Genomic DNA, 72,089 nt, shown 5'->3' with positions numbered 1-72,089 from the left:
CCACAAAACAGTCACATCTAGAGACCTTAAAACCTACTCTAGCGAGGCCTTTAACCTTGAACTGGAGAGCCTGGACTGGTCAGATGAACTCAATGGTACACTGGTTGAAGAAACATGGCTTGGTTTCAAAACCAAATTCTCAACAATACTAAACGACATGGCCCCCCTAAGAACCACCAGGGTAAAAAATCGCGCTGAGCCGTGGATGCACTCCGAAATACTGGCCGCTATGAAAACCAGAGACAAAAAATGCTCTGAGTTTCGTAAAAGTCAGTCAAAGCTTACTAAAAGCACGAGCAGTGAACTCCAAGCCCACGTGACTGAACTCAAACTAGAAAGAAACAGACTAAGAAACGACGTAAACTCCATGATCAAAACTGCAAAAAAGAATTTCATCAATGACAAAACTGAGGAAAACAAAAACAAACCACGTGAACTTTGGAAATTACTCAATAATCAACTAGGATGCAGTAAAAAACTTAAAACCAGATTCTCAAACATAAACATAAAAACGGACAACACGCTCATCACAGACAAGCTGGATGTAGCCAATTACTTAAACATTTTCTTCACAAACATAGCCACAACACTGGTAAACAAACTACCCTCCCACTCAGGGCTTTATGGGGTAGAACACATAGTAGCTTACTACAAAAACCTAGGGGTCCGCAAGGACGACTTCAAGCTGGAAATGGTAACAACAGATGAGGTACTCAATAAACTGAGCGCCCTCCAACCTAACAAGGCCACTGGCCATGACAACATCCCCTCCAAATTCCTCAGAGACTCAGCAGCCGCCATCACCCCAGTCATCACACACATAATAAACCTCTCCATAAAACAGGGACACGTCCCCAAGGACTTCAAAATTGCTAGGGTGACCCCTCTGCACAAAAAGGGCAGCAAATTAGACCCAGGCAACTACCGCCCTGTTTCTATTCTCACCTCCATCTCGAAAGTCATGGAAAAAATAGTCTACGAACAGGTCGAAAAGTACCTAGCGGAAAAAAATCTAATCTACGAATTCCAATCTGGCTTCAGAACATCCCACTCCACTGACACATGCCTTCTCTATTTGAATGACCACATCAAACAAGAGGTGGACGCAGGCAAATACTGCGGCATGGTCATGCTGGACCTACAAAAGGCCTTTGACACGGTCAATCACTCCATTCTGATTGACAAGCTAAAAGCAATTGGTTTTGATAGTCTATCAGTGAGCTGGATGCAATCCTACCTTGAGGGGAGGGAACAGATGGTGGAGGTAAACGGTACCCTATCCCCCCCTCTCACAGTGAGCTGTGGTGTTCCACAAGGAAGCATACTAGGACCGCTACTGTTCCTAATTTATGCAAATGACATGTCGTCAGCTTGTGACTGCAACTTGTTCCTGTTTGCGGACGACTCAGCCCTGCTGGTCTCTGACAAGAACAAGTTACAGGTTGAAAAAACCCTCAGCTCGGAACTAGGCAGAATCTGCATATGGCTCGCTGATAACAAACTATCATTACACATGGGCAAAACAGAGTCCATTCTCTTCGGTTCAAATAACAAACTCAGCAAGACCGACGGCTTCTCAGTTACAGTGGGTGACAATATTGTCACAAGGAAAGATGAAATTACCTACCTGGGTTCCATCCTAGAGGCTAATCTCTCCTGTGACAAAATGGCATCCAATGTAATAAAAAAAGTCAACCAACGAACTCGATTCTTGTACCGGATCTCCTCTCTGGTAAACAAGAATACCCTGAAGACTCTGGCAGGAGCACTCATTCAGGGGTACTACGACTATGCTTGCACCTCATGGTACCAAAGCACCTCAAAGGCGCTAAAAACAAAATTACAAACATCTCAAAACAAACTGGTCAGACTACTGCTTGACCTTACTCCTAGAACCCACCTCACCCCTGCCCACTTTGACAACCTAGGATGGCTTAGAGTAGATGACAGAGTACAGCAACTTGCAATGGGCCTGGTCTACAAGATACACTACACGACCAAGGTACCCATGTACATGGCAAAATACTTCCCAAAGGTCAGTGAATACCACGATCACAACACCAGAGGGAGCTCCACAAATCATGTTAAACCCAGATTCGGCTCAAATAAGGGACTAAACACGTTTCGCAATTATGCCACATCAATGTGGAACGCCCTACCCAAAGCTGTAAAGGAATGTGGATCACTACCCACTTTCAAAACCTCTCTCAAGAGACACCTACGGGAGACTGCAATTCAACACTGGCCCCTGTAAATATCCTAACCCAACCCCCTCCAATGTACAGTCATTTACCTAGTATGGTTTTGTCAATAGTCCAATGTACAATTTTGTTTGTTTGTACAGAGTCTCCCCCCCCCTCAATGTACAGTTTTGCTTGTCTATACAGTGTGCCCCCCCCCCCCCCCCAACCACCTCCAATGTAAATTACCCAGTATGGTTGTCAATATCCCAGTGTACCCAACCCCCCCCACCCAACCTCCTCCAATGTACAGTTTCTACGTCAAATGTATATACTCCCTTTTCTTGACTCCTTCTGTATCATAAACAGTACTGTATTTGCAAATCTGGTATGTCATAAATGTATAGATGTAGCAGTACTGACTATCTGTATGTCATGTATGTCATATATGTCCTGATGAATTGAAAATGGGGGACCCTGGTGGAAACAAGACGAAAGTCTTTCTCTGGTCTGCATCCCCTTAACAATTGTGTGTATTGAGCTGTACTGTATTGTACCCATTTTGCAATCTGTTAATAAAGTTTTCAATCAATCAATCAATCAATGGCGTTGAATGAGTTAAGACAACCAGAAAAAAACTAGTAAAATAACAAAGCAAACAGTCAAAAACAATAACAAAACAAAACAAATACGTAAATAAATTATACAGAGATTTAAAGGGCATATACAAGCAAAAATAACACTTCACAGTTTCTGATGAGCCACGATGGAAGACTCTTGAGTGGAGATGTAAAGTTTTCCCAAAAGAAAAAGAAAAACTATTAGGGAACACAATAATAATCAATACATGAATCTGTTTTCTCTTTTTTTCAAACTGAAGATCAAAGCATTATTGTCAACCCCACACATCTGTAAAATGACACTCACTGTAGATGCAGTCACAAAATGCATTAGTCTCTGATGAATGTGTTTCTTTCCTGTGGTGTGGGCGGTAATGATTGAATTTCCCTAATATGCATAGAGTAGGTGCTTCCTGATTAGAGGCCGCAGAAGAGGAATGTCTTCCCTATTAAGAACCATACCACTCTTTTTGATCCGACCAAAACAGCACGCTAACGTCTTAGGTGCATTTATTCTCCTGAAAACCTTTAGTTTCTTCCCCTGAAAAGTGGCTCTATTGTGCCTTAATACGGTGTCTGAAAAGAAAGAAGAGGAATTCTTCCTCTGATACTGTATTTAATGATCTATATTAAGGTCCTTGTAATACGCGTTAGCTAATAGGTAATACTTAATAAAGACCTTAGTAAAGATGCTTATTAACAGTATTATGTGTTATTATTCTTAAAGGATTTATTAACCTTAATAAGGCATTGTTCTCGCTTTAGATCCAGTAGCTGCAAAAAGCATAGTTAACTGTTAATAAGTGCATAATAAAGGATTTATTAACCTTAACTCATCTTTACTCCCTGACGCCAGTGTTATTGGTCATTTTCACAATGTTTGTGGACCTATCGTATATTCTATATTATAGCTATGGAGACAATAGTATGGCTAATTTGACAGGCACTATTTATACTCCAACAGGGGAAAATTGTTTATTTCTACATGCCTTCGTTCGTTCACTATCCCACGCTAAAAATCGCATCATCTCCAATAGTTCGCTCACCATTGCATTGCAGGCTACTATTGTGCATCGGAGTGCTCGGGCCAGACTATACCACAGAGCTGAATAGGTTTCCTCATCGGGCGGTTTGACTATAGTATTTTTTTGATTTACCAGAAGTGGTGAGTCCAACATAGTCTGGTGAAAACGCACCTTATCATCCATAATCATCATCCATATCATCCATTTTGTCTTCTTCTTCATCATCTCCAATAGTTTGCTCGCCATTGCATTGCAGGCTACTATTGTGCATCGGAGTGCTCGGGCCAGACTATACCACGGAGCCGAATAGGTTTCCTCATCGGCCGGTTTGACTATAGTATTTTTATGATTTACCAGAAGTGCTGAGTCCAATGTAGTCTGGTGAAAACGCACCTTATCATCCATAATCATCATCCATATCATCCGTTTTGTCTTCTTCTTCATAATATCCAATAGTTTGCTCTAGGTGTTTTAGTTGGCTGTAGTTTGCTCAATGCTGCTCGCTCCCTAGTGCTTTGAGTGCTCTCGCTGCGGCGTGGGGCATCCCCACACTAAACTGTCCCAGTTCAAAAGGTAGGCAATACTGCCACTTGTCGGGATTTGATCGGCATTGCAATTATAACGTAAGGTTATCCTATAACCCTAGTTATATGAGTATAGCGAGCGCTCTGCTCTATTGGAACTATCCCTTTATCCACTCTAATAATGAATAACTTTCTTCACATGCACACACCTATTTACCTCCGCCTGGCCACACCCACATCCGCTCCTATATAAGCGGGGTCGTGGCCACACCATCAGCTCCTTCCCAAGTCTTTCACCACGAAGACAAAGACCATGAGGTCCTCAGTGAGACAGAGCAGAGCGCTCGCTATACTCATAACTAGGGTTATAGGATAACCTTACGCTATAGATCGTATAGCTTTACGCTCTGCTCTATTGGGACACAGGAGCTGAGCAGAGCGAAAAGCTCGACAGATGTACCCGCTGAGGCCCCCCACAACCATCAGAACCGGGGAGGGCCCCGGTCCTCCCTAGTGGAGGACGGGAGGGAATCGGATCCGACTGAGCGAAGAGGGCTTAGCACCTCAAACGCACAGGGTGAGCAGACCGTGGGACTTACCTTCGTACAGAAGGACCCGCGACCACTCAGGCGCGCATCCCACATGCCACCAGGGAACGGACAGGAAGCAAAACACCCCCGTCAACCCAACCCCGTGGCAAGGCTGCAGCAGTGGAGCACGGAGGAGGTCCCAGCCCTAGGACAACCTAAGGGCTAGGACCCACTGAAAAAAGGGGGCCTGGCGAGGCCAACGAGGCCGCAGCATCGGGACCCCACCAGACGGTCACTGGTGACACCACCCCCCACATTGCCAGCGTATCGGACAGGGCCCAAATCAAGAGCAGGCCCTTCCCCCCTTGGAACACCGCTCTGAAGCACTCCTCAAGAGGCTACCCCCCCACAACACTGCAGGGCCAGTCCGCGTGCCGGGGAGACAACCCCGAAGGAGGTTGATCCCTCAATCCAGGCAACAGGCCCCAAGAGCAGAACTCGACCTGTGCCTGGAGCACTGCGGACTAGACAGGCGCCTAAGGGGTCTACTGTGAGAACAGTATCCCGGCAGAAGGGGTGTTCGGTATGCTGTGCACCATGTCATAACCTCCACAAACCCGACCCCCCAATCCAGCGCGGTCGAGGTTCAAAGAAGAGGCTGACACAATTGGCAGATGTCATGAAAGATGCGGGGCATACTCTCGGGCAGACGGGGTCAAGCCCGGCCTCAACCCGAGAGTCGACTCAGTTACCAACACACCGGAGAACCAACCACCCCCCTATGTAGCGGCACGGTGGTGTAGTGGTTAACACTGTCGCCTCACAGCAAGAAGGTCTAGGGTTCGATTCCCGCTTGGGGACCAGGTTTCCATGATGCCAGGTACCCAGGTGGGTGATCTCCCAGGCCTTTCTGTGTGGAGTTTGCATGTTCTCCCCGTGCTCGCAAGGGTTTCCCCCCAGATAAGATAAACCCAATGGAAAAACATGCACAACAACAGATCGCTAACACTGTGGCGTCCTTGACGAAGACGGGCAGGAGCACTTGGATTGGTCCCCGGGGCGCAGCTCACGTTGACGCCCTATCTGCTCCCGGCTGCCCATGGGGGGAAGAACGACGGGATGGGTCAAGTGCAGAGACTCAATCGCATTGGCGACTGAGAAAAAGACAATGCATGTGTGTGTGTGCCGCTCCAATTGCATGTCCAGTTCGTTGCATGCCGAATAAAGACCCCCTAAAGAGGTCCTGCATTATTATTATTATTATTATTATTATTATTATTATGTTTAGTTTAACAGGAGGCGGTTGTTCCCTTAACCCACAAAGAAAACTCAGAAACATACCTGCGTGTATACACAGGCTATACAAGCAGCACAAGTGTTTCAGTTTTCAAAGGGTTAACCCAGGCCAACAGGAGAACGAGTTCGGACCTGGGCCCGGCGGACCGGGACCTACACAGGGATGCCTAGAGGAGTTGACAACAACCTCCCCGACAGCCCCCTCCCAGCCCCGTCCTAGCAGGGAGGAAGGGGTGAAACAAATGGAGAGGGACCAAGCCCCCTAAGGGCTTGTGTCCATAGGGGACGTTATATGAGTTGTCAGCTCCTTTCTGTCATTCATTTATATGCTGGAGAAGCGTCAGGCGCGCTCCTCTTCACAGAGCCGCGCCTCGCGTTTTATGAGCTCTCAACGGCAGCGTTTTTGGCGGAGCGCTCCCAGCTCATAAAGTTGAAAGTAGTTAAACTTTTTTGGAAAGCAGCGCGCTCATTAATGTAACTCATCGAGGAAGGGGCGGAGCCGCGGCTGGTGCGAGCTCTGGGGAGACCCAGAAAAACGCTTGGAACTTTTTTTCTTCTTTTTTCAAAGCGGTCCGCCTCGAAAAAAAGGCTATTAGTGGACACATTGCCTAACACAGCGCAAGGTACAACACAGTGGACCAAGCACATCACTGTTAAGGGCAACCCGTGGTGGCATACATATGACACACACATCCACGACATCAATCCCCGCGACGCCCGGCCCAACCCGGCATTTCCTCCCCGGAAAAGCACAAAGTCCTTCGGGGTACCAGAACAGCAGATCTGCGCCTCGGCGGACAACGAGTTAACTGACCTGGTCTGGCGCGACCAGAACTAGTCCCGCGTCCTAGTCACACCGCCATCCCCAGTCCTAAGAGGGGGGTAGGTACGCATGTCGATCTAAAACATCACAGAGGGCGCCACCAAGACGGTCAGTACGCGAATGCACTGCTCCTGGTGGCCCACCTCATGGGCGTGAGACCCCTCCGCCAATGTTTTTATCTACTCCATCATCTCCCCCCGGAGATGCACGTGAGCTGTCGAGTCTAACCTAGTGCACTGGCGCTCGGTAGAGATAAAATCTCCTTCCCAGCCGCCCGCATAAAAAAACGCCAATTGGGCAACCAAGGCGCGCCAGCCCATAAAGTGGTTCCACATCGAAAGCACCCAGGGCCAGCACTATATGCACATCGAGAACCCGAAACACATCAATGGTGAATTCTAATAAGAAACACCAGACAACGTTCCCTCCATGCTGTCTGGGACGAGCAGCAGGAATCCGGTCTCAGTGACGTATTCCACGGCTGGGGGAAAATCCCGTGACCCACCCATCCTAACATGGAGTGGAACCAGGGAACCCCCCCCCCCTTCCCCCTCCCTGTGACGCGCTGACCCCTCAGCCGACAGGGAGACTGACAGGCAGGAGGTCCCACCTCCCGGCCAATCAGTAAAGGGGGGAGGGGTTATTAGTCCACCCCTTATGACCCCTCACCCCTGATACGATGCAACAACAAAGCAGAGTCATGACACCAGTCGTAGCGCGCTACATGAAAGCGCATTATACCTGTTAGGGTAACAGCTTCACATTCTGCACGCCAGCCACAGACGATAACCTTGTTTGTGCAAAAAACTGGCTTTATACACGGCTTCAGGCTCATGTGCAAACTTGCCACCTGAATTTTTACACCTTTACCCTAAAGTAAGAAAAAACACAGAACAAAGAGAGGGGCCAAAGGCCTTGGTACAAGAGCTATACAACTTCTGTAGGCTAACACCTAACCCAGTTGTGGACTCAATCCCACGTTTACTTTTTAGTCCTATTTTAGCTATTTTTATCCCTGTGTACTTGTCCATCTTGTTTTTAACAAATTTTAAAATGCTGTTACGCTGTTTATGCTGTAAAGGACATCTTAATCTCCCCTCGGGATAAATAAAGGTTTTCAATATATTATATTGAAATTCTTTTATTGGGAAAACCACATTGAGATACAGTATCTCATTTTCGAGAGGGTCCCACATTTTGTGCAATGTATTCAGAATCAGAACACATGACACACAACAACAACAAACATTTTTTATAAATAAAGGACACATATATGACGAACCAGAGGTTTGTCACAAATAGGGAGTCCACATGTGATACCAAGTTAACAAAGAATTTATTTAATCCTATCTAAACAAACAATAACTGATTAAACAACAAAATCATAATGACATAAACAATGAATGTGTATATCAGAATGGACAGAGGATCCCAAGTTGGTTCGCTTGGTGGCTGATACAACCTGTCCTGGTAGATGGGGAAAGCAGATGGGTGGTTAGACAGGGGAAACATACTGTGTGTGCAGGCAGCTCTCTGCACTGCACAGGTGATTCAAATTGGGGTAACGACCTACCCACCATGCTCTTTGAGTCAGAAGACTCCCCATTTGCAGGTAGAGTGGGGGTCGTCACACCCTCCCCCTAAAGAAAAGGGTTCTACCCTATTACCAAATTACATTTTTATTTACAAACAAGCTAACCCAAATCGCAAATGTAACAATAATACTTTTTCCCAAATTCAAATCAAAATCAACATAGTTTTACCTTTCACCCGTTTTCTCATTACCCTTCACCCATTCCCCTCACCATCCTGCCTCCGCTCTCAGCAACATAGGGCCCTAGGAAGCAGTTTAAGAGAGCAGGAGACAGTAGGGAGTGGGGAACAGACAAACCAGGCAAAACAAGAGTTGCACACCAGAGGAGCACACACAAATACACATTTCAAAGCACAAACGTCTACAATCAAACACATGGGTCAAAAAGGGATATTTTTATCTACAGAGCTAAATGGTGTTTCGAACCAAACTATCATGGATACCCCACATAGGGAATTCTACATTATCCACTTGGTTTAAGAGTTTAGGCCTCTTCGTGTATTATCAAAATGAGTCCTATGCTTATACAGCAGTCAATGAATTAAGGCCAACAGGTAGGCGGCACGGTGGTGTAGTGGTTAACACTGTCGCCTCACAGCAAGAAGGTCCAGGGTTCGATTCCCGCTTGGGGACCAGTTTTCCATGATCCCAGGTACCCAGGTGGGGTATCTCCCAGGCCTTTCTGTGTGGAGTTTGCATGTTCTCCCCGTGCTCGCAAGGGTTTCCCCCCCGATAAGATAAACCAAATGGAAAAACATGCACAACAACAGATCGCTAACGCTGTGGCGTCCTTGACGAAGACGGACAGGAGCACTTGGATTGGTCCCCTGGCGCGCCTCAAACTAACCGCTGTGTGTACCGCTAAAACATTGAGTGTCGTTGCATGCCGAATAAAGACCTCTGCAACAGGTCCTGCATTATTATTATTATAAAGGGATAATACACCACACAATGAAACACCATCAAATTGGTTCGAGGGGCAAGAGATTAAACATTTTTAGAACCTAAACAAAATACAGCAAACTAAGAGTAACTTATTCCCCTGGTATATATACAAATAACCAACATCAAAATCACAAACAAAGCAACACAATTTCAGACACAAATCATCTCCAACACCCCGGCTGACCGGTCACCCTTTCCCCTCACCCTCCTGCCTCCGCTCTCAGCAACCGTGGATCCTAAGAAGCAAATTAAGAGAGCAAGAGACAGAAGGGATTGGGGAACAAATGAGAGAAGAACACAGGATGTTAAAAGATGAAATGTACTTCAAAACAATGGAGTCAACCCTATCAGGTCACTCTACCATTTAAACTTAAATGGTCAACCACGCCCAGACGCATGTCATTAGGTGCTGGAAAGTTGTGGGCACAACCACCTCATTTATCTCAGCACAATGACCTTTTTTCTCTTTCTCTTTCTCTTTCCTGTTCTCGTTTCCTTTCTCTTTCTTCCAGTTTTCATTTTCCCCTTCCCAACCGCGTGTATCCTTTCCGCAACGGAATTCGGTTTCCGGGTTCCTCTGATTGGCCGCGACCCCCACGTGACCCGCTCCCCTATCCACCGCTCTGCCGCTGCTGCGCGCGGCAGAGCGAGCGGCCGCGGACTCGCTTGCTTCCTCAATTTATACGCATGGAAGTATTGACTGAATGAATGAATGAATGAATGAATGAATGAATGAATGAATGAATGAATGAAATGAATGAATGAATGAATGAATGAATGAATGAATGAATGAATGAATGAATGAATGAATGAATGAATGCAAACTTTATTTAACAGATTGCAGAATGGGTACAATACAGTACGGCTCAATACACACAATTGTTAAGGGGATGCAGACCTGAGAAAGACGTTTGTCTTGTTTACATCAGGGTCCCCCATTTTCAATTCATATATAATTCAATATATTAAGCTAAATATGTACCAAATTTGGTGCTTTTATCACAAATTGAACAATAGGTTAGCTATGCCGCACCACTAGAGGGGACAATTCAACTTCGCTATATTTTACACTATACAGTATGTAAAGAAAATCTCCTTTTGTATTTACCTATACCTACATATAATCCCTTCTGCTTGAATGAGGGCAAGCTAATATTAATATGGCTCTCCAACAATAATTTACAATCTGATTAAGATAAGATAATCCTTTATTGATTCCCTTTGGGGGAAATTCGGGTGTCAAAGCAGCATGGGGGGGGGGGGGCATACAGGGTGGGGGATCCGGGGATGCATAGCTTCACAATACAAATACAATATAGACAGTAATATAAAAAGTACAAACACAAGATAGTCCAGTGGTGAGAGTCCAGTGATATGAGTCTCTAGTGCAAAGAAACAAGATAGTCGGTACGGTGATGTGAGTCTCTAGTTCTCATACATATAAATAAAGTCATCCACCCCAAATATTTCCCTAAAAGTGTATAAATTATTAATCTGAATCCATTTAGCCTTGTTGTTTTCTAATCCCATCGTTTATTTGTTCTATTTGTATTGATTAAACATAAGTCAGTTACTGTACATGACACTGTACAGTACATGTCAAATATGCTAAGGTAATTAACTTTAACTTATTACATGGCGTTTTCACATTCGCCGAAATGCTTGCTTGTGATTGGTCAATAGCCCCCCGACAGCGGTCATTATTTTTCAATAATGACCGCTGTGGGACAATAATGACCGATGTGCGCAGCTGTTCGCAATCAAGCCCACATCAGTGCAGCAAATCAGACACACCTGCCGCGACTGCACTGACAGCGGAGTGTGTGTATTACAGCGGAGCCAGAACAGAGGCTGCCCGCGATAATAATAATCACTTTATTTGGGCTGACAGAGCCACAGAACAACTGCGATTTGTCAAATTAATTAGGTATATTGTTAGTAAGTTAGCCATGTAATAAGCGGGATAATGTATAGCTTTACTCGGTCATTGTCGCAAAATAATTGACCTTCACTGACGTTTAAAACACCTCGCCGAAGCGGCTCGGTATTTTAAACTACGTGTCGGTCAATTATTTTGCGACAATGACCTCGTAGCTATACATTATCCCTTACGTATTGCATAAGGAGCCTTGTGTCCCATTTATCCCAGAGGAGTTGATGAACATGCAGCAGTCAACTAAATGTTTAAATGTGTATTCATCAGGCATGGTAGATGTTCATTTGTCATTGTATGAATTTTGTGTTTCATACAGTTATCGTGGGCTACACCTGCATGTTATTGATTGATTGATTGATTGATTGATTGATTGATTGAAAACTTTATTAACAGATTGCAGAGTGGGTACAGTACAGTACAGCTCAATACATACAATTGTTAAGGGGATGCAGACCAGAGAAAGACTTTCGTCTTGTTTACATCAGGGTCCCCCATTTTCAATTCATCATAACATGTGACCAGCTAGCTACACAATTAGCTAGCTGAAGCTACCAATGTAGGTATTCATATACCCTGGTAAATACTTAGAAATTATTTCAGTTACTTTGCCCATCATATATTTACTGTACTTACCCATCCAGCTTGCTGCTGGATTATCCATTCAGATTCAGATTATCCATTCAGATCCATTACAGATAATGTGCGATTTTGGCCACTGGTAGCGCTCATGGTGTTCGGTAGCGCCGAAGAAGAAGAAGCTTCACGCACGAATCCACACGGGGAAAACAGTGAAATATTTGTCTCAAAATTCTGTACGTAACTCCAAGCAGATCAAGCGTGTCCTTAGAATTCCGTACATAAATCTAAGCAGATCAAGTGTGTTTTTAGAATTCCGTACGTAAATCTAAGCAGATCAAGCGTGTTTTTATGATTTATGAAACACAAATTGAGAGGTGTGTGTGTGTGGATTGTTTTTACGATTGTGGATTCTACTTTTGCGTTTGTTTATTTTTTATAGAAATCTACCCCCATATATTGAAACCTGTAAAAACAATTAAACTAAGATTTTAGTTTTAGTTTAAATAGTTTCTCAGAAACAGCAGTGTAAAAAATACTGTTTTGTGAGTTTGCCTTTGTGAAAACTAATAATAGCAATATGGATAATAATATTAGTATAATAATATATTATATATAAAAAGCATATCTTACCTCATAACAGATAGGTGCATCAATCCATAAGAGGGTAACGACGGGGTTTCATCTTGGCAAAGTCGTCCAAAGTCGCTCTACTGCCATGAACATGAGGTGGGTCAGCCTTTCATCGCCCATGGTGGTCCTCAGGTAGGTCTTCACTCGTGTGAGCACAGAGAAGAAGCGTTCATTAGAGGCAGTAGAAACAGGTAAGGTGGCCACAATCTTGAAAAGCTTCATCACTTCTGAGAAGGCCACAGGCAGGGTGTTAAGCTTCGAGAGAGAGGCAAGGATGCCATCGCCATCATCATCATCCTCTTTCTCCATGGTTAGGAAGGCTTTCGCTGAGTGGCACTGGGCCTGGAGCAGTGTGGTGTCAATATGGCTCTCATACAGGTTGGCAAACTCTGCGATAGTAGATGCATCCATGAACATGGGAGAGTTATGATCAAATGCTTGGATGGAGCTGATGAGAGTCTCATTTTCAGAAAAGCGCTGTGTGAATTCCATGATGAAGCAATCAAGGATCTCAAAGAACATCCTCCTATCCTTGTCACCCTCTTCTAGCTGTCTCTGGCCATTGGTGGACTCAAGGAGGAAACCTGCCAGTGCTTTACTGACTCTCCGTGGTCGGGGAATGGGGGCGTCAGTCTGTAGGCCTACTTTTGAGGCAAATGCCTTGGCATTATGCAGTGTGGCCTGCCACTCACACTCTGACCTCAGCTTCTCGAGTAGGGCTTTTGTACACTTTATTAGAGTTGCAGCTCTGGAGATGACCAGACCTTGAGTCTGAAGCTGCTCAGACAACCCATACGTCACAGATAGGACTCTCTCGAGGGCATGCAGATGGAGGACAAAAGGGAATGATTCCACTTTCAACTTCAGCCCAGCTGCTTCTAGTGAGCCTTCTGCATGAGCCTCCATTGTTGCATCCAGCACTGCTAGTATAGCTTCTGTCATGAACCAAACTCAAGGTACAGACAAAACAAGGGAGACCACACAAGTACTTGAAGTTTGTAAAGAAAAGTAATTTAATTATGCTATTTAAATATGTACAAACAAAAGAAATTAAATAATGAATGGATCAGTAATATCAGTAATGTAGTGAGTGCATGAGTGAGTCAGTGTGTGGTGCGTGTAAATGATAGTATGAGAAACAACCAAACCAAATTCAAACAAACTAAATGTCAGGACCAGCTTGGAGGAGAGACAGGCAGACAAATGAAGAAGTCAGGCCCTTTACACAGGTGTGCCTCCTCCTCCTGACACATCTGCACAGGTGCGTCTGATTGCCAGTCTGTGGATGACAGACAGGTTAATGGAGATATCCAGGTTTATTACATGGCGTTTTCACATTCGCCGAAATGCTTCCTTGTGATTGGTAAATAGCCCCCCGACAGCGGTCATTATTTTTCAATAATGACCGCTGTTTTTTCAATAATGACCGCAGTGCGCAGCTGTTCGCAATCAAGCCCACTGACACACACTGCTGCCGGCGATGACAGGGGGCGGAGCGACGAGCGGAGCCAGAACACAGCGGAGCAACAGAGGCTGCCCGCGATAATAATAATCACTTTATTTGGGCTGACAGAGCCACAGAACAACTGCGATTTGTCAAATGAATTAGGTATATTGTTAGTAACTGTAAGTTAGCCATGTAATAAGCGGGATAATGTATAGCTTTACTCGGTCATTGTCGCAAAATAATTGACCTTCACTGACGTTTAAAACACCTCGCCGAAGCGGCTCGGTATTTTAAACTACGTGTCGGTCAATTATTTTGCGACAATGACCTCGTAGCTATACATTATCCCTTACATATCCCTGAGTCAACCTGTAGGAGAGGGATGGGGTTGTCACACCCCCCCCCCCCCTTAAGAGCGGAGAACACCGTGGTACTCTGCCAAAACGCACACTCTATACTACTAACAAAACAATATCAAGCATAACAGTCTAACTGTTCCCTACAACACCATCCCTCCAGCACCTTCCGATTCTAATCATTAACTTGCTGTACATCCAAATCTCTTATTTATAGGGCCCGACAACACACGTTAATGTCCCCATGGGCCGTACAGATCTTCTTTAAACAAGTCAAGAAGAAAACATAACAATAAGTCAAGAACAGAACAAGAACACCATAAGGTCCAAACATTTTTAGATGAATGCAAATAAATGAAAGAATGCAAGCACTCCCAGACATACCCCACGCGAAGGTAAGGAAAAACTCACTAAAACCTAACAATAGGGAAAAAAGCTCCACAGGCAGTGTGGAGGAGAGAAACCTTAGAAGGGCCATTCAAGGGGGGATCTCCCTTCTTAGATGTTGGTGATAGTAGTGTTGCAGACGGACAGTTGGTAAGCATGCACTCATGTGTGTAGTGGAACACAGATGAGTGCATGCAATAGCAACTGTACATTTTGAAAAATTAAAGATAGAGCTAATAGCGATAGCAACTGAACATTTTGAAAGATTAAAGATAGAGCTGATAGCGGATCTATTTGAGGCACAGGGGCGGCGCAAAGAGGGTCACGTCCTCCCCGTCTTAGTCAAGGGACATTCAACACTCCGGTCATTGCTCAGGGACAGCCGGAGACAGGGAGATAGGGGGCTGCGCAGAGAGGGTCGCGAACTCCCCGACATCATCGCGGGACGTCCGGCACTCCGGTCACCACAACGAGACCTCCGGAGACAGGGGGGCACGCAGAGGGGGTCGCAACCTCCCGGCCTTCATCACGGGACGTCCGACACTTCGGTCAGCACTCCAGGACAGCAAGTCATAGGGGGACAGAGAGACGGGACAGGCGTTAGACAGCTCATGTGATTGTAGTGGGCGGACATAGCAATAGATACAAGTGGTAAGCATATATGTGAATGGAGTAGATATATGAAGTAAGCATATTATGTGAATAGAATAGAAGTACTTAACCCAGCAATGAAACCGCATTGACTGTTAATCTGTTAACAGTCTGTTAATACTGTTAATCAGTTGACAGGACCACGGACAGACGGCAGTGAATAACTGATCCAAGGCCTCGGAGGTGCATGTAGAGCAGTCACTACAATCTTGGCCAAGACCCCGAGGCATCCATCACCTTAGTCAGCGCCAGGAGACGGGCACTCAGAGAGAAGGGGGAGGGGGGGGGGGGGGGGAAGGGGGGGGGGGAAGAGGGGGGGGGGGAAGAGTTAGAGAGTTCCCATGTTTGTGGTGCTGCAAAGGAGCAGACATGTAGTACCCTGTAGTACCCTGTAGTGCCATGTAATACCCTGTAGTACCCTGTAGTGCCATGTAGTACCCTGTAGTACCCTGTAGTACCCTGTAGTGCCATGTAGTACCCTGTAGTGCCCTGTAGTACCCTGTAGTACCATGTAGTACCCTGTAGTGCCATGTAGTGCCATGTAGTGTCATGTAGTACCATGTAGAGCCATGTAGTACCCTGTAGTGCCATGTAGTACCATGTAGTACCCTGTAGTACCATGTAGTACCCTGTACCCTAACTAAACTAGACAGATTAATCTAAAGGTCAGTCCCCGACCAGGTGAGATCAGGGTAGGTTGAAGGAGAGAGAGAAAAGATGAGTCTTAAGCAGGGATTTAAAAGCTTCGACAGAGCAGGCGCCCCTGATGACGGCAGGTAATTTGTTCCACAGGTAGGGAGCGCGGTAGACAAAGGCTCTGTGGCCGGCGGATTTCTTTTTAACCCTAGGGATCGATAGAAGCCCCGCATTTTGTGAGCGCAGAGCACGAGCGGGCGAGTATCGGGAGATGAGATCGGATAGATAGAGCGGTGCAAGCCCATTAAAAATGTTGTAGGTGAGGAGTAGCACTTTAAAGTCAGATCGGGCTTGGATAGGAAGCCAGTGTAGGGCGGACAAAACTGGTGTGATGTGATAAAATGTTCTAGTTCTAGTTAGTATCCGTGCAGCCGCATTTTGCACGAGTTGAAGATTTTTGATGCTTGAATTAGGTAGGCCTGAAAAAAGTGCATTACAGTAGTCCAGACGTGATGAGACAAAAGCATGAATCAGGGTTTCAGCATCAGCCAGAGTTAAAATGGGGCGAATTTTTGCGATATTACGAAGATGGAAGAATGCAATTTTGGTGACATCTTTTATATGTGCATTAAATGAGAGGGAGGAATAAAAAATGACTCAGAGGTTTTTTATGGTGGAGCTCTGGGATACATGACAGGTATCAAAGTTGAGGGAGATGTCCTGAAACAGGCCTCTGTGGTTTGGGGGGCCAACAATTAACATCTCAGTTTTATCTGCATTAAGGAGTAGAAAGTTTTGCGACATCCATTTTTTGACGGCAAGCAAGCAGGCCTCAAGGTTTTGTAGTTGGGAGGAATCATTTGGCTTAATAGGTATATATAATTGGGTGTCATCAGCGTAAAAATGAAAGTTTATGCCAAATTTGCGTATGATATCGCCGATGGGTAGCATGTAAATCGAAAATAGCAAAGGGCCCAGGACAGAGCCTTGTGGGACACCACATTGCACTGGGAGGGTCTCAGATGTTAAATCATTATAGACCACGCAGTGTGTTCTATCAGTTAAATAGGATTTAAACCAAGCTAGTGCGAGACCCCGAATGCCAACATGATTCTCAAGCCGACCTAGAAGAATAGAGTGATCGATAGTGTCAAAGGCTGCACTGAGATCAAGCAATAAGAGCACAGAAGTGAGGTTTGAGTCAAGAGAAAGCAGTAAGTCATTTGTGACTTTGGTAACCGCCGTTTCGGTGGAGTGTAAGGCTCTAAAGCCAGATTGAAATGATTCATTAAGATTATTGTTTGATAAATGGTCAGTAAGTTGCGTTGCGACGATCCGTTCTAACACTTTGGATAGGAATTGAAGATTGGAGATAGGTCTGTAATTTTTCAAGATTAGAGGGTCGAGGTTCGGTTTTTTAAGTAGTGGTTTAATGACGGCTGATTTAAAGGCCAGGGGCACCACGCCAGTAGACAAGGAGGTGTTGAAGATATTGAGTAGGGCAGGGCCTAGAGTTGGGAAGAGTTTTTTGATGAGAGTTGCTGGGAGAGGGTCAAACAGACAGGTTGAGGGTTTGGCTGCGCCAACCAGTTTAGAGAGGGCACTAAGTGAGACGTTTTCAAGGCAGCATAGCGTATGGCTGGAATCAAAGTCAGGGGGAATGCCCGTCAGAGGTTGGGAGGGACTCTGATTGTTGAGTAAAGCAACAATTTCATCTCTAATGAGGTCAATTTTCTTGGTAAAAAATTTCATGAATTCGTTAGCCGAGAACGCATGGTTTAAGGCACTTGGTTGTTTCTGCGTAAGTTTTGCAACTGTGTCAAACAGAAACTTTGAATTGTTTTTGTTTTCATTTATGAGCCTGGAAAAATATGAGGTTTTGGCAAGCGAGAGTGCCTTTTTGTAGTTACGTAAACTATCATTCCAGGCGAGGCGGAATACTTCGAGTTTGGTTGAACGCCATTTATGTTCAAGTTTGCGACAAGCCTTTTTAAAGGAGCGCGTTTCCTCCGTAAACCAGGGAGTTAGTTTTTGCGGAGCACGTTTAATTTTAGGTTTAAGGGGAGCGACAATGTCGAGCGTGCTACGAAGGGCGGCATTACGTTTGTCTGTAAAGAGATCAAGGGGGCCAGAGTAAGAGAGGAAGGGAGAGAGGGTGTCTGGTAGGCAGTTAACTAGAGTTGGTACAGTTGAGGCGTTAATACGACGGCTCATGTAGGATTCTACACTGTCTGGGCGAAAAACCATGAGATCAATTTGAAATTTGATGAGGTAGTGGTCTGAGAGAGCAGGAACATAGGGGGAGACGGTCAAATTTGACACAGTGAGACCGCGGGCTAGGACTAGGTCAAGGGTGTTCCCACCACTGTGAGTGGGTTGGTCAATGATTTGAATGAGACCGACAGAGTCAATGATGTAAAAGCCTTATTTAGGGGATCTAGAGTTTTGTTGGAATGAATGTTAAAATCACCAACAATTAAAATGTCATCTGAGCGCATAACAAGCTCAGAGATGAAAGTTGAAAATTCATCTAGGAAGAGGGTGTAAGGGCCTGGGGGGCGGTATAGGACAGCCATTACAAAGGATGCAGTGGAGGTAGGAATCAGACCGCCACACTTTCTGTTGGGTGGAGAGGGATGCAACAGGAGCACCTCAAACGAGGAAAACTTACAGTTTTCGTCGGATGTAAAGTTGTGCTTAGAGTCGTAAATTAGAGCAACTCCGCCTCCTTTCTTGGAGGTGCGTGCGATGTGGGAGCTACTAAAATTAGGGGGTGAGGCCTCGTTTAAGGGCAGAAAGTCATTAGGTTTAAGCCATGTCTCAGTGAGGCCCAATAGGTCGAGACTATGGGCTGTTATCAGTTCATTTACCAAAAGAGCTTTGGTTGGCAGAGAGCGGATGTTGATAAGGCCAACCTTCACACACTCTGTATACTTAGCAGCGCGGTTTTCAGCCATGCGGGTAGGTTTAATCGCAATTAAGTTGGCATGGTTTATCGCACAGGGACGAGCTGGGTAAAGCGGAGCGTAACGGGATATTCTAGTTTTGATTGGGTATACAGGTTTAAGGGTAGAGATAGAAAGAGAGGAGTGGGGAGCCTGGTGGAGGAGGGACCGAGCAAGAAAGGTATAAGGATTGGCGGGCTCCATCGGTTTAGCATGACTAGCAGGCTCGCTAAGAGCCTGCACCCTGGCATGCTTGTGGGGTGGCTGTCAGCCCGAAGCTATAATCTTGTCTATATTGCGAGATAAGAGAGAGGCGCCTTGCATGTTAGGATGCACGCCGTCCTTTCTCAGCAAGCCAGGGCGCCCCCAGAAAGAGGACCAGTTATCCACGAACCCTAAGCCCTGTTCTTTACAGTATTTTTCCAGCCATCAGTGTAGAGAAGCTGTCCTACATGAACTCATCATCATGCCGGTTTACAGGCAGGGGGCCAGAGAAGATTACTCGATGCCGACTCATCTTTCTGGCGAGGTCAGAAAGCCTAACTATGTTGATCTTTGTGACCTCAGAAACTTTCATCCTACAGTCATTATTTCCGACGTGTATAACAATATGGTCGAATTTATCTTCAGTGGGTGTGATATGTGGGTTACCTTTTGCCTTGACTATGCTATTCGCCAGAAATCTCAGGTTGGCTTCAATGTCGGTAGCTCTGGCTCCCCCATAACATTTGATCTCGGCTGGCTTACCTAGCTTAATATGCCGGGTGATGGAGTCGCCAATCACAAGGACGGGAAGACGGGGTTGCAGTGGAGGCCGCTGCGTACTGGGACCGGAACCCGCAACACGTGTAAAATCATGTTGCGGAGCAGGTGCTGTTGAGGCCGGGGCCGAGCGGTTACACTTGTCCTGAGCACTATGTCTGGGACTCTCCAGACAAGAAGACCTCGCTAGAGGCTCCTTAGAAAAGCCTATAGTGTCCGAGACGTCTAAAGCTGACTGTTTTCCTGACTCAAGTTCAAGGACACGACTCTCTAACCGAGTTAACCTTTCTAGGAGAGAGGGACAGACAGGACAGACAGAACACATAGCCATGCTTACACCAGGTAGAGCAGGAACAAATAAAAATACGAAGTACTATGGATCAACTGCTAAAGGCTATGTGTATGAAGCCGATTGAAGGTTTAGCTAAGGAGCTAAAACCAGTGGGTCGAGTTAGTTGACAAGCTAACAAGGCAAGACCAGAAAATGCAGGTACAAAAGAGTGGCCTGCTAGAGGAGGGCAGGTGAGGGGCAGTAGATACTCTAATGCACTCGGTTGCCTCCTCGGAGAACTCCAGCAGGAAAACCCCAAGTCTTTGTCTGTCTTAGTCGGTCGCCGGCGCTCTGCTGGCGCTTGGATAGACTACACTTAAATCCCTAATGAATATTGTCCCACACCTGTAGGGGGCTGGTCTCTGAGTGATTGGAATAATTACCACAGGCTGCTCAAGTCAAACCCAATAGGGTGAGCAGAGCCTGATTGATTCAGAGAACAAACAATTACCAAAATATACAATGGATTGGCTACTAACTTACATTACTCAGCAAGATCACAGTGTAGTCAGCTCAGGCTTAGAGCAATGTGAGCAACAGGCAGCTGTATTTAACACAGGCCTTGACTCTGAGTGATTGGACTAATTACCACAGGCTGCTCAAGTCAAACCCAATAGGGTGAGCAGAGCCTGATTGATTCAGATAACAAACAATTACCAAAATATACAATGGATTGGCTACTAACTTACATTACTCAGCAAGATCACAGTGTAGTCAGCTCAGGCTTAGAGCAATGTGAGCAACAGGCAGCTGTATTTAACACAGGCCTTAACTCTGAGTGATTGGACTAATTACCACAGGCTGCTCAAGTCAAACCCAATAGGGTGAGCAGAGCCTGATTGATTCAGAGAACAAACAATTACCAAAATATACAATGGATTGGCTACTAACTTACATTACTCAGCAAGATCACAGTGTAGTCAGCTCAGGCTTAGAGCAATGTGAGCAACAGCGAATCCCGCTCAAGCCCATGTCCATCCCACTGCCGTTGTGTCCTTGGGCAAGACACTTAACCTACTGGCCTCGTATGAATGTGTATGCATGTGAATGAATGTTGGTGGTGGTCGGAGGGGCCGTAGGCGATGATTATTCACCATGCTTCCGTGAGTCTGCCCCAGGGCAGCTCTGGCTGCAATTGTAGCTTACCACCACTGGTATGACTGTGTATGAACGAATAATGGACTCTGTAAGCGCTCTGGGGTCACTGGGGTGTCATGAAGAGCGTTATATAAATCCAATCCATTATTATTATTCATTATTATCCAAGTGCTCAAGTACTAATGGCAATGATTTTAATGTCTCAGAGTTGTTCAAATTACCCTGTAACACAGCCTCCTCTTTCGTCCATTCCCCCTCCCCATTCACTGCGTCTGCTGAAAACACTGTTGTGTTTGCGCACAGTGCCGATTTTACGCACGGGACCTGAGTGGAGACAGGGGAAGATACACGTTCATAATATGGTTTCAGCATATTTATATGACACAATCTAGATTTACCTTTAGGCATTGAGATCAAGTAATCATTTTCAGAGATCTGCTGCTTAACCGTACATGGGCCAACAAAACGTGCCTGAAATGGTGAGCCCACCACTGGCCTAAGAAACATGACCTGATCTCCAGGCAGTGGCGGCCGGTGTGAACTACATTTGGGTGGGCGCCGGGGGGTGAAGGGGTTTCCAATGTTAAGTCGAGTTCATTCATACTACACTAGTACACGTATGATTAATCCAATAATGAACACATATATATATATATATCTTGTCATTTTAAACAAGTTACCATTCATTCATTATGCAATACCCGCGGCGAAATTAACACGCTGTGTTGAGAGAGCGAGAGAGAGAGAGAGCGAGAGAGAGAGAGAGAGAGCGAGAGCGAGAGAGAGAGAGAGAGAGCGAGAGCGAGAGAGAGAGAGAGAGAGAGAGAGAGAGAGAGAGAGAGAGAGAGAGAGAGAGAGAGAGAGAGAGAGAGAGAGAGAGAGAGAGAGAGAGAGAGAGAGAGAGAGAGAGAGAGAGAGAGAGAGAGAGAGAGAGAGAGAGAGAGAGAGAGAGAGAGACCGCATTAACCATTTTGGCATTGGCCAAAAGAAATTATCCAGGATCCGAGTGTACATTTTCTGAACACCCATATGACCAGCTACATCATTATGCGCTGCTTTCATGACCGTTTCTCTGAACTTAATAGGCACCACAATCTGCACAATCGGGTTACCCACAAAGTTATCTCCCTGTGCACACCATTTTCGCAACAGGACACCATTTTTCTCAAAATAGCCTTGAGCTGCATTTTCCATGTCCCCCACAGGAGACACCAACTCAAAACAAGTCTTCAGAGAAAGGTCAGATTTTTGTTCCAGAACCAGATCACTATGAGATATTGACTCAAGAGGCACCGGTATTAATACAGCCTTTCCCTCTGTTTTTACTTGTTGAGCAGACTCATCCCTCAGCCGACCCATTGCAATGGACCACAGATTGCCCTTCCGTTTGGAGTGCTAACTGGACCAAGGAAACATGTGTAGCCAAAGCAGCAGGCTTTACTTGCGGTCTGCCAGAAAACCTTGCTTTTTCTTTAAGTGCAGGACATACATTTTTCCAGTGCCCTTTTCGCTGGCAGTAATGACAACTATCATCCTTCCACGAACTATCAGGCCTGGAATAAACCGAATCCACGTTTGACCCAAAACGTCTGTCTATGCGCGGAGAAAATATTTTCTGCTGCACACTACCACCAGCTTCGGCAAATGTACGTTTATGAATTAAACTATATTCATCAGCCAACATTGCTGCTTCCTACTGAGTTTTTACTTTTCGTTCGTTCAAGTAAGTAGCAATACTATATGGCACACCGTTTTTTATTTGCTCCAGTATTACTAAATCAGACAGTTCTTGAAAAGTTTTAACCTCCGACGCTGAACACCACAGATTAAACTTAAGAACCAGATCACGGACAAATTCAACATGAGTCTGGTGCTCCTTCTTTTCCCAATTCCTAAAACGTTGCCGATATGCTTCGGGGACCAACTCATATGCACGCAACACTATAGTTTTAACTGTCGCATATATCTTACTGTCTGCTACAGTCAAAGAAGCATAAGCCTCTTGTGCCTTTCCTGTGAGGACACACTGCAACAACAAAGTGCACTCCTCATCAGACCACTTTCTTGCATTTGCCACCCGCTCAAACAAAGAAAAAAAAGTCTGGATCCTGTAAGGGTTCTTCATTTCCTGGCCAGGCTTCGCCTGCTGCTCCCTCCTTCCCACCTCCACCCATGAACAATATCCCTCCACCCATGAACAATCTTCCTCCACTCTGGAACTTGGTGAAGAGTCATGTCAATCTACTGCCACCCTGTGACCAAATTGTGTTGGTGCTGCACTGTGTGCATCTCTGTTTTCTTTATGTTTTGATCTCCTGAATACCATCAGTAATCTGCTGTCTGTGTATCTGTTTTCTGTGTTGTAGTTATGATCAGTCTGGTGTTCTCTCAGTAATTGTATTTTGATTCAGTTTTGTGTTCTAGCCATAGTTTATTCCCCAGTGTATGTTTGGCCTTGTGTGTTCCTGTACCCGGGCCCTGTGTGTTAGTTCAGTTTTCCCTCTCAGGTGTGTCTCGTTCCCAATTACTCTCTTGTGTCAATCAGTATGTGTATATCTGCCTCGTTTGCCATTCTCTCTTTGTCGGTTCATTGTTGGGTTTCCCTACTAGTGTTTGTTTGCTTGTGTTTTGGCGTCTTCACTGTTTGCTGTTCCTCGTTCCTTGTTCGTGTTCTGGTCTCCAGTGTTTCTAGTAAGTTTCCTAGTGTTATTTTGTTTGTTCCACCCTTATTTGTTTTCGTGTAAAGTTCGTCTAGTTTGTTAGGGTTTTATTTGTAGTCAGTTTGTTCATGTTTTTCCTTGCCTGCCTTGCAGTGATTTTGTTTGTGCTTTTGGGACTTTTGATCTGTTATGAGATTTATTATTTGTTTTTGTATTTTGCCCTCTGCCAGCCATGGCTGTGCTATCCTGGTTTGTGCTCAGTAAAGCATTATACTTTGACATTTCACCCCTGGCTCCTTGTCTCGATATTGCCTATTGCCTCTTCTCATCCTGTTTGCAATTGGGTCGTCCGCCAACACACCAATCCCTAACAGAATGAACTGACCATGTTTGGACCCAGCGAACAGAACGAGGGAGGCTTTGAGCGCCTTGGAGGTGTTCAGAATGGGTGATTTACCTTCCTCCTCCTTGGAGGAGAGGAAGGATATTCTACCTCTGCTCTACTCTCTCAGGGAGTGGCACCCTGAGCTGGCCCCACAGCTGGAGGAGTATGGCAGACACTGGATAAAGTGCCTATTCCAGCCTCCAGCCTCCAGTCAAGCCTCTACTGCTGGTAAGGCCTCTACCACCAGCATGGTCTCAACTGCTAGCATTGCTACTACTAGTCCAGTCCCTACTGCTAGCGTAGCTTCCACAGCTAGCATGGCCTCCTCTGCTGGTGAAGCCTCTACTGCCAGCATGGCCCCAGTTGTTAGCATAGCTACTGCCAGCACCTTAGCCCCGTCTGCTAGCGTAGCCTGTACTGCTAACAAGTCACGGAGAGCTAGAGAGTCTAGGGAGGCTAGCATAGCCTCACATGCTAGGGTACCTACTGCTAGCACCTCAGCCCTGCCTGCTAGCCCCACTGTGTGTGTAGCGCATTCAGCTAGCATGGCCTCCACGGCTAGCACAGCCCCTACTGCTAGTACAGTTCCTACTGCTAGCGTAGCTTCGTCAGCTAGCCTGTTCCCTACTGCTAGTTCAGTCCCTACTGCTAGCGTAGCTTCGTCAGCTAGCCTGTTCCCCACTGCTAGGACTGCCCCTTCAGCTAGCAAGGTCAGTTTCCCTGGAGCCGCCCTGTCGGCTAATCTCTTGGTTTCCACGGCTAGCCCAGCCCCTACTGCTAGTACAGTTCCTACTGCTAGCGTAGCTTCGTCAGCTAGCCTGTTTCCCACTGCTAGGACTGCCCCTTCAGCTAGCAAGGTCAGTTTCCCTGGAGCCGCCCTGTCGGCTAATCTCTTGGTTTCCACAGCTAGGCCAGCCCCGTCTGCTAGCTTAGCCCCTGCAGCTAACCAGGCTTCCACAGCTAGTCCAGCCCCGTCTGCTAGCTTAGCCCCTGCAGCTAACCAGGCTTCCACAGCTAGTCCAGCCCCGTCTGCTAGCAGAGCCCCTGCTGCTAGCATCTCTGTCTCATCTGCTAGAGCCCCTGCTGCTAGCATTTCTGTCTTGTCCGCTAGAGCCCCTGCTGCTAGCACCTCAGTCTCATTTGCTAGAGCCCCTGCTGCTAGCATCTCTGTCTCGTCTGCTAGAGCCCCTGCTGCTAGCCTTTCAGTTGCGTCCGCTAGAGCCCCTGCTGCTAGCCTTTCAGTCGCATCCGCTAGAGCCCCTGCTGCTAGCCTCTTAGTCCTGTCCGTTAGAGCTCCTACTACTAGCGCCTTAGCCTCACCGGCTAGTGTAGTCACTGCTGCTAGCACCCTTGTCCCTCCTGCTGGAGTCACTCTGACTGCTAGCACCTTGGCCCTGCCTGCTAGTGTAGCACCTACAGCTAGCACCCAAACCCTCTCGGCTAGTGCACCCTCTGCAGCTTGTACAGGCCCTGCACCCAGCACTGCCCAGGTAGCTAACCCAGTCTCTACTGCCAGTTTAGCCCCTGCTAGAGTAGCTCCGGCTGCTCCTGTTCCTCCTCCGGCTCCCGGGGAGACCCCGACGTCTGGTCCGGGTCGTGCTCCTGCTCCTGTCCCCGGGGAGTCACCTGCCTCCGGCTTCTCGCCTGGTCCCGTCTCAACGTCCAGCCCGGCCTCCACGCCCGGGTCTTCCTCCTCGACTGGTCCCAGCTCCTCGACTGGTCCCGGCTCCTCCACTGGTTCCGGCTCCTCGTCTGGTCCCGGCTCCTCATCTGGTCCAGGCTCCTCGTCTGGTCCCGGCTCCTCGTCTGGTCCCGGCTCCTCGTCTGGTCCAGCCCTACTTGGTGGTCTACGCCGTGGTCTTCGTCTGCAGAAACCCCCATCGGGGGTTCTGCGCTTGGTCCCGAGGTCTGCACCTGGGGTGGTCCTTGTCCGGGGTCCTGCTCTGAGGTCATCGCCTTCGCACCTCTGCTCCCGCTCGTCTGGTCCGGTCCCGAGTCCTGCGCCTGGAGGGTCCCCCGTCCGGGGTCCTGCTCCGGGCCTGTCACCCTCGCCCTTTTGCTCCAGACCCCCTCATCAGACCCCTGTTTCCAGTTCCCCTCGACCCCCTCATCGGCCCTCTGTCCCTGTTTCCAGTTCCCCTCAAACCCCTCATCGGCCCTGTGTCCCTGTTTCCAGTTCCCCTCGACCCCCTCATTGGCCCTCTGTCCCCGTTTCGAGCCCCCATCACAGAGTCTCTGTTCCCATCTCTAGCCCCCCTCTCCTGGCCTCTGTCCCCGTCTCCAGTCCTCCTGATCCCGTGCCCCGTTCTCCCTTCTCCAGCCCCCTCTCCGGCCCTTTTCCTCTGCCCCACTTCTCCTATGCCCCTCCTGGGTTTCTGTCGCCGCACCCCTGCCCCAGTGTCCCTCGTCCCGGCCTGTTCCATCCTGACTTTTTCCCCCGGACTCTCCCAGTGTTCACCTTCCCTGGATCTCGGACCCCTGTCTTGCCCGTTCCCAGATGGTCCTTTTTGCAGTCTGGAAGCCGTCCCTGGAGGGGGGGGGGGTACTGTAAGGGTTCTTCATTTCCTGGCCAGGCTTCGCCTGCTGCTCCCTCCTTCCCACCTCCACTCATGAACAATATCCCTCCACCCATGAACAATCTTCCTCCACTCTGGAACTTGGTGAAGAGTCATGTCAATCTACTGCCACCCTGTGACCAAATTGTGTTGGTGCTGCACTGTGTGCATCTCTGTTTTTCTTTATGTTTTGATCTCCTGAATACCATCAGTAATCTGCTGTCTGTGTATCTGTTTTCTGTGTTGTAGTTATGATTGATCAGTCTGGTGTTCTCTCAGTAATTGTATTTTGATTCAGTTTTGTGTTCTAGCCTAGTTTATTCCCCAGTGTGTGTTTGGCCTTGTGTGTTCCTGTACCCGGGCCCTGTGTGTTAGTTCAGTTTTCCCTCTCAGGTGTGTCTCGATCCCAATTACCCTCTTGTGTCAATCAGTGTGTGTATATCTGCCTCGTTTGCCAATCTCTCTTTGTCGGTTTATTGTTGGGTTTCCCTACTAGTGTTTGTTTGCTTGTGTTTTGGCGTCCTCGCTGTTTGCTGTTCCTCGTTCCTTGTTCGTGTTCTGGTCTCCAGTGTTTCTAGTAAGTTTCCTAGTGTTATTTTGTTTGTTCCACCCTTATTTGTTTTCATGTAAAGTTTGTCTAGTTTGTTAGGGTTTTATTTGTAGTCAGTTTGTTCATGTTTTTCCTTGCCTGCCTTGCAGTGATTTTGTTTGTGCTTTTGGGACTTGCTCTCTTTTATGAGATTTATTCTTTGTTTTTGTATTTTGCCCTCTGCCAGCCATTCCTGTGCTATCCTGGTTTGTGCTCAGTAAAGCATTATACTTTGACATTTCACCCCTGGCTCCTTGTCTCGATATTGCCTATTGCCTCTTCTCGTCCTGTTTGCAATTGGGTCCTCCACCAACACACCAATCCCTAACAGATCCTTTTCTGTGAACTGGGGAAGCAGTTGCCGGTTAGATCCCACATTAAATATATTTCCTCCTGACCAGTGACCCCGGAGGACAGGGGCGGACTGGGACACAAATTCAGCCCGGGACATTCAGACGCACCAGCCCACGCACCGGCCCCGAAACTGGCCCACACAACGGCCGTTATGAAACACTCGTCCAGTATTAAACAACCCAAGGCTGTGGCTAAGGAGTCAACATCAGGGAGACCAAATCTACACCCGCCCCTAAATGTGCACTCGTGCACAGTGCACACACACACACACACACACGCACACACACACACACATATATACCGTTACTTCCTGTCATTGGCATACGTTTTCTTTTTTTTACTAACATCTTAGTGCCTCATTAGCCTAGGGATTAACACTTTCTCCGCCAATAACGTCATACAACGGGTTTCAAGTTCATGCGAATTCTGCCAGATCACGGCGTACAACGTTATTGTGGTCATATTTCATATTTTCGCCATGGTATTCATATTTCACTCACAGAGCCTTGTATGATGCTGTGGGACTCAGCACAACTCTGCAACGCTTCAACACTGCCACCTGGTGGATGATCGGCGAGTTGCCAAACCAGATATGCCTGTTGCATATCGGTGCGTCTCCTAAATCCGTCCCGCCACTCGTATAACATCCCAGGACTCTAGCCACACACCGTGGATATGGATCCCTGCCATAACTCAATAATCCACATGATTTGGGCGTGTATTAGTATTATACAAACCGGAAATGGATCGCCTCGATCCCCATCACATAACTGGGATCTGTTTGCTCCAGCATCATCGCCCAACGGTAAGAGGAGGCTGCCGTGAGTTTCAGCTTTTTTGTTTATTATTATCGATGCAAACTGCTCTGATCTATATATCACCCATACTACATAAATCATTTAACGACGATCACGGAATTATAAACGACCCCCCCCCCCCCTCCGTTCACCCGCGCATGATCAGTCATAACGTTTAGGACCATGTAGAGTTGACATTTTTTATATAATGTGTATTGGCAACAAATGGCATTTGATAATGTATATATACATTTATGCCTATATCTCACGTTCTAGGAATTACTGCAGAAAACGATAAAAACATATTTATATTTTAGACAGTATTTTTGTATGAATGTGTGAATGAAAAAGTAAAACGTTCCTACATCCTGAACGATAGATAATCGATGTTGAATGGGCCATAGTAATGTCAATTTAGCAACACAATTTAAAAAGTTATAGCCTTGCAAAGAAGGTAAACATCTCCATAGACTTAGAGTGGTGGCAGTGATCAAACATTGATGGATATAAGCGTGGCAGAGAAAGTGTTAAGGATACGTGAAGTATTAACTACACCATAATAATATTGAGGTTTTGATCCATAGAAATGTCTGTGCTACACAATTTCAGTTAGATTTGATTTATTGTCCTTTAATTTTGCACTCATGACATTAGTTGCTCGCCGTTTAATCAACATCGAAAGACCCCCCACTTCCTCCCAGACACCCATTCCAAGAGCCTGTTCGCTTTCCAGGTCTCTCTCCTTCTCTCTCTCTCTCTCTCTCTCTCTCTCTCTCTCTCTCTCTCTCTCTCTCTCTCTCTCTCTCTCTCTCTCTCTCTATCTCTCTCTGTGTCTTTCTGTCTCTGTGTCTGTCTGTCTGTCTGTCTGTCTGCCTGCCTGTCACTCTCTCTGTCTCTCCCCCAATTAAACTGTCCTACTCTACATCACCAGCATGTTTCGCAGCAAGTCACTTGTTCCTTCCTCTACTAAACAGGTCTGTAATTTTCAAATATTGTTCTGCGTCTTTTACTAGCAATTTTAGTTTTTTAATTCTAGCTTTTTCAGCTCCACCATTTCTTTTTTTTACAGGGGCCAATTTCGAATTGCATATCATTCTTGGTTGACACTGAAGTTAGTAAAATGCCATCCGAATTATGAAAAAGCTTTCTTGATGGAGAAACAGTGTATCAAAAATCTGAAAGAAGGAAAGATTTACTGTTTGAAATTCTCCCAGTTGTTCGATTACTCCTTCCCTCTGCTGATCAGCTCTTCCACCTTAGAGTTATATCTCCAGGCAACCTCACGTTGTTCACTAAGCACAACATTTGACAACAGAAGCGAATCTTCATTCAAACAGCAATGGCAGGCAGCTTGCACAGTAGAAGCAATGTCCATGTTATCTGATTTGGAGAGTATTCCTTCATTAAAAGGTCAACAAAAAACGTCTCTGAAGGCTTATATTGTCAGAGAATAGGCTACGGTGTCAGAGAATTAGGAGAATTAGGCTACGCGGTATGCTCCAAATGGCATTGAATTTCTCTCATTCGATGTCACGGATAGGCTAGGGGACACAAATTCAGCTTGAGACGTTCAGAGTCGGCCCGCACGCACATACGCACACACACTATTGTCACCTATGTGTGTAGTTGCGCTCTGGGTAGTGTATCTGTAGTAGAGCGCTGTGTAGGCTACATCATCTGGATAGACTGTTTCTGTGCGAGCGAGCATGCATACTATGGAATTGAATCCTGCCGGCGCCACTGCCGGCCCACACACTGGCCCACACACTGGCCCACACACTGGCCCATACTCCAGCCCACACACTGGCCCACACACTGGCCCACACACTGGCCCACACACTGGCCCACACTCCGGCCCACACACCGGCCCACACACCGGCCCACACACTGGCCCACATTAGTGGCCCACACACCGGCCCACACACTGGCCCACACACCGGCCCACATACCGGCCCACATTAGTGGCCCACACACCGACTCACACTGGACCACACCGGCCCGCCGTACAGACCATGTAGCCTGGGAGATGACTGAAATCACTGCAAGAGCTAGTAGGCCATTTTTAAGCATCTTTCTGTGGCAATTTTCATTTTTACATCAAACTTTTTCAGCCCTACCCTACCAAAGTGGGCCGATCGGAGTGGACTAAATGGGCCAGTTGAACCCCCCCATCCAAAAAAATAAAAGTTAAAAAAATAATATATATATATATATATTTTTTTGGACCAGCCCACTTTACTTCCGGCCCATCGGGATTCGTCCCGAACGTCCCGATGGCCAGTCCGGGCCTGCCGGAGGACATTCTTCCCTCAATTATTTGCTTCAACTTAATGTTTTCCATCTCTAATTGTGTTTGGACTTTAATTCTTTCATGTTCCATACTAAGAATTTTACTTCTTTCCATATTTTCCTCATGATCCAATTTAAGAATTAACAACTATTTTTGTTGTTCAAAGGTCAAAGCTTCAGGGGTCACTGTAGGTGAAATGACAGGTTTATCTATATCAAACAAAACGTCCCTTTCCACCAATGTGTCTCTCAACAATACTTTCACATCTTCCTTCAAACGTTTGTCAATCAGCTCAATTGAAAAGTGCTCAGCAATTTTTTGCAGGTGTTCCTTTGAACACTGATTCAATAACTCCATTGAAGGAGCATGTATAAAGTATTTCACAATGGAAGCCATATTTAAAGCACTAACTACTACTTATTTAGAACTACTACTTATAAGAATGATATTTGTATTTTGAGCAAACCCTGGTTCCCTATCAATATCACTACTCTAAACCTAACCGTCTTCTTTGTGTGTATTGAGCTGTACTGTATTGTACCCATTCTGCAATCTGCTAATAAAATGTTCATTCAATCAATCAATCTGCACAGTGATTGATTGAATGAAAATTGTATTAACAGATTGCAGAACGGTACGGCTCAATACACACAATTGTTAAGGGGATGCAGACCAGAGAAAGGCTTTCGTCTTGTTTACATCAGGGTCCCCCATTTTCATTTCATAATGAATTGTAAGTAAGGGTGCAACTTGCTCCGTGCAATCCATTCTTTGTGGATTTAGCCCTCTGTGTCTAAGCCTGTCCCCTTGAGATGTTGACACCCCACCAAAGTGCCTGCACGCAAAACAAAATACACTGTCCTTTTGCACTGAGTATTCAATCCATTCATATGCTTTGTATAGCTGGGTATTGAACTTTCTCCCATTCCTTGTGGGGAACTGACATAAAATAGGTTGCACTGGAGAGTTGGTTTTTGATGTCTTCGCTGCTGCAATGAACTGCACTACCAATCTCATGGTCACTGGTACGGTCACTGTTGCTGTCTACATCTCTCCTAGCAGGTGGACCTGGTTCAACTTCAATTTCCTTAGAAACAAAACAAAACATTACAGATTTAGCTACTCTATAATATGCAATTTGGTGGATGCTTTTTTTTACAAGTTATGCTCTATCCATTGAGCTACACAGGACTACAAAAGCATTTAGTATAGAAATGTGTGGCAACAGACTAAAGCAGGGAACCACAATATTTTGCATACAAATTATGCTGAGCAGAATGTAATATCATAACTGTGTGAGGATTCGCCTGTCCCTGGCTGTGTTTTCCCTGTCTACTCTCGTCAACAGCCCCCACCCTTGCGATGATTTACTCTCCTCTACTCTTCACCAGCCCCCACCCTTGGACATCCTTGATCCAATACCTTCACGCACCTGTTGGGAGTTTGCAATCACCTCGGGAGAGTACATAGGTTGCAGACTCCCCTCCAGTCCTGGTCGGGTCGTTCTGTGTTCTGGACTCTGTGTTCTGTATCTGTATCTGTGTTCAGTGTTCATGGAGTTCTGGACGTTACCATTCTGTACGTCACCATCACCTGCCGCGTCTCCGGCGTGAGACGACGGCCCAGCCTTCACCACCTGTCGCCGTTTGCCTGGAGTGGGACACCGTCTTCGCTCTCTAATTCTCTACGGGAGGTTTTCCAGTGTTCCCACTCCAGACGTCAAGCCGGCTCGTCATCGCTCCCGATTCCACGGGAGGAAGGCGTCTCTTCGTGATCCTCGTTCCTGGGGTGAGGCTCGTCGTCGCTCCCTAGTATTCCACGGGAGGATGGCGTGTGCCCATCCCGTTCCCCTTGGACCCAGGCTTGTCGTCACTCCCTAGTATTCCACGGGAGGATGGCTTGTTCCAATCCCGGTCCCCTGGGACCCCCTGTGTTCTGCGCTGCCCGTCTGCAGCATTCGAGGAGGAGGAGGAGGAGGATCTCCGTGTCGGGCCCCTGTCCTCGTGCCAGGCCTCCGCCGTCGGGCCCCTGTCCCCTTGCCAGGCCTCCGCCGTCGGGCCCCTGTTCCCGTGCCAGGCCTCCGCCGTCGGGCCCCTGTTCCCGTGCCAGGCCTCCGCCGTCGGAACCCTGTCCTCATCCCTGTAAGCAGCTCTGGCCCTCGCCCTGTCCAAGGCCTTAACCCTGTTCTCTGTCCCTGTCTCCAGCCCGCCTCTCCGGGCCTCTGTCCCTGTCCCCCTCTCCAGTGCCCCTGGTCCTGGCCCTGACACTTAGCCCTGGTCCTTAGCCCTGGCCCTTAGCCTTAGTCCCTTAGCCTGTTCGCCTCTTAAAGGCACAGTGCCGCATTTTCCATATTTCCTTTACTCTAGTGTTTTTGTGTTCTCCCTTAAAGGGACTGTGCCGCTTTTTGTTCTATAAGAAATAAATGCCCTGTTTTGGCTTACTCTCATACCTGTCTTGTGTTGTGCGATTGGGGTCAGTTACAAACCATAACAGTACGACCCGACCAGTCAACGACCCCAGCCAGCACAGACAGTGTATGTGAATTAGCCCCTGTTAGTTCCCTCTAGTTCCCCTGTTAGCTCCCCTGTTAGCCTCTTTAGCTCCCCTGTTAGTTCTCATGTTAGCTCCCCTGTTAGCTTCCCTGTTAGCTCTCCTGTTAGCCTTGTTAGCTCCCCTGTTAGCTACCCTGTTCCCCACAGCTAGGACTGTCCTTCCAGCTAGCTTGTTCTCCTTTGCTAGTCCAGCCCTGTCTGCTAGCCTAGCTCCGGCGGCTAGCGCAGCCTCTATGCTAATGTAGCAGTACAGCTAGCATAGGCCCTGTAGCTAGCGATGCTCTGGCAGCTACCCAGTCCCTCTGCTAGCCCCACTTTAGGTGTAGCTTCCCCTGCTAGCATGGCCCATTTTTTTTTGTTTGTTGCTCTGTCATGTCCCCATCCCCGCTGTTCTGATTTTTTGGGTCGCCCGGTGGCTCCCGTGGAGGGGGAGGTACTGTGAGGATTCGCCTGTCCCTGGCTGTGTTTTCCCTGTCTACTCTCCTCAACAGCCCCCACCCTTGCGATGATTTACTCTCCTCTACTCTTCACCAGCCCCCACCCTTGGACATCCTTGATCCTCTACCTTCACGCACCTGTTGGGAATTTGCAATCACCTCGGGAGAGTACATAGGTTGCAGACTCCCCTCCAGTCATGGTCGGGTCGTTCTGTGTTCTGGACTCTGTGTTCTGTATCTGTATCTGTGTTCAGTGTTCATGGAGTTCTGGACGTTACCATTCTGTACGTCACCATCACCTGCCGCGTCTCCGGCGTGAGACGACGGCCCAGCCTTCACCACCTGTCGCCGTTTGCCTGGAGTGGGACACCGTCTTTGCTCTCTAATTCTCTACGGGAGGTTTTCCAGTGTTCCCACTCCAGACGTCAAGCCGGCTCGTCATCGCTCCCGATTCCACGGGAGGAAGGCGTATCTTCGTGATCCTCGTTCCTGGGGTGAGGCTCGTCGTCGCTCCCTAGTATTCCACGGGAGGATGGCGTGTGCCCATCCCGTTCCCCTTGGACCCAGGCTCGTCGTCGCTCCCTAGTATTCCACGGGAGGATGGCTTGTTCCCATCCTGGTCCCCTGGGACCCCCTGTGTTCTGCGCTGCCCGTCTGCAGCATTCGAGGAGGAAGATCTCCGTGCCAGGCCCACGCTGTCGGGCCCCTGTCCTCGTGCCAGGCCTCCGCCGTCGGGCCCCTGTCCCCTTGCCAGGCCTCCACCGTCGGGCCCCTGTTCCCGTGCCAGGCCTCCGCCGTCGGGCCCCTGTTCCCATGCCAGGCCTCCGCTGTCGGAACCCTGTCCTCATCCCTGTAAGCAGCTCTGGCCCTCGCCCTGTCCAAGGCCTTAACCCTGTTCTCTGTCCCTGTCTCCAGCCCGCCTCTCCGGGCCTCTGTCCCTGTCCCCCTCTCCAGTGCCCCTGGTCCTGGCCCTGACACTTAGCCCTGGTCCTTAGCCCTGGCCCTTAGCCTTAGTCTTAGCCTTAGTATAGACTTGGCGCTGCTGTGATGGCTGCCTTTCTGATCGCTCCGACGAGACTGTGCTTTATTTTGTTAATTTTTATAGTATTAGGAGTTTTATTTGCACCAACTGTTGGTGCATTATATGTGTATGACCGTCAGTCAATCATTGACATTGGATTACGGGAAACTTACCAACTGGATTACTCGCTGGATCAACTTTCCGAACCACATCAATGGCCGGAAGAAATCCTCCGGAGACTAGGACCGGATCCTTTGTTCCTAGACCCCAGGAAAAGACGTCGAGGAAAAGGTCTGGGATCCGAAACAGGCTGAGATCCAGACGACACCGTACACCACTTCCCAGTATATTGCTAGCCAATGTACAATCAATAGACAATAAACTGGATGACATCCGAGCAAGGATTCAATATCAAAGAGACGTTAGGGACTGCAATGTCCTTTGCTTCACCGAAACTTGGCTAACACCGGAGGTTCCAGATCACGCGATTCAACCAACGGATCACTTCTTTATCCATAGGAAGGATCGGACACAATCAGAGTCCGGTAAACAACGTGGTGGAGGTATTGCCTTCATGTTTAACAAAAATTGGAGTGATCCAACGAATGTGAAGGAATTATCCAACTACTGCTCCCCAGAACTGGAATATATAACCATCAAGTGTCGTCCTTTCTTCCTCCCGAGGGAGTTAACGGCGATCGTCCTGGTCGGAGTGTATATTCCACCGCAAGCCAACAACAACGCCGCGCTCTCCAGACTACACGACGAGGTAAATAATATACAAGCGACGAACGTTAACGCCGCCATTTTAGTACTGGGAGATTTCAATAGCGCCAATCTGAGAAAGGTATTGCCTGATTTCTACCAGCATGTGACTTGCAACACCAGAGGCGGTAACATCCTAGATCACTGTTACACGCAATTTAAAGGTGGCTACAAGGCTCATTCTGATAGTGGCTTTGGCAAGTCAGATCACGCATCCATTTTCCTTACACCAAAGTACAGACAAAGAATTAAAAGTACTCCCGTAGTCTCGCGAGAGATGCAGAAATGGGATGTGACGTCAGAGGATACGATCCGGTCAGTGTTCCACAACACAGACTGGATTGTATTCCGCGACACAGATAACATTAATGCCTACACGGAGACAGTGCTGGACTATGTCTGTACTAGGGTGAAAGAAACAATCCCCACTACCAAAATGAAAGTTTACCCAAATCAAAAACCCTGGGTAGACAAATCCGTCCGTGAAGCTCTGAGAGAGCGCACCAAAGCATACAATGACGGCCTAGTGGCAGGCAACATGAATGACCACAAGGTGGCGCAACACAACGTAAGGAGGACAGTGTCAGAGGCCAAACGGCGCTACAGGGATAAAATTGAACTCCAGTTTGAACAAGCTGACTCTAGAGCTATGTGGCAGGGGCTCAAAACGATGACAGACTACAAAGGCGCCTCCCTCAAACTGAACAATGACATCTCCTTAGCAAACGACCTCAATACCTTCTATGCGAGGTTTGATGCTGGTAATAACAACACCAGCTCACAAGCCTCGGCAATGGGGGGGGGGGGGGTCGGCTGCTGATGGAGGCGCAGTGTTCAGGGTAACAGAGCATGAGGTGAGGCGGACCTTTAAAAAAGTGAATATCAGGAAGGCAGCAGGTCCGGACGGCATCCCCGGCCGCGTCCTAAAAGTCTGTGCCGACCAACTGGCCCCAGTATTCACTGACATATTTAACCTGTCCTTAGAACAGGCTGTCATCCCCACCTGCCTGAAGAAGTCCACTATTATCCCTGTACCCAAAAAATCCAAGCCTGCTTGCCTCAACGACTACCGCCCTGTAGCTCTCACCTCCATAGCCATGAAGTGCTTTGAGAAGCTAGTAAAGGGCTACATCTGCTCCTCCCTCCCCATCAACATGGACCCCCTGCAATTTGCATACCGCCCCAACAGGTCCACGGAGGACGCCATATCCCATGTGCTGCACACAGCAGCATCACACCTGGACAAGAGGCAGGGGAACTATGTGAGAATGCTATTCATCGACTACAGCTCGGCATTCAATACCATAGTCCCCTCCATACTCATAGCCAAGCTCAGGGACCTGGGCTTGGGCTATGACCTCTGCCAGTGGGTCTTGGACTTCCTGACTGGCAGACCCCAGGTGGTGAGAGCAGGCAACTGCACCTCCTCATCCATCACCCTCAACATAGGGGCCCCCCAGGGCTGTGTTCTGAGTCCCCTCCTCTACTCCCTGTACACACACGACTGTGTGGCTCAGCGGAGTAGCAATACAATCGTCAAATTTGCTGACGACACAGTGGTGGTGGGCCTGATCTCTGCCAACGACGAGAGGGCCTACCTGGAAGAGGTCAAGGTCCTGGCGGGATGGTGCCAGGAAAACAGCCTCTCCCTGAACGTCAGCAAAACAAAGGAGATGATTGTGGACTTCAGGAGGTCGGGGGTCAAGGACTACAGCCCCCTCAGCATCGACGGGGCACCGGTTGAGAGAGTCAACAGCTTCAAGTACCTCGGAGCCCACATATCCGAGGACTTGAAATGGACCATACACATTAACAGTGTGGTGAAGAAGGCACGACAACGCCTCTACTTCCTCAGGCGCCTAAGGAAGTTCCAAGTCAGCCAGAAGATCCTTAAGAACTTCTACTCATGTACAATAGAGAGCATCTTGACCGGCAACATCACCTCCTGGTTTGGGAATAGCACTGCAAAAGACCAAAGCAGACTACAAAGAGTGACACGTTCAGCCGAACGCACAATTGGAGGGGGGCTACCCACTCTCCAGAACATTTACAACAAGCGTTGCAAGGGGAAGGCTAAGAGAATTATTAAGGACTCGAGCCACCCGAACAACTGCCTCTTTGAACTGCTGCCGTCAGGCAAGCGACACAGGAGTCTCAAGGCGAGCACAGAAAGACTCAGAAGTAGCTTCTATCCCCAGGCCATCAGGCTGCTAAACGAACAATGAATGAACACTACACAACAACAACCACCAAACACACATAGCACACACATCCACACGCACACACTCACTTTAAACAAACACACTGTAGCACCCACTACACACACTTTATAGCACACACCCACTTTAAACAAACACACTGTAGCACCCACTCCCCACACTTTATATTTATGGATGAAGGATTGCACTACAACTCGTACACCTTACTGTAAATTGTACCTAAAATTGTACCTCATCCCATTTCTGCTTTGCACTAGATAGTACTGTACATTAGTACACTGCATAGTATTGTGTATTGTATATTATATGGTAACTCAGAACATTGTACATATGTCTATACCGAACAACTGTGACCTCATTCTTCTTCTAAATTCATGCTATATTATGTTATTATGTTATTTGATACTATCTTGTCTAGCACAGTCTCTGGAGCGTAACAGTAAGAAGCATTTTGTATGAAAGTATTCTGTACTTCTGTATGACAACTATTAAAGAACTTGAACTTGAGTCCCTTAGCCTGTTCGCCTCTTAAAGGCACAGTGCCGCATTTTCCATATTTCCTTTACTCTAGTGTTTTTGTGTTCTCCCTTAAAGGGACTGTGCCGCTTTTTGTTCTATAAGAAATAAATGCCCTGTTTTGGCTTACTCTCATACCTGTCTTGTGTTGTGCGATTGGGGTCGGTTACAAACCATAACAAACTGTCTATTATTTTTCTTACAATTGAGCCAATTTTCCTTAGCTACGGTTTTGAGGTGTGTGTTCAACAGAATGTTGTATCAAAAACGCTTTCACAAAATGTACGGGTTACTGAATGCTGAACTGCACTGTTATAATCACTAAGCCATTGTAAGACCTGAGGCTGTGTCCCCATATCACTTGTCTCAGTCTCTGCTGCCCTTTGACTAAAAAACGTCTGTATGTCCATTTTCCTTTTTTTTCTTTCTGGCAGCATATTTTCATTTGAGTTAGTCACCTAGTAAAAGTGAGATGATTGACAATATCAAAACATGCTTCACTAAAATAACATATAGAACGTGTTCATATTGACACAATATGAATCAACAGTATTATGGCGTTTATACAGTTTGTTTAATTTAACCCCACCTAAAATTCGGACAAGGCTTTAGGCAGCGAAGGCTTTGGCGTTAACGTTATTCTGTGGCTTGGTTGTTTATTCTGAAATAAAGAGCATCCACCTCTATCTGGCGTTCAACTACAGCGCGGCAGCGCCATCTATAGGCTGGGTGGTGGGGTGTACTAAAATGACAGAGATCAACATTGCGGATGAACCAAAACACCAGCGCACGTCGCGCAAATTTGATTATTTTTTCACAAGCCAATGTATGGCGAGTGCCATACCTCGCCATACCAGAACGATGCCCCTGTTGCAAGAGGAACTGTTGACGAGAGAAATTATGGCCTTGCTAAGTCCATAATAGCGACCAAACAATTTTCAGTGAAAACTGCACTCTCCCTAAGCAAGAGCACAACCACAGCAGTAGCTGAGGGATTACACCGTATCCCCAAAAATATAGTGAATCAACACACGTTTTGTAAACAAAATTATATTTGAGGGGGGGGGGGGGGGGGGGGGAGACAGGGGCAAACCGGGGAATAATTTCACCCACCCCCTCACCACCTCACCCCTGATACGACGCCAAAAGAAAAAACAGAGCCGTGACACCAGGTGCATGGCGCGCCAGATGAAGCACATACTTACCTGTAGAGTAAAAGCTTTACATCATGCACGCCAGCCACAGCCGATAACCTCGTTTGAAAACAGGTTTTATCCACGGCTCTGCTTATGTGTGAAAACTTGCCACTCGTTATTTTTACCATTACCCTGAAGTAAAGAAAATAACAAGCTAAGAGAGGGACTCAGGCCCTCGATCACATGCCACTATGTACAGCGCTGCAGGTTAACACCCAGCCAGTTGTGGACTCAGCCACGTTGTCTTGAAACGTTACATGAACACACACACAACTTCTCATCATACAACAAAAAAAGCCAGTTCATTTTTACTCACGTAAAAAATAACGCCGTTTTTAGGTAGAGAGAAAGACATAAGCCTTGGCAAATGCTAAAACCTAAGCTATACAAGACAGCGACCAAGACAATTTTCACACAGCACACGTCGTATCCCCAAATGCAGTGAAGCAACATATGTTTTGTTAAACAAAGACATCGTTATCAACCAAAACATTCGGGAGGGGGAGGAAGGAAGAGTGGGGTAATGTCCAAATGGAAATCTTACCTGCACCTCGTACGCAGGACGAAATGGCCGCAAACACAGGTTGGTCTACCACGTTGACAAGGCCTCTCGCTGGCAGGGCCAGAAGCGGCGACAGCTGGAGCCTCGCTCCGGCGCGACACCCCCCTCCTGCGGCACGTCATGGCGCAGGCCCGACGACATCTTCTGCCAGAGATGACGCCGTAGTCAGAGTGCAAGGGCCCGCTACCTCCTCACGCCTAGCGCCAATGGTTGTAGCATAAGCTAACAACTAACTCCGTTAGTATCCGTTTTCCAGAGACCTGGGGAATCGAACCGCAGACTCGGAATCACGGCCCCAGGAAAACAAAGCTACGACTTCACTGAGGAGGAGCACTATGTTATCGTGGGGCATCAAACTAAAACCCCCTCCACGCCGCTATAAGGGGCAACGAAGGGATTCTAGCTTGGAGCCGACCTTCGCAAGCTGCACACAGTCGTCCCCTCACAACTGACACACCTGAAGCTCGCGTCGCAAAACATCACCCGCCCAGAGAGGCCGTCAGCCCTCACACAGCCGACCGCCCCCCGAAGCATAGTATCCAGCTGCAGAGCCGGAGACAACGCCGGCGGGGATTGCTCAGCGACGCGCGTCCCAATGCGAAGCGCCGGTGGAGGTCAGAACGATCATCATCTTCTAGACTCTCCGGTGGAGAAGACATTATCGCTTTATTTTCTCAAAAAATTGTGAGAGAGAAAACAAAGATACAATGTCAATGCAGCTCCTCTTCTTGTGCATCCCTCACAAACTACTTTGGCACTAAGCTCAAAGTGGTGTGTTACAGACACTTTCGGTGGTGAAAGTAGGGAAGGAGCTGATGGTGTGGCCACAACCCGCTTATATAGTGTGGGTGTGGCCAGGCGGAGGTAAATAGGTGTGTGCATGTGGATAAATTATTCATTATTAGAGTGGATAAAGGGATAGTTCCAATAGAGCAGAGCGTAAAGCTATACAATCTATAACATAGCCAGAGGTCCAAGGAAGACTCAGAAAGGTCCATGGGAGTGTCTAGAATAATAATAATTAAAAGAAGGAAAAACAAAATAGAAAAAACGAGATATCTCGTTTGTGGCGCTCAATGAGTTAATACGCCACTGTTCTCGCTTTAGATCCGGTATGTGCAAAAAGCTAACTAGTTAACTGTTAATAAGTGCATAGTTAACTGCTTTAAAAAATATATAATATTTTTTTTTACCTTAAAGCAAGACGAAAAGCTTAGTAAAGGTTTAACAATGACATAATAGGTAAGTTAGTAAGACCCAATAAATTATAAACCATTATCATCATGAATCATCTTAAATAGTCTATAAAGTATTAACACCTTTCTTATACATGCTTATAAATGTCTTATAATCTAACTATAAACGTGTTTATGATGCTATTAACACTTAATATAGTCTTAACACATAACACTGTTAATACGCATCTTATAAGGACTTATAATAGCCTTATTTCCAATTAAGTAATGCTTATTACAATGTAATACTTAATATAAAGCATTACTGTAGGATATTACAACGGCAAAACCTGCCAGATAACAACTGACACAAGCTGTTAACTGATGTGTTTAAGGAACATTATCAGATACATTGGAAGACAATGAGTGAATCGCCAGGAACACTACTACTTTTTGTATCAAAGGACAATAATGACTTGGACCCCACATGTCAAAAAAGACTGCTGTGGTCCTTTAAGCTTTTGGAGTGATGGGGGCAAGGCAACTATAAAGCTTGATGGTCATCAAAAGAAAGAAGAATGTCACTGAGCTATTTGTCTTCGTCTTCCAAAAGGCACAAGGGGACAGGCAGGGGGCCTCAAGGGGATTTTCTCTAGGGTTTGGGGGCAGAGGGCCGGGGGGGGGGCTTATTTGAATTGGATCTGGTGTTGATTGAAATGAAATGAATCGGTCCGATATCACAGCTCCTTATACGTAAGTGGATCCCAGGAACAGATGGAAGAGACTCTTTTCTAATCCTCTGCCGTCTCATGTGCTGCGGCATTCTGGGAAACGGAAAGAGAGAAGAAAGAGGATGGAAGAGCCTGATGACCTCCTTCTGGCCCTCACACACACACGTGCATGCAGTGCACACACACACACACACACACACACACACACACACACACACACACACACACACACACACACACACACACACACACACACACACACACACACGTGCATGGATGCACACATACAGACACAAACAAACATACATTCATGAGTGCATGTGCACACATGCACACACACACACACACACACATGTACACACGCACACACACGCACACACACACACACACACACACACACACACACACACACACACACACACACACACACACACACACACACACATGGACATATGTGTGCACACAGACACACACACACACACACACGTCTGTGCACACAAACAAACACACACACACATACAATCACTCACTCACTCAAGAGCACACACACACACACACACAGACACACGCAGAAAGAGTTTCTCTCTCTCTCCCAGATGCTACCGTAGCTCGTTCAGCTGTGGGACTCCCCGATGTCATGCTGGACAAGGGAAAGGGGTCAGGAACAACAGTAAGGTGTAGAGGAGTGTTTGTTTAGTTTTACGGCTCAGCCGGCAGTTGTGAGCGGCGGGGGTTCGGGGGCAAGAGGTCAGAAGAGCAGACCTGCTCCCTCTAAACCTGGCTTTGACCTCTCTTCACCTCTGCCAGGCTCCGGTTACAGCAAGCCTGACAAGGAAAAGCAACCGCATCTGACTATCACACAGAATCCTGGAAGTCGTGTGACGGATATCGTCCTCAGAGTACGCAAAGCAGTCAGGAAACCAAGAAACCTTCAATATCATACGGTACATTAGCAACATCTTTTTGAACCAGATATAATAATTTTTTTAAATAATTAGTGTATATTTGATTTATTTGCTGTTGTTTTAAAGCTAGGATACGGCTAGGTGTATTATCTTTAATCGATCGTGTTGAATACACTATAATATTATAGATATGACTTGATACGTTTTATTGACAGTGATGCTAGAGTTCAACCTGCTCCCTCTGACCCCCCCCCCCCCTCTCTCTCTCTCTCTCTCTCTCTCTCTCTCTCTCTCTCTCTCTCTCTCTCTCTCTCTCTCTCTCTCTCTCTCTCTCTCTCTCTCTCTCTCTCTCTCTCTCTCCTCCAGCCACTCCACTGGTATTTAAGCTCTTTATCTTTCCGTTTCCTGCTGGTAAATCACTCCGGTGCTGTCAGCACCAGTGTTGCCCGGGCTATCATCCACTCGTCTCCGTCAACGCGGAGTGGTCGCTCCGAGCTGAAGTGACGAGAGGAAGCGCTGTCATAAATCTGACAGTCTGCTTGTGACACAGAGGAGGAGATGAGTGGCACTGTAATAACAGCTCTCAGGACTCTCTCCGGTCCAGCCTATGAAGCAAGGTCCACTATGACACGCAGAGATGGAGGGTAGAGGAGTAGAGGGAAATGTCCTACTCAAGTGGAAGCGCGGTTACTTTGATTGCATTTTACTTAAGTAAAAGTGAAATCACTGGTGTGCAAAACTACCTAAATGAAAGTAAAAAGTTAAGTAAAAACGTGATTTTTCCCATTCTATGCAAAGATAATATGATAGGATATAATAAGATCAAATTTGGTTACTTTCATCAAATACACCTTTGCAAAATAATGTGCATGAACACAGTATGGCAAGATTCAATATAAGAACATACTGAGGCATTAAAGGAGCTGTAAGTGGAATTTATTTAGTTTTTTCAAATAAGTGGTCTACATGTTAAAACAATAGCTCTACACTCCAACAGCCATCACTGATATAGATATTCTGGTGAGTAACATGGGTCTCCCAGTCCTTCTGCTCTGCAATCCATTTTCTGGTATCCCGTTCCCACTTTATCCAATCAGGATACACTGCAAAAATGGTCTGACAAAAATAAGAAATAAAAACAAAGCAAATGTGTCCTTGAAACAAGTAAAATAATCTACCAGTGCAGTAAGCAAATTATAGGGATAAAGTGGGAAGGGATACCAGGACATTTATTTTCTGTTTACTGCAGAGCGGAGAGACTGGGAGACCCATGTTACTGACCACTCTATATCAGTGATGGCTGTCAGAATGTATAGCTATTTAACACATATTTTAACCAAAAAATACCACTTACAGCTCCTTTAATGGTAGCTTCTGCGCAGACTGTCCCACAAATCAGTTTCTTTATTTGTTCAACAGAAAATTGCAACCTTTTTGGAGTGGATGATTATGATTAGCAGTAGATTATAGCCTACTATTGTTAATGACAAACTGAAAGCTCTTGTGAATATGTGGCAGCTTGGGGCCAAGATGTTTGAGGTACGGGTGTGCGCCTGTAGTGATGGCCGTAGGGGAAGCTAACTCATTGTAATAGAGCCCACGTAAGAATGCAGCTGTTGGCAAGTTAATTGCTAGATTAATGATAGGATATAAAGTTCAGATTATGTAATTAAACACGCTGTTGCAAATTAATTAACAAAGTATGGCAAGATTCAACGTGATCACAGATTTTCTATGAATTAATTAATCAAGTTCTGGAGTGTGTACAGAGCTAATTGGTTTCAACACGGCACTCACATTAGTTCCAACCTCAAATAGTCTGGTGAGACACCCATGTTAAGTGTTGTGTCTAAGCATGGCTTATTAGTATTGTGTCTCACCAGACCATCTGAGGCCAGAGCAGCGCAGATGAGTGTGGTGTATATATTTTTTAAAGACACATTGTCGCTTTAATGGTAACTTCTGTGCTGACCACTGCATACATAATTTTCTTCATTTGTTCAATTGCACAGACAATTGCAACATTCGTGGAGTGGATGTTTATGGTTAGCCCATAGGAATGTAAGTTGGCAATACTGAGAAGTGAGCAGTAGATTATAGCCTACTATTGTTAACGACAAACAGAAAGCTCTTGTGAGTATTTGGCTGCTTGAGCCAAAGACATTTGAGGCACATGTGTGCTGTAGTGAAAGTTTACTCCCAAGTCATTAGCCTTATTCATTTCACCGCCATGTTGGTCAAGTTTTATGTAATGTGAAGTACGGATGTGGAAGTGCCTGTTCACTTCAGTGTTAAAACCTAGCTGTTCAAAATACCACGTCAAGAACCAAAATAGTCAAAACGACAGTGAAAATACATATCACAATTACAAGCTCTTGATCACCTGACTAATGACGATATTTTTTCAGTTTTGAAACATGAAAGTGAATGTCGATCTATAAAAACAAATATGGCGGCAAAGTAAATAATAATAGTAATTGTAAGGGCGGCTAAGTGGCGCAGTGGGCAAGGAGCTCGCCACTAACGCAGGAGATGCTGGGTTCGAGCTGGTCGTTCATACTAACACAATTGGCAGTGTTAGGGGTGGGAAAGCTGGTGGGTGGGGATTGGACGTTTTGGACAGCGACTCCTACAGGTTGGTTGGTGCGCCTGTACAGCAGAATCAGGAAGCATCGGGGGCAGCGTGAGCCTCCCACGCGTTACTCCTCGCCACTGAGAGATCGCGCTGTACAGGTGAAACGATGCGACAGCTGCCTCCTCGTGTGCCGGAGGGGACACGTGATGCAAGGCTTGGTCCTCACTGCAGCCGACCAGTGGGAGGCATAGTCTAGCGACGTTCGAGACAGGGGAGGGGAGAATTGAAGGGAGAATTGGCGTGGCGAAATTGGGATGGGAGAAAAATAAGGAGAAAAAGTGGATACAAAAAAAAATAGTAATTGTAATAATAATAAACTTTATTTGTATAGCACATTTCATACAAGAATTGCAGCCAAAAGTGCTTCATAGCAGTAATAGCATAATGAACATAAAAATAGACATAGGCATAAAATGAGTATCACATTTGCATAAATATAGACAGGCATAAAATGAGGAGAGAATTTACATGAAATGAGCAGAGAATTGTTGGATACTCCGGTAATCAGCCAATCTCATCTCGTCACCTGCTCCTCCGTGACTTCCCCCTCTGCATTGTGTTTGTTTTCAATACTTCACATTGGCTGTCACACACTGTATCACCCCCGTCCATGCAATCCGTTTCATAAGAATTCGACACTGGCAACGTGATCTACTTCCTCAGATCGTGATGTTTATTTTCATAAACATAGCCTCGTACAAGATGTAACCAATTCTGTAATGTCCTTGAAGAAAAACTAAATTCATTATTCTACCGTCTCTTCTGCTTTTAGTCCAATGGTTTTGAGGCCTCGTTGTCAGCCAAAACCTTCCCTGTTAGCCGGAGCTAGAGATGTCCTAACGTCTTTTCCCTAGCAACGGGGGCCCGCCCCCTCTTCTCGTTACTAAGTGACACGATACCATGGCAACGGCTGGTCTTTGACACACTAAATGACTGCAGACAATGACCTTGTCTCGCTTGAGAGCTCAGCTGATAACAGGCCCTCGTCTGCAGTCTCACTGGAGACATACATAGTGACTGATACTGTCCTCTTACAACTAATATCTACGAGTAGATGCTGTCATCTGCAGATATTTACATTATATACACATTGAAAAACAAGGATTCTATCAGAATAAATAAAAGCAATGCATAAAGTGCAGACATAAAATGAATATAAAATAGACATACATTCATACAGAATAAAATAAATGCAAGTGCAGACATAAAAGAGGTGCAGACATAAAAATAGACAGTACTAGGGATGCTCGATATTGGCTTTTTTACCGATACCGATATACCGATATTGTCCAACTCTTAATTTCCGATACCGATATCAACCGATATCACATTTTAATGCCGATATCTGCCGATAATATCGGTATGCCGATAATATCGGACATCATCTCTATGGAAATGTAAAACAAATTTAAATAATTAAAAAAAATTTAAACCGATACCGATATTTTCCGATATCACATTTTAATGCCGATATCGGCCGATAATATCGGACATCCCTAGACAGTACAATAATAAAAGTGGTAGATTCCATTAAAATGCTAAGGTGAAGAGGTCGATTTTTTGCGTACTTATATATATATAAATATTTAATGAGCTAGCCCCCCTAATGTCCATAGGCAGGGTGTTCCATAGCTTTTGTGCGTAATTAGCAAAGGCTGCATTCCCGATTTTCTTTTGGCTGCGGTTGGAATTGGGAACCTCCAATAAACCAGTAGTAGATGATCGTAAATGTTTTTGGGGGCACATAGTTGACAAGATAATTGGCAATGTAGCTTGGTCCTGTTCCATTTAGTGCTTTGTATATAAGGAGGAGGACCTTAAAATCCATTCTAAATGTTACCGGAAGCCAGTGCAGAGTAGTAACACTGGACTGATGTGGTCTCTCCTCTAGCGTCTTAACACAATGGCACCCAAGCACGGAGATCTCCGTGTTTCGATTCCACCTGTTGTGGACGCGTGTATGCTTTCCGCAACGCAGTTGTGTTTCCGCGTTGCTCTGATTGGCAGAGCGCGCGCAAAGCCGCGCATGCGCATGAGCCGCGACAAGCCCTTCAGCCAGGCAGGAGTACTAAGCTCCGCTTAACGCAATTTATACAAATGGAAGTATTGATTTCGCCGTAACGAATCATTAAAAAAATATACCGTTAACTGGAATATCTTGTTTCTTTACACATATGTTGGATTATGTAATTGGTTTGTCATGACAAACCAATAAAAAATCGTGAATTAACCGGTGGCTACAACAACAGTGCACAGTAACGTTAATATAATTACATGCATCATTGTTTACAATGAACGGTGGGGCTAATCGAAAGGACTGGATACGGACAAGTTAATTTAATTGATTGCTGTTTAACTTGTCCGTGTCCAGTCCTTTCGGTCCTAGCGGTGCTATTCCCAAACCAGGAGGTGATATTGCCAGTCAGGATGCTCTCTATTGTGCATGAGTAGAAGTTCTTAAGGATCTTCTGACTGACTTGGAACTTCCTTAGACGCCTGAGGAAGTAGAGGCGTTGCCGTGCCTTCTTCACAACACTGTCAATGTGTGTGGTCCATGTCAACTCCTCGGATATGTGGACTCCTAGGTACTTGAAACTGTTCACTCTCTCAACTGGTGCCCCGTCGATGCTGAGGGGGCTGTAGTCCCTGACCCCCGACCTCCTGAAGTCCACAATCATCTCTTAGGGGCGCTATCGCGATAATAGAGTGTTCCCTGTGGCAGAAGTTGTCTTTATTTTTTTGGATCTCTAATGTAGTTTCTGAAGCGATAGCTATTGTCTGTTGCACGGGATATGTTTTGAATTGCGGATTTCACTATGCAATAAGGGGATTTATCATCAGCCAATGGACATATCGATCTACCAGATGGCGATCGATAACAGGGAAATGCTCGGGGGGATCCAACCGGCTCATGGTAAGATCTTTTTCACGTAAATTACAGCCCGATCGGGCATTGTTTTGATAGCTATCCAGGCGATCGGCCTATGTGGCTAGTTAGACAAACACGGTTATTGGTAATAATCAATAATAATAAACAACGTCCCCCGCCCCCCCCCCCCCTTTCATGCATACATGCTTTGGGATCGTGCCGATCATATGCAGTTTGAGTTATTTCTGTAGCATCTGTAAAACGGAAATGCCATTGGATATAACGTTAGCAGCTATTAGCCCTATATCTAGCCTTCCAGAAAATATACTATTCCCAAATCCCATATAACGCTTATATTCACGGCGCTATAAAATGAGAACCTATTGATGAATTTCTTTTTTCTTTAAGCTATTTTGAAGGGACGGTTTATGAACTCAATTGACAATGAGAATGGACAGATAGCAATACTATAAAGTATAGATTTAGTTTGTTTACATTCCCCGGTCCTCTTGACATTAATTAGACTCATCCCAATGGACCCGAATGTGTTAACAGGCGCCCCCAAAATTGGCCATTTTTGTTTTAGTTTTTAAGGACTGCATACTTTTTTTGCAAACCAAAATACTATACTTTATACGTATAGCACATGCCTGGTCTCTTTTGAAAGATGACATTCTGAAGTTTCTGATACAATAAAGAAAACTCACTTTTAGTGCTAATGAAATAGAGTAACATAGGTCTGAACTTGAGTTGTAGAAAAACTTGTTACTCACGTTTTCTGTAGTAGTTAGTAGTCCAGAAGTAGTATTTCCAAAAACATTGGTATGGCTGGAAATTTCATAAAAATCCATTCAGAAATGAAATGAGTGATTAGAAGCGGTTTTGGTAAAAGGTGAGGGCTCAGAAAACGATTTTTTCATAGACTTCAATGCATTCAACGGAGAATTCTCTTCCTGTTTTGGCTCATGATTTTTCACCTAGATCCCTGATTCTCTCATTCCCACCTGGGGTACCATTGGAAAGCCCTACTACTCATTGGTTACAACCCTGTCCCATAATTCTCGAGATCGCCAAATGATTGACGGAGTTATATCAGGAGTGGTATTTGTACAATACTGTGTACTTCGGCGCACGCCTCACATATTGGCATGTAACTCGAGAACCGCTGAACGGATTTTGTCACCTGAAAGGGCTATCGACAGGCAACAAATAGGGCTTTAATTCGGGTCGCTAGAGTGCCGGTGGGAAAATCGTCCTCAAGAGGGCTCACATGTGGGCCGTTGCATGTTAAGAGGCTAGACGAAAAAGCCCATGTAAGAATGCACTAATGCAGATGTAGTCGAGTTAATTGCAAGTGTGTTAGCTTATGTGTGTTAGGGGGTGACAGTGGCTCAGGAGGTAAAGTGGTCGTCTGGTAATCCGGAGGTTCCTGGTTCGATTCCCGCTCCTCCAGGGCAGCGTGTCAAAGTGTCCTTGAGCAAGACACTTAACCCCTAACTGCTCCCGATGAGCAGGTTGGCACCTTGCATGGTCGCCTGTGCCGTTGGTGTTTGAGTGAATGGGTAAAATGTAAGGAACAAATTGTAAAAAACGCTATATATATTTTTTTGACTATAGCCCAAGAAAGAATGCGAGTAGAAAACAGACTATGGTGATAAGAGTAGAGAGCCCACATGAAAAGGAGGTGCGTAATGGCCGTGCCATGAGGGGAGCGGGATGCTTGAATCTACATCTTCAACTTCTATTATAGTCTACACTCCATATAGCACAGGTGCCTTTATAGTCTATGTTGGACGGGCATGCTAATATACAGACCAGGTTAGATTCCATTATTTTACGTTATTCAATAACTTTACAAATTCATTATCTGGCAAACTCATTGTTATAGTTAAGTGAGCTAGTGAGACAACCAGGCTAACGCAAACCATAGCTCATACATAATAATAATAATAATAATAATAATAATAATAATAATAATAATAATAATAATAATAATAATAATAATAATAATAATAATAATAATAATAATAATAATAATAATAATAATAATAATAATAATAATAATAATAATAATAATAATAATAATAATAAATTGAATTTGTATTGCACTTTTTGTTCGCTGGGATCCCAGTGATCCCAGTGCCACAGGGTTAAAACATAGTTAAAAAATAAAATAATTATTAGTAAAAAAAATTAAATACAGAATAAAAATAAGATAAAAATAGAACATAGTTAAAAACATAGTATAAACAGAAAATTAAAAACAACAGCACAAGAAAAAGATAAATAATATCACAAGAAAAAAAAAGTGCAGAAGGCCCATGGTGCAGAGCCGGGTATTGGGGACCCGAAGGAGCAGGCTACCTGCAGATCTGAGGGTATGGGTGGAGAATTGTGGAGTGATGAATTCCTGAAGGTTGAGGGGTGCGTGTCCGTTTATGCAGTTATGGGTGAGCATCAGGATTTTGTAATTGATCTGGGATGAGACAGGGAGCCAATGTAGTGAGTGGAGGATGGGGGTTATGTGATTGTGTTTACGGACTCTCATCAGGATCCTGGCAGCGCTGTTCTGGATGTATTGCAGCTTTGGATGCTCTTGCCAGGTATCCCCATGAAGAGTCCGTTACAGTAGTCCAGTCTTGAGGAGACAAAGGCATGGACAAGCTTCTCTGCGTCTGACAGGGTTAAAGTGGGACGGAGTTTCGATATATTTTTTAGGTGATAGAATGAGGTCTTGCAGAGGTGTTTTATGTGGATGTTGAAGGTCAGGTGGGGGTCAAATCGAACCCCTAGATTTGTGACTGAGGGGGAGAGGGGGATTACCTGGCCGTCAAAGGTGAGATGGGATATGGATGAAGACTGAACCTGGTGAGGGGTGCCAATGAGAAGTGCCTCGGTTTTTTGCTGTTTAGTTGGAGGAAATTGCTGTTCATCCATGCCTTTATCTCCTCAAGACAGGTGGTGAGGCATGACAGAGCTGCAGAGGGATTTGGGGCAGTTTTTATGTAGAGTTGTGTGTCATCGACATAACAGTACCTACTTGACGCTGAAGTGGTCCCTTTATGTGACCAGAGAATCATCTAATTTCTTAGATTTCCATATTCAGCTTCATGTCAGTTGATGACATTCTCCACTGTAAGAAGGCAACATGTCCTCTATAACATGTCTAATAGCAGCTATCAGGAGCATCCACTGTAAGAAGGCAACATATCCACTATAACATGTCTAATAGCAGCTATCAGTAGCATCCACTGTAAGAAGGCAACATGTCCACTATAACATGTCTAATAGCAGCTATCAGGAGCATCCACTGTAAGAAGGCAACATGTCCACTATAACATGTCTAATAACAGCTAGCAGGGGCCTCCTCTCTACTGTAAGAAGTGAGACCATGTGTTTCACTGATAACTTGACTTTTCAGCAGCGCAGGCTTTTTTCTATCATGACTTAAAATGGAAACACTACACTATTGCATGTTGCAGACAGCGATGAGTAGAACACGTTTTTAACTTAAAAAAAAAAATCACTGCGTCTCTGATGATGAGTTCTCAACAGTCGCCTACAGCAATAACAGAAGCCACTACCAGAGCTAAGAAGCACTTCCTCCATAAAGCACTGCCGGCTGAAAAACAGGTTTCCTACTGACATGTCACAGAAGGCTCCCGAACACTGATTCAAGTATAGAGGTGATCGTTTCTCACAATGAAATGTCACGTGGTGTTGTATTCCTGTGATTTCATTGTTTCCAGCGCACACATTGCAGCAATAGGGCCTGGGACTTCACAGCGTAAGGGTGGCACACACTCTGTAAGTTTGCGGTTCGAGAAGAGTGCCTGTTATACATGTTAAATCTCTCAGCACGGTAGACACACCTTTTGTTCCTGTTGTTGTCATGTGGTATGATACTTGTTTAAACCTGTGATTGACATGGCAATAATGTATGCAAACGCATGGGGTTCTCAACGTAGGGTCCGGGTGCCCTCGGAGGTCCTTGAGGAGGTTCAAGGAGGTCCCCAGATACTGTATATGGGGAATTCATTAACCCTTTCTCTACCACACTACCAAAGGGTTAACCCTTTCACTGCGACAATACAGACGGTTAACCGCGAATTATCCGATTATTTTGAGCGGCTCTTTGGTAGAAACGAAGGGAACCGAGTCATACTTGGTGGGAGCCGTTATTCTTTTTTAATTTACATTTCATTTGCGTTCTCAATTCAAGCACAAAATACTGAGTTTCTTTTAATCCAACATTGCAACCATTGAAACAAGCATGATTCATTCACTCCAACTCCATAGTGAAGTTTGCGGACGACACAGTGGTGGTGGGGCTGATCTCGGACAACGACGAGAAGGCCTACCGGGAGGAGGTTGAGGTACTGGAACGCTGGTGCCAGGACAACAGCCTGCTCCTGAACATTGGTAAAACCAAGGAGCTGATTGTGGATTATAGGAGAGGACAGCAGGAGACACACACACCACTGAGGATAAACGGGGCTACCGTGGACAGGGTGAGCAGCTTTAAGTACCTGGGGGTCCACATCGCAGATGATCTGACATGGACAACACACATAGACTCAGTCGTAAAAAAGGCGAAGCAGGGCCTCTACCACCTGAGACAGTTATGGAAGTTCAGAGTATCTGGGAAGATACTCCAGTCCTTCTACTCCGGAGCTGTAGAGAGCATCTTGACTGGAAACATCACTGCCTGGTATGGAAACAGCACGGCACAGGACAAGAAGGCCCTACAGAGAGTGGTGCGCTCAGCTGAGCGTACCACGGGTATTGCACTACCACCCCTGCAGGTTCTATACAACAAGAGGTGCAAATCGAGAGCCTGCAGAATAATGAAAGACCCTCACTACCCCAACAACAGCCTGTTCATGCTGCTGAGGTCAGGCAGACGCCTGCGAACACCAGCTACTATGACAGAGAGACTTCGGCTCAGCTTCTTCCCCCAGGCCATCAGAGCCTTGAACACTGAACTCTCCACACACAAGCACACATGAGCACACACACAACACACACACTGTACACACTCACACACTAGCAGCCACTTTAACATGAGCAAGCTCACACTCATGCTGCACATGCCCACACTTATGGCCACTAAGGAAAGGTCACTTTAAGAATAGTATAGTATAACCTGAGATTGTATAAAATAGCATGTACAGAAAGACCCAGTAGTTAACAGTGTATTGCACTACCACAGGACCTAGCATGTCCTACCATGCTCTGTAAATAACGTATGTACATATACCGATATGCCCTACTCTGTTTACTTGTTTTATTGCACAATGTCGTTCTATTGGATTCTATTATTACTATTGTATTATGCACATCGTTGCGGGCAAGACCACCCGCATTTCATTGTATACTTGTATGCCGTGACAAATAAAACTCTTGACTTGACTTGACTGACTTCACAAAGTTATTTCCCCTTCTGCCTTCTATAATGCAATAAAGATATGAGCATTTTCTACTGTAATTTTGGGGGAGAGGATATGGTTGAGGACAGATGACTATAATTCAGGGATTGTCCCCGGGACATCTTGTCACCTTAATATAGGCCTATACTCTTTAATTCAAACTTTGGTGGACATTTCACATCACACTCGGATATCATACATACATTTTAACGATTCTAGTTATTTTTTTACTTTGTTTTCAGGGACTTTAATTAAGTATCTAAATTTGAATCTGATCGAAGTCTTATCCTATCATTATCCTAGTGATTATTCCGGATAAACCAAATATTTAGATTTAAGACTGATAAACCAAGTAACCCTTGCCCCCTAAAAAAAGAATGGCTCTTGGAAAGGAACAGAGCCAAACAAATCTGTCTCCCTTCAAAGAACCGTAATTCCAAGCACTAGAAAACATGTGCTTCAACAAGCCATTCCGATTTACCTCTCCGTCATTCATCAATCAGGGGTCATAGACAATGCATGTGCACTCGTATGTGTGTGAAAAACATGTGTGTACAAAATGGCGGCTTGCTTGTACATTCTAGTTTTCCATCAAACGGTTATCTAAAACATGTTTCTGACAACATTTTACATGCAGGTGACTAGGTGAGGAATAAGACATGCAATTGCTGGATCTTACCTCATATTTGATCTGCAATGCCTAGTTTGACAGTTTGATCTGAATGCCGTGAGCCAGGCGCGCCAATAGGGTCCAGCTGCAGCCCCGGAGATTGTTCCATATTGGGCAACTTCCGCCCTCTCCCACGACATTTCTCCCGCTGACAGGACAATGCGCTGATTGGCGGAAAGTACGGAAGTATCTCGAAGTACGTCTGACGTTTCTCTACGTCCGTTAGCGAACGTGTTAATTGAACGTCAAAATCAAAAGCAAGTACGTCTGCGCTGACGTGCGGTTGTTGAGTGATTGATTGAAGAGTTCCTTGTTCCATGAGAGGGGGGGGGGGGGGGGGCTTGTATTGATCAGGTTAGTAGATATTGTACCGATCAGGTATTACAGATCATATCCGCATGAAATAAACTAAAATGTTAAAACCCATTTAGACTGTTTCTCATTCCTGTACTGTTGTTTATACTCTGCTCCTGTGTTGTAACCCAACCCCCTCCAATGTACAGTAAATGACCAAGTATGGTTTTGTCAATATTCCAATGTACAGTTTTGCTTGTACAGTTGTACAGTGTCCATCACCGACCCACCCCTCCTACCCGACCCCCCCCCCCCCAACCACCTCCAATGTACAGTCCCCCCCCCACCTACCCAACCTCCTCCAATGCACAGTTTCTTTTTTTGATCCACTTTTTCTCCCATTTTCTATATTTTCTCCCATCCCAATTTCGTATCATCCAATTCAACCCTCCCCTGTCACGAACGCTGTTTCTTGCCTCCCACAAGCCAGCTGCAATGTGGACTAAGTCATACATAGCACAAGTCCCCTCCGGTACTTGAGGTAACAGCAGTCGCATCTTTTCACCTGCGCAGCTCGATCTCTCAGTGGCGAGGAGTAACGCGTGGGAGGCTCACGCTGCCCCCGACACTTCCTGATTCTACTGCGCAGGCGCACAAACCGACCTGTAGGAGTCGCTGTCCACAACGCCCGATCCCCACCCATCAGTTTCCCACCCCCTAATACGGCCAATGTGTATTAGTATGAACGACCAGCTAAACTGAAAGCAATGTGGAGCGCTGGGCTCGAACAGGCGAGCCCAGCGTCTCCGCATTTGTGGCGAGCGCCTTGCCCACTACGCCACGTAGCCGCCCTCCAATGTACAGTTTCTACGTCAAATGTATATACTCTCTTTTCTGGACTCTTTTTGTATCACAAACAATACTGTATTTGCAAATCTGGTATGTCATAAATGTATAGATGTAGCAGTACTGTCTATCTGTATGTCGTGTATGTCATATGTTATGATGAATTGAAAATGGGGGACCCTGATGTAAACAAGACGAAAGTCTTTCTCTGGTCTGCATACCCTTAACAATTGTGTGCATTGAGCCGTACTGTATTGTACCCATTCTGCAATCTGTTAATAAAATTTGCATCCAATAAATCACTTGTGCGGTTCCTACATTGTATAGGAAATTAAATTAAGAAAATAAACATTTAAACAACTGTGTCTTTATTGTATTATTACTGTATTGTGTCTTTATTGTATTATTACTGTATTGTATTGTATGGGCAGGAAAGGAGGAAATAAATCATCATCAACTGAAAATAAACAAACATGTCAAACAAAAAAAGGTTACAACTGACACTTATTATTAATATACAAATATTTTAAAAGAACCATTTCAACCCCCATTTACTTTACCAAACCAATCAATAATATGTAGAAATTATAAAGAAAGAATAATGATTAGAAATAATTCTACAGAATACAAATGTTAATATGAACATGATGTGGTGTAGGAGCAACATAATGCTATTCCTTCAACACCTCGTTCACCACTGAACAAACAGGTTACTGGTGCATATCAAACACATAATGCTATTCCTTCAACACCTCATTCACCACAACTACAGTATTATTATATGGTCCAAAATGGTCTCCCTTCCTTCTTCATTTGCTTGTTGATCCTCCTCGCTAACGTAGAGAAACATCAGACGTACTTCGAGATACGTCAGACGTACTTCGAGATACGTCAGACGTACTTCGAGATACTTCCGTACTTTCCGCCAATCAGCGCATTGTCCTGTCAGCGGGAGAAATGTCGTGGGAGCGGGCGGAAGTTGCCCAATCTGGAACAATCTCCGGGGCTGCAGCTGGAGGCTACTCAGGCGCGCTGTAGTCCATTTCCAGAGGGTGGAGTTGGGGAGCTGCAGCTCATTTGCATTTAAAGGGATATTTCACTTGAGTAGATCTTGTCAAGTTTCAGCAGTCTTACCTGTATGTAAGTATATCTACAAGTAAATTAGTGACCAGTGCTGGCCCTGTCCTCCATTGTCAACACCACCATTCCACCCAGGTGTCAGGCTCCATACATTTTGGGGACCTAGTCTGAATATCATACTTCTGAAGTATAAACAAATTCTTACTGTGCACATTTCAATAGACCTGTTCGCTGTATACGTCAGACTCAGTGTGCGCAGGCATCACCGGAGCAGAAAATAACGTAATCCTGGTCAGAACAGCATCAATCAATCCATGCCAAAGCTAGATATGTAAAAGGTTATATGGAAGCCACATATAATGTACATAAAAAAGAAGGTAGCCAAGAGTGTTTTTGTTTTGAACAAGGCAAAGAATGTGCTTGATTATAATTCTATGCGAATATTATATTGTTCACTCATCCTACCATATTTGAGTTACTGTGTGTAAGTGTGGGGTAACACGTATGAAAGAAACATAAAGCCATTATTTATATTACAGAAGAGAGCAGTAAGAATAGTTCACAAAGCAGATTCAAGAGAACATACCAATGAATTATTTATTAAATCCAGACTATTGAAACTTAAAGAGTTAGCTGAAATACAGACTTTATTAGTTTTGTTTAGAGTAAAATGCAGAGTATTACCAGCAAATATACAGAGGTTGTTCGTTCCCTGTCCAGATGACAGCAGAAGGAAATTCAATTTTAAGCACCAATTTGCACGAACCACCTTAAAACAAAGGTGCACCTCAGGTATCAAACTATGGAACTCTTTGCAGAATGATGAAAAGAGTTCTACTAATATATTTAACTTCAAAGGGTTGTAGAAAGAAAAGATAAATAGACAGTATAACACAGTTTAGTATAATATTGCAGTTTAGCATAACAGGATAACATAGCATAGCATTGCAGTATAGGCTAGTATGAGTATAGTAATATAATATAGCAGCGTAACATAGAATAATAATATATACAAATATTGTATAATACTGTATACCAATATGGTGTAGTATAAATAGTATGATTTAGTTAGATTATAATAAAATAAAAATTATAAAATTGTATAGTATATAGAAGTATAATATAGAATAATACATTATATAAATGTATATATACATGTGTGTGTGTGTGTGTGTGTGTGTGTGTGTGTGTGTGTGTGTGTGTGTGTGTGTGTGTGTGTGTGTGTGTGTGTGTGTGTGTGTGTGTGTGTGTGTGTGTGTGTGTGTGTGTGTGTGTGTGTGTGTGTGTGTGTGTGTGTATAAATGAATGAACCTAAATATGTAGTTGGCTGATAGATACAAAAAAGATCAAGATATGTAAAAGGTGAAAGACTCACACTCATAGCCATTGTTATGGTTTGTAACCGACCCCAATCGCACAACACAAGACAGGTATGAGAGTAAGCCAAAACAGGGCATTTATTTCTTACATAACAAAAAGCGGCACAGTCCCTTTAAGGGAAAACACAAAAACACTAGAGTCAAGGAAATATGGAAAAGCGGCACTGTGCCTTTAAGAGGCGAACAGGCTAAGGGACTAAGGCTAAGGGCCAGGGCCAGGGCTAAGGACCAGGGCTAAGTGTCAGGGCCAGGACCAGGGGCACTGGAGAGGGGGACAGGGACAGAGGCCCGGAGAAGCGGGCTGGAGACAGGGACAGAGAACAGGGTTAAGGCCTTGGACAGGGCGAGGGCCAGAGCTGCTTACAGGGATGAGGACAGGGTTCCGACGGCAGAGGCCTGGCACGGGGACAGGGGCCCGACAGCGGAGGCCTAGCAGGGGAACAGGGGCCCGACGGCGGAGGCCTGGCACGGGGACCAGGGGCCCGACGGCGGAGGCCTGGCACGGGGACAGGGGCCCGACGGCGGAGGCCTGGCACGGGGATCCTCCTCCTCCTCTTCGGATGCTGCAGACGGGCAGCGCAGAACAAAGGGGGTCCCAGGGGACCGGGATGGGAACACGCCGTCCTCCCGTGGAATACTAGGGAGCGACGACGAGCCTCACCCCAGGAACGAGGATCACGAAGAGACGCCTTCCTCCCGTGGAATCGGGAGCGAGCGATGGCGTGCCGCCTTGACGTCTGGAGTGGGAACACTGGAAAACCTCCCATAGAGAATTAGAGAGCGAAGACGGTGTCCCACTCCAGGCAAACGGCGACAGGTGGTGAAGGCTGGGCCGTCGTCTCACGCCGGAGACGCGGCAGGTGATGGTGACGTACAGAATGGTAACGTCCAGAACTCCATGAACACTGAACACAGATACAGATACAGAGTCCAGAACACAGAATCCAGAACACAGATACAGAACGACCCGACAAGGACTGGAAGGGAGGTCCAGGTATATAAAGCCCTCAGGGGCGCTAATCACAAACTATGACAGCTGCGTGATGGTAATTGAACAAGAAAGTCCAAGGGTGGGGGCTGGTGAAGAGTAGAGGAGAGTAAATCATCGCAAGGGTGGGGGCTGGTGAAGGAGAGTAGACAGGGAAAAGTTCAGGGAACAGGCGAATCCTCACAGTACCCCCCCCCCCCCACGGGAGCCACCGGGCGACCGAAAAATCAGACAGCGGGGCAGGGGACAAGACAAAGCAACAAACAAACAAAAAATGGGCCATGCAAGCAGGGGAAGCTACACCTAAAGTGGGGCTAGCAGAGGGACAGGGTAGCTGCCAGAGCATTGCTAGCTACAGGGCCTATGCTAGCTGTACTGCTACATTAACATAGAGGCTGCGCTAGCTGCCGGAGCTAGGCTAGCAGACAGGGCTGGACCAGCATGAGAACAAGCTAGCTGAAATGACAGTCCTAGCTGTGGGGAACAGGGTAGCTATCAGGGGAGCTAACGAGGCTAACAGGGGAGCTAACAGGGGAGCTAACTAATACACTGTCTGTGCTGGCTGGGGTCGTCGACTGGTCGGGTCGTACTGTTATGGTTTGTAACCGACCCCAATCGCACAACACAAGACAGGTATGAGAGTAAGCCAAAACAGGGCATTTATTTCTTACATAACAAAAAGCGGCACAGTCCCTTTAAGGGAAAACACAAAAACACTAGAGTCAAGGAAATATGGAAAAGCGGCACTGTGCCTTTAAGAGGCGAACAGGCTAAGGGACTAAGGCTAAGGGCCAGGGCTAAGGACCAGGGCTAAGTGTCAGGGCCAGGACCAGGGGCACTGGAGAGGGGGACAGGGACAGAGGCCCGGAGAAGCGGGCTGGAGACAGGGACAGAGAACAGGGTTAAGGCCTTGGACAGGGCGAGGGCCAGAGCTGCTTACAGGGATGAGGACAGGGTTCCGACGGCGGAGGCCTGGCACGGGGACAGGGGCCCGACGGCGGAGGCCTGGCACGGGAACAGGGGCCCGACGGCGGAGGCCTGGCACGGGGACCAGGGGCCCGACGGTGGAGGCCTGGCACGGGGACAGGGGCCCGACGGCGGAGGCCTGGCACGGGGATCCTCCTCCTCCTCTTCGGATGCTGCAGACGGGCAGCGCAGAACAAAGGGGGTCCCAGGGGACCGGGATGGGAACACGCCGTCCTCCCGTGGAATACTAGGGAGCGACGACGAGCCTCACCCCAGGAACGAGGATCACGAAGAGATGCCTTCCTCCCGTGGAATCGGGAGCGATGGCGTGCCGCCTTGACGTCTGGAGTGGGAACACTGGAAAACCTCCCGTAGAGAATTAGAGAGCGAAGACGGTGTCCCACTCCAGGCAAACAGCGACAGGTGGTGATGGCTGGGCCGTCGTCTCACGCCGGAGACGCGGCAGGTGATGGTGACGTACAGAATGGTAACGTCCAGAACTCCATGAACACTGAACACAGATACAGATACAGAGTCCAGAACACAGATACAGAACGACCCGACAAGGACTGGAAGGGAGGTCCAGGTATATAAAGCCCTCAGGGGCGCTAATCACAAACTATGACAGCTGCGTGATGGTCATTGAACAAGAAAGTCCAAGGGTGGGGGCTGGTGAAGAGTAGAGGAGAGTAAATCATCGCAAGGGTGGGGGCTGGTGTAGGAGAGTAGACAGGGAAAAGTTCAGGGAACAGGCGAATCCTCACAGCCATGCTGATTTGGCTAAATGACATCCAGCCATTTTCGTTTGAAACTACTTTTAGTCAGGGGAGTGCCATGGTTTCTCCATAGAGCCCCGTCGTATTCTTTTAGCGCAGCAGCTCGCACAGGTCCGGGGCAACTTAGTCACGTGACTCAGTTGGTATTGCTGATTGGCTCGAACACAGTATGTTCGTATACAGCAAACAGGTCTATAAAACAGACAATTCTGAGTCAATGGTATGTGTTTGTTTTGGCATTTGATGTGTCTTGTACAGACTTATTTCCTTAGAAAAAAGGCAGATCCAGTCAATTTGTTGTAGTGTGCTGTGCATCGTTGCCCTGCATGGAATGTTCGGGAGTGGTTACCATGGTTACCTGCTGCATTGCTGGAAGAAAGATTCTAAACATTCTGTGAAAAGTTGACAGTTGGTCATACTACACCTCAAATGAGAAATAGTTCCTTTACTAAAAAATACATTACACTTAAGCAATAATACACGAGGAGCGGTGGAATGTCATGAATATTGCCACGGTTGTGATGCCCCCGCAGCCACGAGAGCGAAGCTCGAGTGGCGTGAGAGCGAAGCTCCAGTGGCGTAGGCATCACAGCCGTGGCAATATTCGTGACATGCCACTGGCTTCCATGTGTATTATTGCTTTTATACAATGGCATGCACATTTCTCTATTCTGATTGGCTGAAACAGTCAAGTTACACGTGGGTATTTGTTGTAACCAACGCTCTTGGTCCCAGGACCCGCCCACAACCGAATTACTATCAATCCGCCGTGCGAGTTTTTAGAAGTGAAAGCAAGATGGCGGACAATAAACGTTACGAAAGGATATGTTGATAGGGTCATAAAGACTCAATGAAAAACTATTCTGTCGCGGCGAATGTGTTAGTTTCTTAAACAATGTTGGATTATGTAATTGGTGGGTCATGAGTCATTGTGGAAAAGAAAATTGTGTGAATTGATTGATTGATTAATTGCAAATTGTATTACTGTCCGCCTTGTTTCCAACTGGTTAAGCTTGGCGACTCTTTCGAAGTCGCTCTCTTTCGAAGTTGGTTAAGCTTAGAGTTTGTCTTTAGAGCAGGGCGATAGACCACCAGCCCTGATTCCAAACTCTAACCTTAACCAACTTCGAAAGAGAGCGACTTCGAAAGAGTCGTCAAGCTTAACCAGTTGGAAACAAGGCGGACAGTAATAAAATTAGCAATCAATCAATCAATTTAATAATCCACGCTCACTTAAAACAGCGCACCTCCCAGCTGCTTCTATAGAAAGTAGGTTTAAAAAATATATATATATTCCCTCCTATAGGGCAAATAAAACTTATTTTTTCCCCCTATAGGGCAAAGAACATTATTTTTTTACCTACTTTCTATAGAAGCAGCTAAGAATGAAGTTATATAGAAAGTAGGTTAAAAAAAAAGTTGGATGTGTTAGTTTGTTGGATGTGTTAGTTGAAAGACAGTTGGATGTGTTAGTTTGTTGGATGTCTTAGTTGAAAGACAGTTGGATGTGTTAGTTTGTTGGATGTCTTAGTTGAAAGACAGTTGGATGTGTTAGTTTGTTGGATGTCTTAGTTGAGAGACAGTTGGATGTGTTAGTTTGTTGGATGTCTTACTGAGAACAGTTGGATGCACTACTGAGCTGCTTCCACATGGAGGCAACTCTTTTAATTTTTTTGGGAACTACTTTTTCTGGTTTTGTCAATAAATCTTCAATTAATGTGTGTTTATTGTATAGCAATAAGGTTGGATGACATTGGCCATTGTATAAAAGCCATTACACCAAGCGCAGGAGTGGGTTGTTAGACCATGCCTAGGAGTGGTCGTTAGACAATCAATCAATCAATTTGCACGATTTCTATTTTGTTCCACAATAACTCATGACCCATCAATTACATCATCCAACATTGTTTAAGAAACGAACACATTCGCCGTGACAGAATCGTTTTTCATTTAGTTTTTATGACCCTATCACCATATCCTTTCGTAACGTTTACTGTCCGCCATCTTGCTTGCATTTCTAAAAACTCGCACGGCGGAGTGATAGTAATTCGGTTGTGGGCGGGTCCTGGGACCAAGAAGTTTGCCTTTGAGAACCAATGGTTCTCGAGCCGTAACAGCACATGGGGCAGGAGCCTATCTCCTGTTTCCGTAGCGTGAGGCAGCTTGATGTACAAGTACATCGCTTGGACATGACGCTAGTATGTCGCAAGGACTTCCCCCCAAACCAACCCTTGATGCTGAGTGTCAAGCAGGGCGGCTATGGGTACCATTTTTTAAATAGTCTTTGGTATGACTCGGCCGGGGCTTGAACTCCCAGCCTCCCGAACTCAGGGCGGACACTCTACCCACGAGGCCACTGAGCCTGGGACCAAGAGCGTGGGGTTATTACAAATACCGACGTGTAACTTGACTGTTTCAGCCAATCAGAATAGAGAAATGTGCATGCCGTTGTATAAATCTCATAACCCACTCCTGCGCGTGATGTAATGCTTTATTATACAACAGGTTGTGTCGGGAAAAATATAGGATAAATACAGACAATTCTAGAGTCTTTTATATCGATTTCAGTGAACTTGCCGTAGAAAAATAGTTCCTAAAGATGTCTCGTTGCTATGGAATTTCCAATGGAGTACTATCAACAAGCTTGGCAATGCAAACGAATGACGTATTAGTGAAAGTCGGAAAAGGTCATCAGCACCTCGGACAGTTGCGGGAGTTGGGCCAGTTCAATGCCCAGGCCGTCGACTTGGTGGTGTTGAAGGATTACAGTAATTGCGGCTTTTCTCCAGTGCGTCCAGCTCATCTTTCGTTGGATTGGCATGTCTAATAATGCTGTTTTTATGAATACCGTTAGATGTAGGCCCATTCTCTATATCTATCCACTCGTTTATAGTTAACGGGTACGTTAAATCAAACATAACGTTGTCCGCAGAGTAGGTCAGGCTGACAGTTTCTGTTTGATGAATGGCAGTTGAAACTTTCTACAACATTCTAAAGCCAGCGCAGTGGTATATTCATGGTAATTTAACCGTGAGTGTATCATGAATATACTCACGGTTTAGAACGCTCTCGACCAATCACAATGCGTTTATAGTGTGTTTATACTTCAGAAGTATTAGACTTGGTCCTCAATATGAATGGAAGTGAATGACACCTGGGGGGAATGGTGTTGTGGACAACGCTGACTTTTGATAGAGGTAAGACTGCTGATTTTTATGTTCTACCTTTATGTCACTATTTAACATTTGTCAAAAGTTAGCCTAATGAGAATTATACTGTATATGTATATGTATGTGTATATTTGTATGTATGTATAATGTAACTGAGGGGTACAATTCCCTGACTGTATTGATAAGTATGGTATCATTAAACCACTACCGCTTTATGTACTTTAACTACTGGCCATACAGTACACGATATCTAAATATGATGAACACTTTCCCACAATGAAATCGGTTCCAGACAAAGGTAATAATCAAATATTTAATATAGCAAAAGGTACATATGATATTTACTATTACATTTATGATTTGAATGCACTTGTAAGGCAAATGAGTACTCGTAGGCAAATCAACACTGAATGTCCAATCTCTGGTTACGCAGGAAGCAAGTATACAACCTGGCTCTTAGGGAATTAGATCTATGGTACACTTAATGATATAGCGGGATATTCTGGAAGGGGTCCTCCCGGTTGTAAGCCGGTAGGGGGGGTAGGAGAGCCGTCGGTAGTAGACCGTCTGGTCAACGATATCTAGGGAGACTTCAAGTACAGAAGACAGTGCAGTAGACTCTTGATCCGCAGATGAATACACCTTGGTTCTCTTGTAGGCTGTAGCTCCACAGTGAAGAAGAAGCTAGGCGACCTCAGTCTCTCTGAGCGCCGACTCAACTTGACTCCTCTCGGGGGTAAATCCAACACTCACAGGCGTCGGCGATTATCCGCTCCACAAATCACAGTACCAAAGCAAATATATATTCCAGCCGCATAGGGCTCAGCAGTCGTCGGGTAGGTAATCCAGTGTACATGTCCCTCGGTCCTCGCCTAGATCTCCTCGGAAGAAAGCGCCATGTGGTCGGCCCCAGCCTGGATAAGACTCTAGATAACACGAGGAAGCGTTGGAGATGCTGGTCACTTTAGAACTCTAACCGCACGATGCACCATACACGATAGACTATTATTACTTAATAGAAATACGTCGCACTCGACGGTACAGTGCCAAACTCTGACAATTCAGCTATTAATTCGCACGAGGTCTCGATGCTATTCTAAGGCCAAACAGGCCATACTTCACCGCACGCGGTATCGTGGGTGAGGCTTCACGTTCTGTTACTAAGTTGGGTAGAAGGGTAAAGGACTAAGGGTCTTCTACATTTACTTGCGCCATATTTATATGCACGGTGAACAAATAGTGCCACTCTCATTTCGGTAGCCGTATCCCTGAGCGGAGCCGGGGCTAGTACGGACATGTCTCGTCGGTACCTTTGAACTTGACGCCAGGGGCTGGTCCCCTGGCGCCTGGTCCCCTGGCGCCTGGTCCTTTTGTCCAATAAGAGAATGAACTATTATGGGCTATAGTAGGCTAAAGGGATATTCCGTGTATATGTACAAGGAATATACAAGGGATATCAAACGATATACAAATACTATTCAATATATATCAATAAATAAATATATATATTCGGTTTAATCTGATCCTTCGTAACAGCCGCCCCCTAATTAGTCCCACCTAATTAGCTAAGCAGAGACAGATTAACCGCACTGTCCACTACTCAATGTCCGCTGTGAGGGTCAGTCAGTTCACAAAGTCATGGGGTCATGGTCGTCATCGATAGTATCGGGGAGCCTTGGCAGTTCTATTAGCCTCGCCACGGGTCGGGTGTAGGTCCGCCCTTGGACGAGCACTTCAGCTGCTCGGACCTTTCCATCGGCACCGGTGATCACTTTGCTTACGCGGCCAGCCGGCCACATAGCTCGGGGTAGTGACTGGTCGATAATCATGACGACTGTTCCTTCTGTCAAATTGTCTCTCTCTTTCACCCATTTCTGGCGGGTCTGTAGAGACGGTAGGTAGTGGAGTAGGAAGCTGTTCCAAAACTTGTCAGCCAATACTTGACTGTACCTCCACATTCTTCGGCCGTTCGCTTCTTCAGGCCTGTACATTGTCTGGGGTAGCGCGGGGTCCAGCCGCCCCATCAAGAGTGTGTTGGGGGTGACTGGGTCGACATCTGCTACATCACTTGAGACGTAACCGAGGGGCTTTGAGTTCAATACTCCCTCGATCTCCGTGAGGACTGTCATTAAGACTTCTTCCGCCACGGTCTGGGCCCCAAGCACGGCGTACAGGGTTGTCTTTATAGAACGTACTTCTCGTTCCCAAGTTCCACCGAAGTGAGGTGCGTTCGGGGGATTAAACTGGAAGTCAATCTGGGATGGAGCGAGGTGGGTCTTAAGTTCTGGGCCCATAGCTTGGAAGCTCTCTCTCAGCTCTCTTTCTCCGCCTTTGAAGTTTGTCCCGTGATCAGACAATAATGTAGACGGTTTTCCTTTCCGTGATGTGAATCTTCGGAAGGCCATAAGGAATGAGTCTGTGCTCATGGTTGGAAGGAGTTCGATATGTATCGCTCTGGTGGTCATGCATTTGAATACAATACCCCACCGCTTCTCGGTTCCTCTTCCTTTCTTTATATACAGCGGGCCGAAACAGTCCATACCGGTGGAGTGAAAGGGCTTGTCGCCGAGTCGGAGGCGACAGGGAGGTAGGTCAGCCATCCGGGGTATACTGGGCTGGGCTCGCCACTTACGACAGTCTAGACAGGTTCGCTGGAAGCGCCGCACTGCTTCTCTCCCTTGCAGTATCCAATAACGACGTCTGATCTCCGCGAAGACTCTCTCTGCCCCTGCGTGGTGCACATCCTCGTCGTATTTCTTTATGATCAGCTCTGTGACCTTGTGTCGGCTGTTCAAGACTATCGGGTACTTGACGTCATCCGGTAAGTCTGGGGCTCTCCGCAGACGACCACCCACTCTGATGAGACTATGGGCGTCGCTCTCGGGGGCTAGGTGGAGCAGTCTGCTGTCTGATGGGACGGGCTTTGCTCCCTGTAGACAGGCTAGCTCATCGGGGAACGAGTCTCTCTGGGCTCGTTGTAGTAGAAGAAGTTCTGCTTCTTCGTAGTCAGCTGCTGAAATGTCAGTCGTGGGCTGAACCTCTGGGTGGTGCCACAGAAATGTCTTTAGCTGCGCACTCTGTAGGGTGAGGCAATCGTCTATGTCGGGGTCTGTGGAGACGAGTGTGTTCAATCCACAGAACATAGGTTTCTTGTTTTCGGCCTCCTCTTTACTCGCCTCCCGTGGGGTGGGTGTAGGCCACTCTTCTTCGGGGAGCTTGAGAAACTCTGGTCCGTCACTGTAGAGATTGTGACGGGTGAGGTCATCCAGGGACATTCCCCGGGTGATGACGTCAGTTGGGTTGTGTTTGGTGTCCACATACCTCCAGCTCGCTACTTCTGTTAACTCTTGAATCTCGGTGACTCTGAAATCAGACCGGATCCATGTGAGTGCGGTCGTGGAGTCTGACCACAAGATTGTTCTTTGCACCGGGATGGTGAGTTCACGTTGGATTAACGTGGCGAGCTGCGCTCCTGCTAGGGCTGCGCAGAGCTCTAGACGTGGGATAGATTGTTGCTTTCGTGGGGCTATTCTTGAGCGAGCCAGGATGAAAGCAGTATGTATTTCTCCTCCCTCCTCTCGGGCACGCAAGTAGGCCACCGAACCGTAGGCTACTTCGGAGGCGTCGCTGAATACGTGCAGGTCCATCTTGCATGTCTCTGGCCTCACTGTGGGTGGGAAGTAGCTGCGGCGTATATTAACACCTGGGAGTGAGCGGAGTTCCGTCTCCCACTCTCTCCATGTGGATGCAAGGTGTTCGGGTATGGGATCGTCCCAGCCCTGGTCCTTGTCCCATAGCGCTCTTACAATCATCTTTGCCCTGGTGGTGTAAGGTAGAATACATCCCAACGGGTCATATTGTCTGGCGAGTGTTCTGTATACACTCCGTCTGGTGGTCGGTATTGCCGTCGACCTTCCCTGCTCCTTGGTCAGGGGTTTGTGTCTATAATGGAGCGAGTCTGTTTTGAAGCGCCATACTAGTCCTAGTGTCATTTCTTGGGCTTCTCCTGGGATGGTCGCCATCCAGGTGTCGCTGCTCGCTGCCTTGTCCTCGGGGGAGAGGCTGCGCAGTACTTGCGGGTCGCTGCTGGCCCACTGCCTGAGATCAAAGCCGCCTTTGATCAGGGAGGCGCGGAGCTTGAGTAGAAGAGCCTCGGCTTCTTCTGGCGTCGAGACGCTTTGTAAACAGTTGTCCACGTAGAAACTATTTGTCACACTTTGTCGGACCTCTTCATCTGCTGCTGGGTCCTCTGCAACGTGTTTTTGTAGTGCAAACGTAGCACAGCATGGGCTGCATGTGGTTCCGAAAGGGAGGACTTCCCATTGATAGATGGCTGGGTGCTCATCTCCGATCCTCTCTCTCCATAGGAACCGCAGCAGGGGCTTGTCCTCCTCCACTAGTCTCACCTGCAGGAACATCCCTTTGATGTCGCCGCTGATAGCCACCTTGTCCTGGCGGAAGCGTAGTAGCACGCCTAGTAGAGAGGGGCCGAGTGTTGGGCCGGGCAAGAGCTCTTTATTCAGATTTTGTGATCCGATCTGGTAGCTGCAGTTAAACACAATACGATCCTTGCCGTTGTGGTGGACCTTGTGGTGCGGCACGTACCATGATTCGGTCGTCTGATCGGCCTCTTTAATGTCAATTTTCTTTATGTGTCCCGCTGTGATTAGCTTGTTAATCTCAGCGCGGTACACAGCCTCTTGAGCGGGGTCTTTGGCTAGGCGCCGCTCTGTGTTCAATAGATACCGCTCCGTCGCCTCTTTTGTGGCGTGAAAGGTGGGCATTCCCTCTCGCCTCAGGAGTGGAGTTGCGTATCTCATCACTCCGTTGACTGTGACTCTCTTTGTCCCTTGCTCGAGGAGGGCTATAGCGTAAATATCTTCCTTAGAACGAATGTCTTTCTTTTCGTTCTTAAAGGGCATTGTCTCTAGTGTCCATAGCCTCTCGACATGCTGCAGGAGTGTGGTGTCTTCTTCTGTTGCTCTGGAGTGGAGGCAGCTAGTGGCTGCTGTTCGGTTAAGAGACTTGGCGAGGGGGCCTTGTAATGTCCATCCTAGGCAGGTCTCGACTGCTGCAGGACAACCTCTGGGTCCTGTATGGACCCGGTCTATCGGGACTATGAGGTCTGCATGGTCGGAGCCTATCATCAGGGTCGGGGTGGCACCGTCTATGAGCGGGATAGGGAGTTGACGCAGGTGCACATATTTATCCATCAGCTTGGCGATGGGGTAGGTGTACTGCGATAGTCCTATTTATTGGCTGGTGAAAGCATTAGTAATCCTATACCGTCTCTCTGGCTGCCCGCTTGCTGCGATAGTGAAGGAGACATTCTCGCCCTTTATCGTCTTTAGATCTCTTCTTATTGTCCGAATCGTCATCTGGTTCTCGCTCCCCCGCAGCCCCAGCTGGGCCGCAGCGGACGCGAGGAGAAGGGTCTTCTCTGACCCGTCATCAAGGACGGCGTAAGTGTCCATGACCTTATCTTGGTAACTCAGTGTTACGCGGACCACCTTTAAGAGCACCTGGGCGCCGCTGCTGCTAGCGGGGTCAATGTACATAACACTTGCCTTTATGCTGCTGGATGGTGCAGGCTTTCTTCTGTTACTGTCGTGTAGGACATCTAGGTGGGCTCCGTCACACCGACTACACCTCTTCTTGAGGCGGCACTCGGCTGCCATGTGACTGCGCGCACATCGGTAACAGCGCCTGTTGGACTTTATCCATTGACTCACTTCTTCAGCGGTCATCTTATTGAACAGGTCACATTGTGACAACCAGTGTTCCTTTTCGCAGTACGGGCACACCATCTTCCACTTCTCTTTCATCGAGGGGGTACTGTGGTTCTTGCTGCTCGGTACTGATTCTGATTGGTGCATGACAGTCACCGATCTTCGGCCATCGTTTGCTCTCCTAGGTCCCTCTCTGGAGCTTGGTGTGCTCCGCACGAACGTATCCAACCGTAGGCTGCTGACTTCTCTCGCCAGGAAGTCGGCTAGGTCTAGGAGGGATGGCTCGGGACCGTTAGGATCACGGTGGTCTCTTTGCCGCCTGAAGCGCTCCTGTCGGGCGGGCGGCAGCTTCTCTAAAATCCTCTCGACGTTCGAGTTTGCGTATAGTTCGTGCATACCCTTTTCTCGTTGCGCCCCCAGCATCCCTACCAGGGATTGTACTTTGATAGACAGGTCGTCTAGTGAGCGATTGTCTGTTGCTGGGGGTAGGCGGTCAATATGCCTTATCTCTTGTATTACGTAATCCCATATATGTCCATATCTTTGGTCTAGTGCTGCTAGAGCCGCTGTGTATGGGGTAGTAGAGGTGGCATAGGCCAGCGCTATGTTGTGCGCTCTGGGCACTTTCAGGTGCTTCAATAGGATAGCATACTTGTGGCGTTCATCAGCTACATCCACCATCATTGTCTCTAAGCACATCCGTAGCTCCGTGTACTGTGCTCGGTTCTCATGGGTGAAGTCTGGAAACGTCGGTGTGCCAATGTATGACGCCGTGGATGGCTGGCACATCGGTGAGCGTTGGAAGAGAGGCCTCCTGGGCGAGTCTCCTCTTACGCCTCTCGGTGGGCTGGTACCGGCGGGGTACCATGGCCCGCTGGTCCAGGTACTATTCCTCGGGACTGGTCGTGCGTCATGCTCACCCGTGAATAGAGTCGGGGGTCTGTAGCGCAGAGCCGCAGGGGTATAGCCTGGGCTGTACTGGACCTCCTGGTCCTGTGGAGTAATGTGCTGCTGTCGGGCTTGACTCTCCTCTTCTCCCTCTTCTTCCTCTGTCAGGTCATCTAGATCCTGTAGTCGTCTATTTAGCCTCTCCGCGGTGTACGCCATTCCTTCCTTGTAGCTGGGTCTCACTGGGACCAGTCGGGGAAGTAGTTCGGAGGGGGGTATAGGCTCTCTCTGGTGGTCGGGCTCAGGGTCGCTTAATCGGTTAGGGGAGGGTGCCCTTGACCCGTGTCTTGACGAGGCCCTGGAACCCCTTGTGGAGGGAGGGGGTGTTGCCCTGGCGATCAGCTGCTCCATTAGCTGCGCTTGTAGTCTGTCGCGCTCGGCTTCGCGCTTGGTGAGATCTGCTTCTCTTTGGGCACCGGCAGCGGCACGCTGGGTGTCGGCCCGGTCTCTTGCCATATTCTCTTCCGTCTGAAGGCGTCTCATCTCCAGACGTATGCGCTCTTCGTCGCTCCGTTGCTGCGCTTGTAGTCTGTCGCGCTCGCTAAGCATCTGTGCTTGGAGTTGTTCGCGCTCGCTAAGCGTCTGTGCTTGGAGTCGATCGCGCTCCGTAGAGGCTGCTAGGCTGGCGAGGAACGCCTGTGCCAGCATCCTGTCCGCCTCGCTGGGGGAAGACGCTGGTTGAGGTGATCCGCTCCTGGCAGTACTCGTTGGGGATGCGTTTCCCTGCGGGGAGTCCTGGAGCTCTATCTCCTCGGCGCTCTCCTCGTCTTGTTCCGTGCAGAGTTCCATCTCTGGAGGGTTGTCTTCCTCCCGGAGCTCTTCGGGGACTACTTCTTCGGTCTTGGCGGGGGGTAAAGTCGTGTCAGTTCCCTCCTGGTCCCCACCGTGAGCTTGGTCAGTTACATTAGAACCCACTAGGGCCTCTGTGGTCGGGGTATCCTGGTTGATAGGGTCGGACATAATTTTACTTTCTACTTTTACCGCGTTTACCGTTTGTAGAAGGCTAGGTAGTATACTGGCAGCGTAATCCTCTAAGTACTGAGGTGGCTGCCGTCTACGCTGCGGGCGTTCTACTTTAGGAGGACCATTTCGTGGAGTGTTCATCATAGGCCATTTCAATATTAATACCACTATATTAATATTACACTAATTACCATCCGGCTCGAAGGACCAATTGTAACTGAGGGGTACAATTCCCTGACTGTATTGATAAGTATGGTATCATTAAACCACTACCGCTTTATGTACTTTAACTACTGGCCATACAGTACACGATATCTAAATATGATGAACACTTTCCCACAAT

This window comes from Notolepis coatsorum, assembly GCF_963971535.1.
Source record: "Notolepis coatsorum genome assembly, chromosome: 1".
In the NCBI taxonomy this organism is placed as follows: Eukaryota; Metazoa; Chordata; class Actinopteri; order Aulopiformes; family Paralepididae; genus Notolepis; species Notolepis coatsorum.
Note: the sequence above shows the minus strand (reverse complement) of the source record.